Genomic DNA, 72,089 nt, shown 5'->3' on the forward strand with positions numbered 1-72,089 from the left:
ATTTTGGATATTAATCTTTTGTCAGATGTATATTTTGCAAACATTTTCTCCCACTCTGTTGGTTGTCTTTTCACTCTGTTAATTGTTTCTTTGGCTGTGCAGAAGCTTTTTAGTTTGATATAATCCCATTTGTTTATTTTTCCTTTGGTTGCTTCTGCTTTTGGGGTACTATTCATGAAGTCTGTACCCAATCCTACTACCTGGAGTGTTTCCCCTATGTTTTCTGTAAGGAGTTTTATTGTTTCAGGTGCATATTTAATTCTTTAATCCATTTTGAGTTGATTTTGGTCCATGGTGAGAGGTACGGGTCCAGTTTCATTCTCCTGCATATAGATATGCAGTTTTCTCGGCACCATTTGCTGAAGAGGCAGTCTCTTCCCCACTGTGTAGACTTGATTGTTTGTAAAAGATCAGATGGCTGTAGGTGGCTGTAGGTGTATGGGTTACTAGAAAATTTTAAAGTACACATGTGATGTTGTGAAATATAGGTTTGGTCTTTGTTGCCTCCTGTCCCTTTCCTGGCATATAACTCATAAAATCCTTTGAATGCCCTAAGTGTTACTTTTGTGTATGCTAACGACTTGGCAGCCCCTAGATTGCTTCAGGATGGGGGCTGGTCACAGAAAAGACTGGGACAGGACTTTCAGCCCCACCCTCAAACCTCCAGGAGGGGAGAGGGGCTGAAGGTTAAGTTATTCTCCAATAGGGAGTGATTTAATCCATTATGCCTATGTAATGAAACTTGCATAAAACCCCAAGAGAACTGGGTTAGGAAAAGCTCTGAACAGCTAATATGTGGAGGGTTTTCACCTCTACTTGCAGGGAGGGTGTTGCACCCCACCCCCACAGGGACAGGAGCTCTTGCACTCCTTCCAAACCTCACAGGTATGTATCTTCATCTGGCTGTTTGTTTGTATCCTTTAAAACATATTTTCTAATAAACAGGCAAACATAAGTGTTTCCCTCAGTTCATGAGCCACTGAGCAAATTAATCAAACCCAAGGATAAAGTTTTGGAAAACCCAGTTTACAGCCAGTCTGTCAAAAGCACAGTTAAAACAACCTGTAACTTGAGACTGGTGTCAGAAGGAAGGTGGGTGGAGTCTCCGGGACTGAACCCTTAACCTGTGGGATCTGACACTATCTCCAGGTATATAGTATCGGAATTGAATTGGAGAGCACACAGCTGGTGTTGGCTACAGTATGGCTTGGGGTGTGTGGGGTAAATCCCACACATTTGGTCACAGGGTTCTGTTTTCTGTGTTGTTGCCTGTTGTGGTGTGAGAGGATAGAAAAAATGGTCTGTTTCCACTCCGCTCAGGTTCCCATTATATTTATATCAGATTGCTGTGGTTTAATCAATGCATGTTCACTGCCTTCTTTCTCTCCATAGCTCCGCTATGCCACAAGCGAGAATTATCTTTTTGTCCTTTTATTTTTTCTCGTTTATTAGTGACTTAGGTCTTCAGAAAATGCCACGTGTTGGTGCACACTTCCTCTCCTGCCAGGGCGTGACTGCACCTGTGTCTTCCTCCCTATGTGGCTGCTAACCTTCTCCAAAGCCGCCTCCCAGGAGCTGTGGTGCTGGGGCTTTGGGGGCCGCACAAGGATTCTCAGATAATGATTACAGAATCGGGAGCCTCAAGCAGCATCACGGCACACCCCTCTAACTCGATCTGAGAATAATTAATTAACATGGCGGAGCTATTGTCTTTTTTACTGGCTAAGATTTCCAGGGGAAGCCCAGCACTCAATGACAAATGCTTAAATTCATTTCTTCCATTCCAAGGCTATGGTGAAAGTGCCGTCTGGAAAGGATGTGGCAAAAGTGAGGAAGGTAGAGGAAAGCAGTTTCTAGTCTCATTCAGCCACTTTTCCCATCCTGTCATTTCCTCACCCCCAACACTAGGCTTCAGGCAGATGGAATCTGGGGCATCAGAAGTCTGGAGCTCTGAATTCTAGTCCTGCTTCTGCCACCCCCATTCTCTGTAATGAAACAACCCACTTCCTGACTCGAGACTCAAACTGTGAAACACCTGGGAGAGTGAGAATCCCTTTAAGAGCTGGCCTACTTTAGGGTCACAAAATCTTTATCAAGTCCAGAGCAGGAGGTAAAGTTGGATTTGGGCCAGTGCAACACAATTTGTAGGTAAACAACCCCTCAAACTACCTGGAAATTGGAGCCTTCCCTCAGCACTCACTGCTTCTCTTTTTGTCCAGGAAAGCTAATTTTCTGGACTTGAGGCTCCCTGTTTCTGTTCTAGTGCCTCACAAACTTACCTTTACAGGCTTTTCATCAAACTGTAATTCTGTATCTGGTAATCTGGTACCTAATTCCCTCCCTAGTCTAGCTTCTACTATGGTAATGAACCACATGATGACATTTTGGTCAATGACTGACCGCACGTGCAGTGGTGGTTCCATAAGATTTTAATGGATCTGAAAAATGTCTACTGCCTAGTGCCGTCATGGCCATTTTAATGTTGCAGTGCAATGCACACTCACGTGTGTGTGTGTGTGATGCTGGCTACGAGCAATAGGCTATACCATATGGCCTACATGTGTAGTAGGCTATGCCAGCTAGGTTTGTAAGTACACTCTGTGATGTGCACAGAACAACGAAATCGCCTAACAATGCATTACTCGGAACATATCGTCATTAGGAGATGCATGACAGCACTTGTAAATCCAGGCCCTTGTACAATGCTTAGTATTATAGGTGTTTGGGAAATGTTGGATTGAAAAATTGATAAAAGCTTAGAATTTCTGGTTTAGTGAACTGTCTCTGCTTCCTTGATATTTTCAGAAAAATGCTTTTCTTTCATTCCTGAAATATTGAAAATATACTATGGAAGAATAGTTCTATGATCAATACCATTTTAAAGCCAATACTTATCACTTCTTTGACATTGTAGTTGCCTACTTGTTTTATTTGCTCAAATAAAGAGACGACTTCAAAGTTTTTTTTCTGTGCTAGTAGAAATTCACTTATTTTATAATAAATTTTACTTTGCCTCTTGGACTTTAAATGTCTCATGTTATCTTTTCCTCTTTGAGTGCCATTCAATTTTCTTCTCTTCCATTTCACCTCTATTATTGTCTACTTTTCTATAAACCCTGGCCGGTTTCTTCTCAAACCCCTTTCAATAGGATATTTTTGTGATGTAGAGGTGGCTTTGGGAAAGGAAGAGAAAAATGAAAGATGGTGACTACGGTGTGCTGGGCACTTGTTCTTCCATGCTGTATTGGATCACCCCAAAAGTCACTGAAGCTTGAATTGTGTCCCCCAAGTTTTATGTATTAGGAAGTTGGCTGCACTGTGACTGTTAAGAGGGTGGGAAACCCTATTATGGTAATTGAAATGTGGAGCCTTGAAGAGGTGATTAGATTGTAGGACCATGCCATAGTAAATGGATTAATAATGGTGGTCAGGGTTGTGATTCTAGCGGCTTTAAAAGAAGAGCATGTGAGAGGTTAGTCTCTCTGATGATGCTTCCTCCATTTTGCAAAGTGATACCTGGCTGTCACTGAAGTCACCACCAAGAAGGCCTTCACCAGATATGTTTCGTAGACTTTGGACTTCCCAGCTTCTGAGACTGTGAGCAATAAATTTCATATTCTTTCTAAAGTATCCAGTGCCATATATTTTGTTTTAAGCAACAGAAATAGACTAATACAGAAAACCGGTATGAGAGAAGTGGAGTATTGCTTATAACAAATATTTGAAAATGTAGAAATGGCTTTGGAATTTGGTGTTGAGAAGAGGCTAAAGGAATCAGGAGGAACAGGCTTGAAAAAGCCTAGATGGTGGTGAAAATTTAGAAGACAAGAAAACCAGGGAAAGTTTGGAATGGTTTAGAGACTGGTTAAATGGTGGTGACCAGAATGCTTATGGAACTTTGGACTGTAAAGACCATTCTAAGGAGGTCTCAGATAGAAATAAGAAGGAATTTATTGGAAACTGGGGCAAAGATCAACTTTGCTATGAACTGGCAAGGAACTTGGCTGAATTGTGTTCATGTCCTAGGATTTTGTGGAAGTTGGAACTCAAGAATTATGAACCAGAGTATTGGTGAAAGCAATTTCTAAGGAGCAAAACATTCTGGAAACTGCATGGTTACTTTTTATAGCCTATTCTGAGTTATGGTGGCAAAGGCATAACATAAAGCCAGAACTTAGAAGGAAAAGAGAGTCTAAAGATTTGGAAAATCTGCAGCCTGGCCATGTGGTAGAGAAGCAGAGAGCATTTTCAGAAGAAAAATGCAATGGTGGCTAAGAAGATTAGTACAAAAGAAAGGGATTATCAAGAGAAGGAGAAAAAGACCCTGAAGGCATTTCAGAAGCCTCTGGGGCCAAACCTTCCATTTCCAGCCCAGAGACCTAGGGAGACAGAATGGTCTCAGGGAACAGGCCTGAGGCACCCTCCACAAGCTTGCTGCCCAGGGCCACCTCGGGATGCTGCTCACCACACAAATACCCCAGCTGCTTTGGCTGCTCCAACTATGGCTAAATTGGTCCCAGGTGTGGCTGGACCTGCAGCTTTGGAAAATACAAGCTGGAAGCCTTGGCAGTGTCCATGTGATGTTAGGTCTGTAGGCTCACATAATGCCTGAGCTCTAAAGGCTTGAGAACCTCCACCCCAATTTCAAAGCATGTATGGAAAACCCTGGGGACCCAAGAAGAGACCTGTTGCAGGGGGAGATTCATCACCTAGTGTCTTCACTAGAGCAATGCCTAGTGGAAATATGGGGTTGTCGTTGCAGCAATGAAAACCCATCAGCACCATGCTTCACCAAGCACGGGAGTGGGACAGCCATGGAGATCACAGACTTGTGGAGCCACCAGAATGGAACACCAACTTGGGAGAACTGAAGTGTGGCCTGAGAACAGGAAAGCCAGAGGAGTAGAGCTGCCTGAGGACTTGGGACCCAATCCCCCCACCAAGGTGTGGAGGATGCCAACTTGGAGTCAAGGTACATAATTTGCCAGCTTTGAGATTTAATGCTTGCCTTTCTGGGTTTTGGACTTGTTTGGGATCTATTACACCATTCTTTTGGACTATTTCTCCCTTATGAAATGGGAATATGTAGCCTATGTTTGTCCCACCATTGTATCTCGGAAGTAGATAACTTTTATTGATTTCACAGATGGGACTTAGAACTTTGGACTTTTGAGTTGAAACAAGACTTTGGGGATGAAATTACTGTATTTGGATGTGAAAAAGACATGAGTTTTGAGGGGCCAGGGGCAGAATGTAGTGGACAATTATATCCTCCCCAAACTCACTGAAGCTTGAATGGTGTCCCCCAAGTTTTGTGTATTTGAAACTTGGCCCCACTGTGACTGTTAAGAGGGTGGGGAATCCTATTATGGTAATTGAAAGATGGAGCCTTGAAGAGATGATTGGATTGTAGGACCATGCAGTAGTGAATGGATTAAAAATGGTGGTCAGTAGCGTGGTTCTGGGAAGGTGAACGAGGTGATTGGTCTCTCTGCTCTCTGCCATTTCGCAATGTGACACCCTGCTGTCACTGAAGTCATCACCAAAGAAAACCTTCATGAGATGCGTTCCCTGGACTTTGGACTTTCTAGCCTCTGAAACTGTAAGCAATGAATTTCATTTTCTTATGAATTACCCAGTTCCCTGTATTTTGTTGTAAGCAACAAAAACAGACTAATACACACACATTGCTCTTAATCCTCACAGAAAACCTACAAAGTACGACACTGTCTCAGCTTTATATATGAGCAACTTGAAGCTAATATGGGTTAAATAGTTCCTTTATTGTCTTATCCCAAATATAGATAAAAGCCTGGAATTGACCCCATGTTCTGGGTTTTTTAAATGCCCAATTATAAATGTTGATTTATATTTAATGGCTTACCTAGAACCAATGAAGCACATTTCCTTTCAGCTGATGTTCTGCCTATCTCCTACTATTGATTTCTCTCATTCATGAATTAAAACTGGATCTTAAACACATAGTATATGCCAGGCAGGCTGCAAAAAAAAAAAAAAAAAAAAAAAGAACCAGGTGGAACACTTTCCTCTACAGAAACAAACAAACAAGCAGTTACAAAACAGTAGCATAGGTGATAAGTTTCAAAGCATTATTTTAGCACAGAGATAATCTGTGAACAACCATGGATTTTTTTTTTCACTTCATTCTCTGAGTTCAGAAATCAAAAGCCCTCTCCTCACTTCTTCTCATACATTCAAGTCGGTGTCTTCTTCTCTATCAGTGGATTACCAAAGTTGGATTTTTAAAAAACACCTGAATGCCACCCCTCTACCTCATAACAGTGCAGTGAAACGAGGATGGTAGAGAGAATCTCTCATTTTCTTTCTTGACATCCACCAAGCTAACTGTGAGTGCTTTAAAGTTGCATGTCATTGCAGCCTCTTCTCACAACTGTAACCCATGTTCTGGACTAGGTGTAAGTGTTGTACACAGAAAATCCAAGGAGTAGTGCAGGAAGCAATGTCAGCACCTGTGTAGCTGTTATTTCCTCTAAGCACAAAAGGAAAAATGGATGGAGAGGTTTCTGAAACTTAGAAAGAGAGTCAAATAAATTAGTCCCCTTAATAGGAATTGTGACCTTCTATTAAGGGAAACTTACCTACCCAAGTTACTTTACAGAGAATAATCAAGGAAAATAGCCTGGCCTTTTACTCCTTTATCCCACCTGTCTCTCTCTCTGGGGTTCTCCAAACATCTATCACAATTATAAGCCAGAGATAAAAGGAAATCTAATGATATAATCATAATAGGTCAGCCTCCAGGGTTTAGAGACTATGGTTGAGAAGTGTAGTGAGTGAACTGAAGTGATCTATCTATAACTCTGGCAGGCTAAATTGTTATCGTGTAAGCAGAGTAAACTTTATAGCTTTCATTTGTTCCTGGCAATCTCATTTAAACCAGTGGTTGGGATAATTTAAAAAAAGAAAGAAAAGACTATTGTTTAAGAATATACACCAATTTTAGTTCACTTAATTTGATGGTAACATTAGTTAAAGCTGGTGTTTCAGATTTATTATCTTTAGTGCCATTAATTGACTGTAATACTAGTTTGAGCTCCTTTATTTTTTGCTCTCATAGTGTCTGGTACTGCTTCTTTTGCAACACTCCTCACAGTCAGAGACCTTGTTCAGCATCTGCTGTCCTCAGTAGATTGTAGACTTCACTTCATGGATGAGCTTTACCTGTCCACAATTGTATTCATATTGTTTAGCATTGTACAAAGCACATACTAGGAATTAAAACATTTTGGAAATGAATAAATAAAAGCACACAGGCTATTTCCATGGGCTGATATTTAGGTCCCTTCCCCCTGCCCCCAAATTTATATGTTGAAGGCTAATCCCTAAAGTGACTGTATTTGGAGATGGGGTATTTGGAAGTCTGGAGAGTGGAGCCCTCATGAATGGGATTAATGCCCTTAAGAGAAGATATGAGAGAGTTTGCTTTCTTTCTCTGCTCTCTACCATGTGAAGATACAAGAAGATGGCCATCTGCAAACCAGGAATACATCCCTCAGCAGACACTCGATCTGCTAGCACTTGTACCTTGGACTTTCCAGCCTCCAGAACTGTGAGAAATAAAAGTTTGTAGTTTAAGCCATCTAAACTTTGATATATTTGTTATAGCAGTCTGAACTGACTAAGACACAGATCAACAAGAAAGTTGATTGAGTTAATATGTTTAATTGAACACAGGTATTTACATCAGACCCTGATCTGTGTTACGTGCTATAACATTCAAGACACCACAAAAACATAGGAAAAGGGTAGCTTAATGCAGATGATCAAGATAAATTTTTCAGGAAGTGATTCCTGAAATAAGATTTAAATCAGAAATAAATGAGATTTAAATCAGATACAGCATAACAGGGGAGTCAGTAAGCAGCAAGCCACTAAAATGAGTGTTAAGGCCAGAGATAGCTCTCTTTTGCTCAAAAATAAATCAGAAAATAGGAAATGGTAACAGATGAGGACTAGAAAGTCACCAGAGACCCAGTCATGAAAATGGTCATATAATGAGCTACGGAACTGAGAATTTATGATATCAGATTTGGAAACCCTTTGAAGGATTTTTAGTATAAAAAATAATATGATTATTTTTAGATGAATTTCTCTTTTGGCCAACTTTTGAAAGATGGATCAGCTGATTACCGTAATAAAGGTATGACAAGTTTAGAGGCTCTTGTAATAACAGAGATGAGAATCAACAGAGTCTCAGCTAAGTCTCTAGCAGCAGGAAGGAAAATAAAAGCTTGAGGAGTATTAAGGCATAAAATTTCAAGGGTATTGTATCTTTCTTTCTTTCCCTGCCTTTTGCTTGAGAGCTTGCATCAAAAAAGTTGCCAGAGACACACTGCCTGATAAAACTTGCTGAGAGAGCAAACCCCCTTGGCTCCAACTAAGCTTCCCCTGTTACGTAATATAAAATTCTTGAGATTGATTGATTGATATTTACTGCATTGCAGCCAGTTGTATGCAAGTTCAGAAGTCTAGACTCTTTGTCTCTTATGCTTTTATGTTCATTTGTTGTTTTTTGTTGTAATGTGTGAGTGTTTTAACAGAAAGCTTTTGATTTTATTTTAGATAGCTGGCTATTTAGAATTTTCAAAGATAAATTGAGGGCCGACCCCATGGCTCACTCAGGAGAGTGCAGCGCTGGGAGCGCAGCGGCGCTCCGGCCGCGGGTTCGAATCCTATATAGGGATGGCCGGTGCGCTCCCTGGCTGAGCGCAGGAGGGTTGTGATCCCCTTACCGGTCACCAAAAAAAAAAAAAGATAAATTGATTTTCTTTTAAATTATATCTGTGCTGTTTTTGTAGGAGTTTCCCATATTAATATGTGTATCTACTAACCCAGCAGTCTATCATCAACCCAGTATCTGGAATCAATGGTTCAATGGAACCAGGAAGAGGGGAAATCCTTCCAAAGGTGATGCACTTTTTTCTGTAAAATCTAAGGAGTAGAATTACTATAGGAGAAATTTACTATCTGGAGTGGGATGAGGATGGCAGGAAGCACACTGCCCTTTCTTACAAAAGTCTTAGAAATTTTGAATAAAGGCAACTATTGGGATTGCAAGCCTACTCCAGAGGTCTGAGTGGGTTTGGATTCTCTTTTTGAGTTATGCCCAATCGGGTTTCCTCTCATGATCTCCTATGTATGGCTCCTTACTAAATTCACATCTTTTGATCCATCCCAGGCACATTTTGGGATTCCAAGTCAATCATCATCATCCTCATCATCTTCACCATACATATCATCATCATAGTCATCCAAGAAAGGCCCCTCCTCCAGTTGGGCAGGCTGGGGTGGGACCCACCTGTTACACTTCTCACTGTGTAATGGATAATCAAAAAAGGATTACTCAAAGCAATATGAATGCACTGAGAAGCCCGAAGGGACTGCACCTCAGCAACTCCTCTGTTAGAAGGAGAAACTGGGTACAGACATGATTCAAAGTTAGCTTCTGTTTTTTATTGTAAAGACAAGGAAGTTTCACAAGAAAACTCAGTTGATTCAATCATTTCAAAAGGACACAAATACATGGGCAATGTGACAAAAATTATCTATGGCTAAGTGTAGCTTAAGCAATAGAAACTAGTAATATCATTTAAATTTAAGTACAATTGTCTCTAAAGTTTACACCAACAAAAAACTTGCCTTTGGCAAACATTTTTTCACATTTTTCCCTACAGCAATTCTTTAAAAACTCCTAACAGAATCAGTATGTCAACCACCTATTAGCTGTAAAATCTTCATAGTATACAATCCCATATTTAAACAGTGATTAGAGTTGATTAGAAGGGCTGTTGCTCAGCTAGCTGGGGGCTTTTGCCCCATACATGCATTACCTAAAAAAACTGATTTTAAAAATCAAATGAGAATTAAAATTTCTAACCCTCTATACTGCCTCTGGCTGTGAAAGTTGCAGTGAACCAGTGCAGGTCTCCCCGAGGTGGGAAATGCTGGAGACCCCTCTTTATTCCCCAAATTCCTCCCACCCTCACTCTAGCTCATTTGCTCTAGGGCTCCTGTTTTTTTTTAATCCCTCATTTTCTCCCAAACTCCTGAGATGTGAGCCATGGTCCTCTCCCCTCTTGGCCACTACACAGGCCTTTGCTTTCCCCTTTTTCATTTTGTGCACCCCCAAGCAGCCTGATGTATACACCCCTTGTCCCCCACCCCCCAGTATCGCATCCCCATATCCCAGTCATTAGGGAGAATTAGCACCAGAGAGCCCTCAAGGACAACATTTGGTTCAGTCCCTGTGGACTCCTGGGCACTGCTGCCTTCTTGGGTGCCCTGGGACAGGAGGAGGTGGTGGTTCATGTTCCTTCCTGGCCCAAATCTACAGCCAAGTTCAAATCTTTGTGTATTAGGGGAAGGAGCACTGATTTAGGGACCATGACCCTGCAGGCTGTTTTCTCACCCAGGCAAGTTTCAGGGAGTCTGTGAGCTCCACTGCCGGCTTTGCACTTCCCTGATTAAATGGGAAGAACAGGCACTGGGGACAGTGAGACTCCTTGAGTATAGGGAGGAGTCCTGCAGCTTCTTGTGTAGGTCTCTGTGGTGGTTCAATTGACCTTTGGGAAAATTACACAGTCTTTTCAGATCACTAATTTTTAACCCACCCACCTCCTTTTCATAGATATATTGGAGGTGTGCAGAGTGAAGAAAGAGTTCTCTTTTTATCCTGGAGCTGTAGACAACACAGAAGGAGACTGTCTCATCCCTGAAGACATCACAGTCCCTCCTTGCAGTCCCTGCAGCTCCTCCCGCCTCATCCCCAAGACCTTTAGTGCTCATGATTTATCCACTTCATATAGAAACTGTTCCCAGTAGCCAAAATTCCCCACCATTATTAACATGACAGAAAAAGGGAAGGACTCCAACCAGAGAAAGACAACCACCTCAAATATCCCCTCACTTCGACTGCTCCACTGATAATAAGTAGTTAAGATCAATCCTCAACCCTTTTTGTGCATACTCCCAACCTCCATCTCCCAAGGATGGATGACTTATTTCCTAAAACCGAAGACTTCCACTTGAATTTACATATGAGATACTGAAGTCCCCTTGTAGTTTCCATATTGATATTGTGTCATGCAGAAAAGGAATCAGCCTGTGAGAGCTGGAGGTGGCAGCTGCCTATAATTAGGGAGGCTGTGCCCTCCAGATGTGCACATCTCTGTCTCTCTCATATGCATGTGTATATACACATAGATACATAGATACATATAAGTATAGGTATAGGTAGATACATACATATACACATATATGAATAAAATGAATTATTGGACAAGGTATTATTGAACAAGGACAGGCAAAAAACAAACAAACAAACAACAAAAAAAACCTCTTAGAATCTTGGAGAAACAAAGAGAGTGGAGGTTTGAGGCGAGGATCAGGAAACACTGCAGCAATTGACCGTCAGGAAGAGCTCGAGGTGACCAGGCTGTTGGAGCTGGAGCCAGTGAGGGGAATGCTATGAGACTGAGGAGCTGTGGATCTGCAGAACAGTTTGCTAGAGAGAACCCCTCAGAGGCACTTCTCTCAGGGTTGGGGATGCAGGCGGCAGGCTCACTGAAGCCCCAACACTAAAGTTCTAGGAATTCTAGAGGTCACTTTCTGAACAGTCACTAAGGTCTTTTGTTTTTGGAAAGGTAGTTTCTTCCCCCCAGACTCTCCTTAAATATGAAGCAAAAAGTATTTATTCTTCCTGTCTAAGCTAAGGATTGGCCGTGATAGCTTTTCCTGGCTCTAGAGATCGCCTGTTGATTTCATAAGGTGTACAATAATGCGTTCCCTTACTTTCTGTGTTCTGCTGGTTCTGCTTTTCTCACCACTTATGTTATGGGGATCTTCTCTTCCTTTGATCTTATTGTCCTGGCCTCGCTTAATACACATTTTAATTCAGTATATTCTCCTCAGTGTGGAGCTGAATCCTGGAAAGGCTTTTGGGCTAGTATTGCATGAGAATTGTAAAAACCATATGGTCCCAGTCCCTGCACACCTTGTGCAAACCCCCACCCTACCCAGTTTCTGCAGCTGTTTATAATTTGGCCTTCCACACTTTCCAATGAATCCTTGCTGCTAAATTTTGGGGTTCACAAATCCACTAAATATTCTGTTCTCTCCCTCTGCTTTATCCTGGATGGATTCTCACACCTCGTGGATCTTGTAGTTGTCCCCAGTTTGTCTATGCCTGCTTGTGTTTTGGGGTTTGGGGGTACTTTGTCACTCAGTTTTGTTGTAGATAGTGTTCATGGGTTTTGATTGTTATTCTAATTTATCTTTCTTTTTATTTATATATTTGGGAGTACTCTAAAACATACTGCACCTTTCTACTTTCCAGAATTCTCGAGTGTAACTTTTAGAAATATATAAACAAAAATTGCCTCCGACCCAGATCTCAATGTTTTTAATGCTTTTAGCAGTTTCTATGAGTTATGTGTAAGAGAGGACCAGGACAAATAAATAATAGAAGTATTTCTCCAAAGGCATCACATGCTTCTTTACTTTAATTTTGGGGTATTCTATTCCCTCTGTCTGGACATCACTTCTAAAACCTCTTCTACTGATCACTATTTTTATCAAAAAACAAATGCTGCTTTAGTGGCCTTTCAGAAAAGTTTTTACATTTTTAAAAATGTACTGCATTTCTATCAATTGACATTGTAGCTGAGGGTCTCCCACCATTAGCATGTACAAATATATACTACAACAGCACTATTGAAAAAAAAATATTTGAATTGATAGTTTAGGTCAAAATTGAGACCAAATTCTAGCAGATTGTAGTCTTTGTGGCATGTGGACTGCAAAAAAAAAAAAAAAAAAAAAAAATCATTAATTGTATTTTCATTTGTGTTAATGTAATTCAACTTGTTATATAATATATATCACCTAAAGGTTGCTTTTCTTGATATTAAGTAAAGGGGAAATATGGGTGATGGATGAAATTGAGAAAAAAAGGGAGATAGAAATCAACCTCACATTTTTTGTGAATCTGTTGTTAGACACTTATAACCATTAAGTCTAATCTTCATTTATATAAAATCTAGCTGTAATTTTATTCTAAATACATGAATATGTAGATAAGAAAACACATAAGAGATAATTATTTTAACTAATGCTATCTTTCCAATTTCAGTATTTGTGTTTTTTTGTTCAAGTTACACTGCCTTTTACTATGAGTGTCATCAAGTGAAGAATTGAGACTTTCATCTTTGTATCCCACCGAGTGAGGAGAAGACTTAGAAAACAGTAGGTAGATGCAAAGTTAACTTAAAAATGCATTATTTAAAATCATAAGCAGAGCCCCAATTGAATCTGTACATCTCACTACCTAGTCTGGGCCACAGGACTCACTACCTCCTAGTGGCAAATGTGACTATGATATCTTCAGATCTTGAGGTAAAAAGAATCAGGTCTTTAAAGCTAGTTTTGCAAATTTAATATAATGGAGGGAAACAAAGGACATAACCTGCAACAATGTTTTTCAAATAAATTCAACACATCAGCCAACTAGACTTCATATAAAAATAGCTAAATCCCCAGAAGCTATAAAAAAAGCATATATTTACACTTAACATACCACTGAAACTGCCTATAAAACTCTAAAGGTAATAAAAATGTTAGCCCTTTTTTGAGCCCAAACTGCCTTGTTCATTAGTTCCTTTTCTGTTTAATAGGTAAAAACTGAAAATAGGCTTTAATAAGAAATTGTTGTAACAAAATAAAACATGGAAACATATTTAAGAGTCTGCTCTATATATATTCATAAAATACATAATATGGATATAATTTTATATATATATATATATATATACACACATATACACAGAGCTAGGATAAAACTTTCAAAGACCTTTATATGTTAAATTAAATTTTTTTCTCTTAATTGTTAAATATTTCTAAACTGTCAATTGTTAAATTATATTTTCTCCTTCATTAATGTAACTTCTCTCCTTATTTTGTGTTTAGCCACCAGCAAAGCTAATAAAAACTTAATTATCAAGAAAATTTATTAAAATTTTACTAGAGCTTGGAAGGTCCCATATCATCCCTTTTGGGGCTCACATTTATGATCGTGTGTTGAGAGGGTCGATCACCTTCATCGGGATGGTGGGGAGGAAACAAGGGAACATCAATGAATGTAAAATAAAAAAGACAGGAGCAATTGGGTGATTGGCGGGATCAATGCCAAAGGAGAGCATGTTTAAGGAAGGAAGGAAGATGTTTGGAAGTAAGATGAATACTGAATTTCTGACATTTCTAGACTGTTGTTCCAGAGCAAAATTGTGATGAAAATGTCAATGAGATATCACTTTGCGACCCAAACTTTTGAGGATATATTTGGACTTTATATCAATTTGGGACTTATTATCTCTAATAAGATTGATAGATAAAAGCACAGAACATAATGAGTTCATGCTGGAAAGGAGCATAGACTAAGATGAGAATAAGCAGATCCTCATGAAAGAGAAAGCAGCAAAGGAAACTGAGAAGGCCATGTTGGAAAACCAGGAATTTATGATACAAGAAAAAAAGGGAAAGTCTGATGAGTGAGAGCTGGTTAATGAGTGTGAAAAATACGTAAAGTAATTAACCTGAAAATCTCATTTCTGCTCTTCGACATATTAGCTCCTCGAATATTCAGCTCAAGCATCAAGTTAAGAAGGAATACCCACCCTTGCTCTGGTCTTTCATGATACCATGCACATTACAGAATGTAGTTAACCCCTTCTATATTTACCATTCAATTTTTCTCCAATTTTCTGCAACGTTAAAGAGAGTAAATATTAACCCAATTTATTCTGTGTGTCTAGAACAGTAATGTGACTGATTTCCCCCTTTAGTTGCTTTCCCCCATCTACGTTTTCTTTCAATTTTCTAGGGAAGAAAGTGAGAGAATTCCTTGGACTTTAAATATATAGTGTTCTGTTTCCTGTACCTCTAAAGTCTTATTAGTCTGGAGGAAAATGAACAATGCAAACCTAGACTACGCAATGTGAAAACTTAGGGGTAACAAATTTTCTAAATATATTCAGAAGCGCTGCACAAGTATAACATATCTGACATAAGAATGGTTGAAGGAATTGCATAAACTTTAGTCATATTTTCAATACAGCATAGCCACGTACGTTTATTTCTGAAAAGTGACAAGGGCTCAGTATTAGGTAATTCTTTAGCTCAGTTATTCTTTCTATTAACATAACTAAGTGTGATGGTTAATTTCATGTGTCAGTTTGAATTGGTGGACTCAGTAGATTGTCCTCCCCAACAGAGTTGTAAATCATACAACCTTTTGAGGGCCTATACAGAACAAAATGCAGAGGATAAGAGTTTGCCTCTTTCTTTCCTGCCTCACTGCTTCAGCTGGAACATTTCATCTTATTTTCTCCTGCCCTTGGACTGAGATTTATACTATCAGTCCGCTAGTTCTCAGGCCTTCAGACTCATACCAAATTACACTAATAACCTTCTCAGGTATCCAGGTGGCAGACACCAGATTATGGAACTTCTCAATCCCATAACTTTGTGAGCCAATTGTTCATAATAAATCTCTCTCTCTCTTCCTCTGTGTTCTTTCTGTTTCTCTGGAGAACCCTAACTAACATACAAAGGAAAAATTACATTGATATATGTTAACAGGGATTTGATAAAAAATAATATACAAATATGACTCTTAAAGCCAATTAATAATATAAATAAATAGGCATCTTCTAAATATGCTGTAATTTTTTTCAAATGCATATGTCAGCCTCATTTCCATGGTTACAAATCCTAAAAGCATCAGCTTCAAAGTCAGAAGCAAGACACGAACATATCACTGTTATTAGCTAACATAGTTCTGGATATTCCATTTGACACATTTAGAAAGAGAAAGAAATAGAGGTATAAAAATTGTGAATATTGCTATTATTTTCCAAAACTTATTGTTTACCTAGGAAAACTCCTATAAATCATAGCTCAATAAAATATGTAGGAGCAAAATAAACACTCAATCCTTAATGGTGTTCATATCAAAAGGATACAACTACTCATGTAATGCTAATATTCTTGAGAAAAAAATATAACAATAGCTAGGCATTTTCAGACAGAAAAGTCTCATGAGAATGCAGTAGCCTTCAGTAGATTTTCAAACATACAGGAAAACCAAAATAACTAAATCAATGATACTGGTGCATGAATTCAGACAGACCAGATACTGTAACAGAATATTGTACTATCTATCTACATCTGTACATTTCTATGTATCTCTCTGTTTATCCTGAATGCTAAAGAGGACATTTATTTACATCTGTAGAAGCAGGAAGGATTTGGAGCTTCTGCCCAGAATAAATGCAAACTTCACTTAGAACCAGTGCCTAAAGCCATGATGCATTGCTCCTATGCAGAACCTCACTTAAACGTTATATGTAAGGTTTTTTTGGGTTTTTTACTTTACATTTTTTTGATTAGTAAGAACTGTCTCATTGAGCACTAAAACATACATATAAAAGTATTGCTGCTTCTATGACTCTGCCCACTTCCAGGTGTGGGAATGGCCGACTACTGACTTCAAGAAGTGGAGAGAGAGATATCAGGGGTATGACAATTTTCTTAAGGCACCTACCTTACCTCTAATCAAATACTTCCCACTCTGGATTTAGTGCAGAGCCCTGAGGGACAGTCCACAAAGAAGGGATGGGTCACAGACTCATGGGTGACCCCTACCACCTCTGGCAGGATAAAAATGAGCAAACTAAAATTTCTCACTTCAGGAATATTCAGTCTAATCCAGGGTGTCCCCCACAGCCCAAGCATCTCTTTGTTTATTCTGAGAGCCTTAACTGCATAAAGTTCCTCCAGGGGTGGTATTGGAGGGATGGGGCGGGGGGCAACTGACTCATAGTTGTATTCATTCTCCACGTAGGTTCTCACCTCCCAGGTTTATGGACCCAATATAGAGAGTATTGCTCCAAGTTGCCTTCTTCCCACCTTGTCCTATGTTATACTGAGGAAGAGAAGAGGGAAGGAATGAAGCAAGGAAGTAAAAAAGAGCAGAAGAGTTCTCTCCCCTTAACACGGATGCCCTGAACTTTTGCTGGAAAGTTCCCTGTTCAACCCTTAGTGTATGAACAAAGCTCAGGTGGAGTCTGAATCTGAGGAGTCCCCTGAGGAAGATGAGCTGGAGCCACTGCCCTCAGATTCATCCTCTTCATCTTCATCTCCACTGCCATCGTCCTCTTCCCCGTCTTCCTTCTTATTCTCTTCTGATCCCCATGAGGGATGATAATTGACTTGAAAATTCTCTGTTGATTCTGTCCCCAGAACCTCCAGTCCCTGCTCCTTTCCAAGTCCTTCCTGAAGACTCTTTGCTGGTAAGGACTGCAGATCTGCTCGTCTAAACTTGGGGTTTGGGCCTCCTGTCGTGGGCCTGTTCTTACACTTAGAATAGGTTGCCTCTTTGTACGCAGCATATTCCTGGGGAGACAGACTCTTGAGCCAGAGATCCAGGTCCACTTTGTACTGTTTCTGCAGCTCCTCAGCCTGGCTGCTGTAATGTTCCTTCAGGCCCCGTGGGATGTGCTGCCAGTGTCTGCCAATCTCCACCATCTGCTCTCTCAGGGTCAAATGTTGCAGCTCCCTACTCGACCATGAATCTTGGTGAAACTTGTGGTATCCATTCATAGGGGGCTTCCTGGGCTCTCCATGGAATTTCATCTTCTTGGAAAATTCATCAGTTTCTGGAGGAGACCTCACTTCTTTCACATTTCTCTGAAACTTCTGTTGGGTTTTGATATGGCTCCTCTTGGGGACACCGGATTTCTTGGAGTCCTCAACTAGATCAGGGTGGTCTTTTCCGAACTGAGCCAGTTTTTCCTCAAACTCTTGCTTCCCCTTTTGGAAATCCTCATATTTCTGCTTTATCTGCTTTGGGAGCTCCTTGTACTTCTCAGACAGCAACTTGTTCAGCTCCCGGTTGGTCAGCTCAGGGTTCCTTTGAGAGTACTGAGGCCAGTTCTCCTTGAGAAAGCGGTTATATGCAGTTAGGGGCTTCTTTGGGAAGTCTGGATGTTTCTTGCAGTTTTTGCTTTTGTAGGTATTTTTAATGTGTTCCTTAGCTTCCAGGACTAATTCTTTCAAAGCATGGAACTTCAAGTTAACAGAAATCTCTAACCACTTGAGCTTACACATTTCTCCAGAAAAATCTTTAAAAGCTACTTTTTCCCAGTCTTGATGTGATAGGGTTGTTTTAAACAAATGACTGTTATTGGACAGGAGATTATTCTCCATGGATTCCAGTAGCCTCAGGATGTCTTCATTGGACCAGCAGTCTTGTCCTCTGGGCAGTACCATTTCTCGGTCTTCGGGTTGCTTATTAAGTCCTAGTCCTTCTGATATCTCAGCAGGAGCTCAAACTTCACTCTCAAGATTCGGCAGATGATTTATTTCTGGAATTTCTGCAGTATGTGTGATTCTATGTTTCTGAGGAGAAAGAGAAAAAAAGTTATTCACTTTTTATGGTATGAATGAGAAAAATTACACCCCACTTGTAATATACTCATTCTGTCATTAATTTACCATTAACAATATACAGTAAATGAAGAATCGCCTACTTCTAAATAGAAATTTATATTTTCCTTTCATATGCTACATTTGAAATGTTGAAAATATGCACCAAAACCCCCTACTCCAGTCTGCCTTTTGCCAAATTTCACCAGAGCCTATCTTCAAGCGAACTGAAGAAGTCAAACACCAGGCCACTCACTCAAGAAACTTCAGATAACAGTAAAGCCCTGGAGACTGAGAGCAAAACATTAAAATGAAAACATAATGACTAAAAGGGAAAGAATATTCACTTCGTAGTGCCCTGATAATGGCCACTTGCTAATTGCAAACCAGATACCCACAACTAAAGTTGCAAATGAGGAGCTGGAACTAGAATGAGACAAGTTAATGATCTCCTCACCACATGCATCACCTGTGGTCTCTTTATGGGTGGCACATAAATCTGTAGTAAATGACTGATTGATAAAGTTTTTTGGAATGAATGCTTTCTGGTGAACCATACTGCTTCTCCTTTCTAGAAAAAAATTAATGAGTATTATAAAAGGTTTCCAATTCTACCTGGTTAATTCTTCCTCACATTTAAGTCTTAGGAGAAGTTTTACCTCCTCTAGAAAATCCCTCCCATATGCTTGGCACTTACAAGAACTTGAACACAGGACAGATCTGTTGGCTATTATTTTCTAATCAAATTTTTCTTCTAGTGTAACATCTCTGTGCATATTTCTCAGATCACTTCCCAAATTCTCATGACCCTTTTAATAGTCTTTTCAGAATATCCTATTCTAAGCTAAGGCTCACATATGCCAATTTGCATGCAAATACAGTGCATAAAACATTAGATAATACCATATATTTTGTGAATGACACAGGAGCAAGAGAAATATAACATGCACCTTCAGAAAAAGAATGCACGAGATGGCAAAGAAAACTTCAGACTTCAAAAGAAAGGGGAATTTCTGAGAATGAGCTTCTTAATATCAGAGAAGATGATTTGAGAACTATTTTTAATTCTCAGTGAGTCTAAAAGGTTTTGAACGCCGTCTAAAAATTTACTGGAAGATTGAAGATCCTAATTACAATAATATCACATAACTAATACATGTGTCTGAAAATAATAGATTAAAATATTCTAAAAGAGCTCCCGCGAGCACCACTGGGCGAACCCTCGTGTGAAATGTGAGATCCCTAACCTGGAGTGGTGCAGAGGCGGGCCGACACCCTGCTCCTGACCTCTGGCGCTGTGCGGCCGCCTCAGGATCAGACATGGCCCAGAACGTGAAGGACTTATAGGGACGGCTGCCCGCCGGGTCCCGGGGCATGGGCAGGCGCCGCGGTCTGTAGTGACCGCGGATCCGTGTTCACCACGAAAGGCGGGCACAGAGCCATCTTTAATCGGATTGGTGCTTGCAGCAGGACACCATCCTGGCCGAGGGCCTTCACTTTAGGATTTCCTGGTTCTAGTACCCCATTATCTAGGACATTCGGGCCAGACCCAGGAAAATCTCCTCCCCTACAGGCTCCAAAGACCTGCAGATGGTGAACATCTCTCTGCAAGTGCTGTCTGGGCTCAATGTCCAGGAGCTTCCCCGCATGTACCAGCGCTCAGGGCTAGACTACCAGGAGCGAGCGTTGCTGTCCATTGTCAATGAAATGCTCAAGAGTGTGGTGGCCAAGTTCAATGCCTCACAGCTGATCACCCAACGTGCCCAGGTATCCCTGTTGATCCTATGGGAGCTGACCGAGAGGGCCAAGGACTTCAGCCTTATCCTGGATGATGTAGCCATCACCGAGCTAGGCTTTAGCCGAGAGTACACAGCTGTTGTAGAAGCCAAACACGTGGCCCAGCAGGAGGCCCGGTGGGCCCAGTTCTTTGTAGAAAAAGCAAAGCAAGAACAGCAGCAGAAGATCGTGCAGGCCGAGGGAGAGGCTGAGGCCGCCAAAATGCTTGGAGAAGCACTGAGCAAGAACACTGGCTACATCGATCTTCTTAAGATCCAGACAGCCCAGAACATCTCCAAGACGATCGCCACATCACAGAATCACACCTATCTCACTGCTGACAAGGTCATGCTGAACTCACAAGATGAAAGTTTCACCTGGGGAGGTGACAGCCTCATCAAGGGTAAGAAATGAGCCTGGCAACCAGAACTCCACCCCCAGACAAGATGTGGATCTGTTTCTTCTCCACTGTTTGAAGAGCCAGCTAAGGGTCCAGCATACACCCACCATGGCCCCATTATCATGTGATGGTCCCCTGTGTACTCCTCCTCTCAACTCCTCTTGGATTAAGGAAGACTGGAGAGCAACTCTTTTTCAGGGGAATGACTTTCCTCCTTCTGTAGTGGCAGGGGATGTTGGGACAGTGTGTGATCTCTCAGTGATTTCCTTCAGTGTTGTTCTCTCCTGCAAGGTTGGGAAGCGATAACCACCATCCCAGGAATTAGTAATTTTTTATTACTTAAAAAAACATTCTAAAAGATTAAAAGAATAATTAAAGTTCGTATCTGAGATAGAATAGGGGATAAGTCATAGCCCATAATGTAAAAAATGTTTTTGGAAAATTCTTCTTAATGAATGAAGACATAAATAAAAATAATTAAGTCTTGCAAAAAAAATTGAAATAAATCAAGAGTGGAGGATCAAAATGAAAGTAAACTAAAAATTATTGACTTATTAATTTCAAATATCAGAAAAAGTCCTATTTCATCAATGTCAGAAAACAAAAAGTAAAAACAAACTAACAGAACAGAAAGACAGTAATAAGTAAAAGTAACATTCATATAAAAAAGTAGAAAAAGGAATGAATAAATAATTCCATACATTGTATTTATGGTCACAACTTACTTTCAAATAATTTAGATAAAAGAAATTGTCATAAACCTCCCACAGCAGTATTTTTAAGCGAGGATTACCAAAAATAATAAATAAATAAATATAAGATGTATTCTAACTCAAAAAAAAGGTAAATTATATAAATTGACTTTGGAAAACAGATGCATAATATTTGAAATATGAATCTAAAAAAGAAGAATTGCTATTTTTCCAATTCTAAAAGTTATGATGATGTGTATAGAGCAATGGAAATGAAAATAGAGTTATGTTGTTGTTATGTGGCTCTTTTACGAGCCAGGCATTTTTCCAAATTTTCCTCAGTTGACTAGTGTCTCCCTAAAGTGTATGTCTAAGTTCCAACCCTGATACCTGAGAATGTGACCTTTTAGAAATAGGGTTTTTGCAGATGTAATTAACTTGATGATTTCCAGATGAAATCATTCTTGATTTAATGGGACCTATATCCAATACCTAGTGTTCTTATAAGAGAAAGAAGAGGAAGGTTTGAGACAAAGGCACAGAGAAGACCATGTGGAAACAGAGGCACAGTGGAGTTATGCTGCCACAAGACAATGAAAGGCACAGGTTGGCAGCAGCCACCTGAAGCAGGAGAGAGGCACTGGCTGGAGTTTCCCTCAGAGCCTCCAGAGGGAACCAACCCTGCTAACCCTTGCTTTTCAACTTCCGGCCTTCAGAACTGTGAAAGAATAAATTACTCTTGTAGGCTCCTCAATTTGTGATAATTCATTATTGCAGCCCTATGTAAATGATACACAAGTGTTTTACAATTACTATCTCATTTTTCTCCTCACAATTCCATGAAGTGGGTTTACTACTATTATTCTATTACAGAGATGATGAAAATAGAAAATCTAAGAATTTATATAATTTTCCAAAGTAGTAGAATAGTTTAAAAATAATAATAATAATAACAGAAGACTGTTTAAAAGAACATTCAGAGAGCAAAATAGATTTTGTAAATTAAAAATACCATAACAAAAATAAAAACTTCAAAATAATATTAGAAATACAAAAGTGAGAAATTTGATTAACAACAGGAGATTGTAAAATTATGAGTTAGAAAAAATCAGAAAACAGACTCAGGTGGTTCAAGATAATGTAATGAAGGGACTACTAATAATGCTGTCACCAAGGTTAGAAGAACCATCAAGGTAAGGCTCTCAAGTCTAAAAATAGGGGGAAGCTGTTTCCACTCACAAACCTGAAAGGGAAAAAACAACCTCTAGATGAACAGGAGGGATCAGCTGGTGGGCATGTAAATCCTGAGAAGAGATTTTTAGTACAGAGAGTTTGAGGATGAGGTGGCAGGTTTAGCGAAAATTGGAAAAATTAATAAAAAAGAAATATAATAACAGTACATCTTATGGCTTAGCTGTGATTTCATTTTACAGAGAAACAATAATTGATAGAATAATTAAACCAAAACTCATGATGTAAGTGTTTTGGGAAAATAAGAGAAATGAAAACAGTGTGTGTGTGTCTGTGTGTGTGTGTGTGTCTGTGTGTGTGTGTGTGTGTGTGTGTGTGTGTGTGCGCGCGTGCGAGTTTAAGGAGTTAAATAACTAAATTCCTCACTCCTTTTAAAGTCAATAAACAGTTTTCTGTATTAAGAAATATCAGAACAAGTATATTATTTAGAATTATATACAGTATAATTGGGACTGTTTTGTCAGGCATGTGAAGATGAAGAAAATAATCTCTCTCTCATCAGAAGCTCACATACACCAACAAATAAAATATCAACCAAAAATCACCATTGTGGAGAAATATGCAGGTGCTGTGTGAGATGACAGGAGGAAGCAGTTCTCTGTGTTTCATGCATTTTGTCTTCTGCACTTATACATAGACATACTCTTCTTATTACCTGTGGGCAGAATGTGAGAAAAATGACTATACACAGACAGTCTAAAATTAGACACCCCCAAAATTTAAAAAAAAAACAAAAACCATTCACCAAAATTAGTGAGCAAAATGAGTTACTTTTTATTATTATTATTATTATTATTATTATTATTATTATTATTATTATTATTTTATTACGGTGACAGAGCAGTACAGGGATTGAAATCTGGGCCCTCGTGTTATCAACACCACTCTCTAATCAACTAAACTAACTGGTCAGCCCCAAACTAGTCACTTTCAATATTTTATTTTATTTTATTTAAAAACCTCACAACATCTACCCTGGTACAAAATAACTGATTAGTATTGCATCAATCTTGGTTAGAACACAACCTTTTTTCCAATACTCTTGCATTTAAATAACCTTAATGTAAAGGGTAACCATTGTTGAGAACAGATCAACATACTCCACAATCATGTCAGACGTACTTTTCAAAGGTCATCCACATTTGGAAGTCTAATATATTGTGTTTTTAAAATAAATGACAGTAGGTTATCAGGATTACTACTTCTAGACCAGTGTAGGAATCATTCAGCAGAAAATCCTTGCAATTCTGGTACATAAGTGTGGTCCGCAATGCCACCTTTCCACATCTATCAATAATTTCTGGATTGTTACTGGGCACTTTAAAGACCAAGAATGAAGCTTGAAGTTCTAAATGAGAGCACCTTTCACATTCTACAATATTTTACAATTAATTTTAGGCCCCATGCCAAAAATAAAACCACAGATAGCTAGGCCTTCCCCTCCAGAATTTCACAATTTGTATATACGAGGAACATAAAATAAAGGGGAAAAAAATCATTAATTTCAAAACAATGATAGAGACCAAAATTCTATAGCTCAAGAGTAAACTGAAAACAATTACATGATTTTTATTAACTAGGCTTCTGACAGTTTGGTTAAAAAAAATTAAGGGAAAGACACATGAATTCTTCTTCTCAGAACTCTGTACTCGCCTGAACGATGTATAATTGTTCTGATCAGTGCTTGCAAGAAAATCTACCCAATTGACAGGAGTTCTACGTACTCTGGGCTGTCTGGACGGCAGCTGTAACTTTCTCAGGTTTCCACAGTTCAACCAAATTCAAGGGCCTCTGAAGAGAACAAACCTTGCATTTAGAACTCTTTTATGTTAGGCTACCTAAAGGCTCACCCTGATTAGGTTTTTGGAGTATCCAGTCAATACCTGAAGAGCGGAAGGATATACCTTCACCATTGATTGGATTAACTCTCTTACTAATCTCCATGAATAACCCACTTCAAACGCCCATCCCTAGTGCTGGTTTTTCTGGGCACTGGTTTTTATACACCCACAGGACAAATTCATGTCTGAGTTTCTGGGATCCTTCCCCGTACTCTCATTCCAGCCTCAATATCTGACAATATTTTAATATGATATTTGAATACACATCCTTCCCTTCTTTCATAATTTCTGCTCTTTCTTCACTGTGATCTAGGATTTTATATCATCTGCATTTCATCATGGCAATTTAAATCCCTTCGTTCCTGATCAATGTCTACAGTCTTTAGAATCAAAGATTAACATGCCAGTGATTATTGTGGGTGGTTTGAGAAAAAGAGTGAAAGAGTAGGGCTCAAATATCTGGTACTCCTGGCTGATTTAATTTTAAATTTAGGGAGATGAAATAGGCAGTGAGTAGGAGAAAAAAAAAAAAAAAAAAGCACATAATTTTTTTTTTTAATTTTATTTTGTCGATATACATTTTGGCTGATTATTGCTCCCCATCACCAAAACCTCCCTCCCTTCTCCCTCCCCCCCCCAACAATGTCCTTTCTGTTTGCTTGTCGTATCAACTTCAAATAATTGTGGTTGTTTTATCTTCTCCCCCCCCCCCGGTTTTTGTGTGTGTGTGTGTGTGTGTGAATTTATATATTAATTTTTAGCTCCCACCAATAAGTGAGAACATGTGGTATTTCTCTTTCTGTGCCTGACTTGTTTCACTTAATATAATTCTCTCGAGGTCCATCCATGTGGTTGCAAATGGCAGTATTTCATTCGTTTTTATAGCTGAGTAGTATTCCATTGTGTAGATGTACCACATTTTCCGTATCCACTCATCTGATGATGGGCATTTGGGTTGGTTCCAACAAAAAGCACATAATTTTGTTGAAATCAATTTGATCAAATTCAAATTGGTCAAAAAGATACCTGGACTTAAATGATGACTTATTTGAATAAAGAATGTTTAGCAGTATCAGGCTTCATAAGTTATTTTAGAAATAGGCTTCCTTTGTTTAACATTTTTATATCTAGGGCCAGCCTGTGGCTCACTTGGGAGAGTGTGGTGCTGACAACACCAAGTCTAGGGTTAAGATCCTCTTACCAGTCATCTTTAAAAAAAAAAAAAAAAAAAGTTATGTCTAAATGAGTTACCAACAAGTAATTAACTGAATATATTGAACAATAGGATATTACTTTGAAAAGCCTAAATTAATGAAAATTTTAAATACATAGTTTTACAAAACTGTAAATATTAGTTAATTTTGGAAATATTTTAAAATTATAAATATGCATAGACACAGACAAAGACATGTACAGAAAAATATCACAATGGCTAAACTCCTTTTTGTTCATTTCAATGTAATAACTTCTTGACTCTCTTTTTAAAAAATTTATCATCTCTCTAATCTTACGATTTTTTGGTAGTAAGAATAAAACTCCTGGGGGGAAAAAAGCTATTTTTGTAAGAATATATTAACAGATACAGATACATATCTCTCATATAAGTCACATTAATAGCTATTTAGGTGTCATTAGTTACAATTTTATATGGCATTTAGTAATCAACAAAAATGATTTAAGAAAGTCAATAAATGTTGCATGTATGTGTTTATAATACAAAATTCTGATTATTTAAATTTTAACTTATTTACTATTACTGAAGATTATGAACATCCATGATATTAATGAAAAGCTATTTGTTTCCTCGAGAAAGCAATAAGTAAACTACAATTATAAAATTTTAAATTGGTCAATATTAAGAGATGATGATATAAAATATTGCTGATTATGAAATGTGTACTCTTCCATACTACTGATGTGTTTTATATGATGTTATTGGAGAATTTTTGCAAACATGCATTAAAATTCTTACTAATTTGCCTATGTAAAATTCTTACATATAATGGACCTGGTCATTCTAGATCTAGAAAAGAAACCTAAAGAAGTTTATGGGACAACCTGAAATTTGAAACTTTGCTTCAAAAATTTCTCTCCCTTGTATGTGTGATATACATACAGGGCAGAAGAAAAACTTTGTAAGCAAAGACTGAATTTTCTGGATTTTAGAAAAACTTTCTTTTATTTGTTAAATTATCTAGTAGCTTGAATTGTGTCCCCAATAAGGTATGTCCAAGTCCCAACGCCTGGTACCTCCCAATGTGACCTTATTTGAAAATTTGGTCTTTGCAAATGTAATAAATTGAGGCTCTAGAGATGAGATTATGTGAGTTAAGGGTAGGTCGTAAATCCAGTGACTGATGCCTTTGTAAAAAAAAGAAGAGGAATATTTGAGAGTGAGACACAGGAAAAAAAGTCATTTAAAGAAGGAGACAGATATTGGAGTTATGTTGCCACAAGTTAAGCAACACCAGGAGTCATCAGAAGTTGGAAGAGACTAGGAAAAAGTGTTTATCCCCCTGGAGACTTGTGAGAAAGTGTGACTTAGCTGACACTTTGATTTCAGACATCTATCCTCCGGTTCTGTCAAAGAATAACTTGGATTAAGCTACCAAGTTTGTGGTAATCTGTTACAGAAGCCCTAAAAAACTAATACAATGATAACCAATATCAAGAGTGGCCACCTCTTCCTTTCCTCCATATATTTTCTGTGCCTTTAATTATTACATGCAACACCTCAAACACAAGGGAGCGAGGCTATGAGAATTTTGCCTCTAACAGTAATAATAAAAAAGATAGCAACTGATATTTTAAATTATTTAAAGCGATGTGAACTCCTCTTATGCATTGCTACCTGCAGTGTAAGAGATTTATAGCCTAATAAACAAAAATACCAAAAAAAATTCAAAATAATAAGATTCTAAAAACATTTTATTGTAAATTGACAATTCATCATTATATATAATCATAGGGTACAAAATGATGTTATGAGTTATTAACACAATGAATAATAATTAAATCAAGGTAATTAACATATTTATCAATTCAAATACTTATTTTCTATAGTAAGAACATTTAAAGTGTGCTCTCTTAACAATTTGGAAGTACATTATTATTACAGTATATTATTAACTATTGTTAACTATGTTCGCCAGGCTATGCAATAGATCTCAAAACAAACCCCCAAAAACTTACTCTTTCTGTCTAACTGAGAATTACTATATGATCTGGCAATCTCACTTCTGTGTATTTACCAAAGGAATTTGAAATCAGTATTTTTAATGGATGCCTTCATTTTGTGGCTCTATTTGAAAGACCCAAGTTACGGAAGAGACCACAGTGTCCATCAATGGATAAATGGATAAAGAAAATGTGGTTTATACACACAAGGAATACAGTCCAGCCTTTAACATGGATAGAGCTGGAGAATATTTTTCTTTTTCTGAATAGTGCATATTTTCTTGCTATTGAAAAGAGTTCCAGAGTTACAATGAAATTTGAATAAGGATGTTTCTGAGTTTATATTTGATCTCTTTCTGGGTCTTTGATGTAAGAACACATTTTCTGAAGCTACATTCTGCTAAGGCAATCTGGTATTTGACAATTTTATGTACCAGAGCACACATTTCATGAGGATGACTTCATCCTTGATATATGCTACCCCCAAAATTTCAATCTCAAGCGCATGCACAAAAGAAGCACCAGTTTTCAGTGACCACCGTCACTGAACTGACTTTCCCATGCTTAACAGAGCCACTGTTAGTCACTTATTTATTTTCTTGTCAGCATGCTAGAGGAATGGAATCAGAACCTTAGCACACATTTTATGTAAGAACTCCATTTGGAATTTCTGAGTTTTTCATTTTTTTATTGAATCATACTTGATTGTACATATCTATGGGGTAAAGTATTGAAAATCCATACCTGTGTGCAATATGTGATGTGCAGATCAGGACACAATGTAGTAATCATTTTTTGTGACCCTTTACTAACTTCTCACTAACCCCTCTCCCAATTTCCCACCTCTGGTGGCCTTAGTTCAGTTATCTCCTTTTGAAAGTTCAGCAAATTATTATGGTAGTTGTATCTTTCTTCCTTTCTTTTTTTGTTTTTATTTTTATTTTTACTTTTAATTTCTCACTTATGAGTGAGGACATATGGTATTTCTCTTTATGTACCTAGCTTATTTGGCTCAACATAATTTTCTCTAAATTCAAACATTTTGCTGCGAATGGCAGAATTTCACTATTTTTTATGGCATAGTAGTATTCCATTGTGTGTATATATACTACGTTTTCCTCATCCAGTCATCTGTCAATGCACATTTAGACTGGTTCCAACTCTTGAATATTGTATAGAACTGCGATAAACATGGGGGTGCAGACATTCCATGGACATGATGATTTTCATTCCTTTGAGTATATACCCAGCAGTGGGGTTGCTGGATCATATGTCAGTTCTATCGGTAGTTGTTTGAGGAAACTCCATACTGTTTTCCATAATGGCTGTACTAATTTACAGTTGCATCAACAGTGCAGCAGTTTCACCTTTCTCTGCATCTTGGCCACCACTTGTTATTCTCTGTCTTTTTGATAATAACCACTCTAACTGGGTTGAGATGATATCTCAATGTGGTTTTGATTTGCATGTCCCTGATGCTTAATGATATTATTTTTTCATGTGTCTGTTGGTCATTTATGTATATTCCTTTGAGAAATACCTATTTAGCTCCTTTGCCCATTTTTAAATAGGGTTACTTGCTATTTTACTGTTAAGTTGTTTTAGTTGCTTATATACTCTGGATATTAATCCTTTGTCAGATCCATAGTTTGTAAATATTTTCTCCCATTCTGTACAATGTTTTCTCACTCTTTTGTTTCTTTTGCTGTGTAGAAGATTTTTAGTTTGATATAATCCCATTGGTTTATTTTGTTGTTGTTGCCTGTGCTTTCAGGGTTTTATTCATAAAACCTTAGCCCAGTCCTACTTCCTGAAGTGTTTCCACTATGTTTTCTTTTAGGAATTTTATAGTTTCAGATCTTATATTTAAGTCTTTAATTCATTTTGAGTTTATTTTGGTGTATGGCAAGAGGTATGTGTATTAGTCCATTTGTGTTGCTATAACAGAAATACCTGAGACTGAGTGACTTATAAGGAAAAGAGGTTTATTTAGCTTAGGATTCTGGGACAGCTGCATCTGACATGGGCCTCAGGCTGCTTCTGCTCACGGCAGAAAGCAGCAGTCAGCCAGCTGGTACAGGAAGATCACATGGCTAGAGGAAGTGAGAGAGAGAGAGGAGGTGCCAGGGTCTTTTTAAACAATCATCTCTCTTAGGAACTAATAGAGTGAGAAATCACTCAAGCCCACCACCACCAGGGAGAGCATTAATCCTTTCATGAGGGATTGGCCCCCATGACTCAATCAGTATCCAACACTGCCACATTGGGGATCAAATTTCCACATGAGTTTTGGAGGGGACAACACATCCCAACTCCATCAGTATGGGTCTAGTTTGATTCTCCACATATGGATGTCCAGTTTTCCCAACACCATTTATCAAAGAGGCAGTCTTCTCCCCAGTGTATGTTCTTGCCTTTGTCAAAGATTAGTTGGCTTTAAGTAGGTGGGTTGATTTCTGGGTTCTCTATTCTGTTCCACTGGTCTGAGTGTCTATTTTCATGCCAGTACCATATTTCTTTGGTTGCAGTAGCTCTGTAATATAATTTGAAGTCAAGTATTGTTATATCTCTGGTTTTATTTATTTATTGCTCAAGATTGCTTTGGCTATTTGGGTTTTTTTGCCATTCCATATAAATGTTAGGATTATTTTTTCCATTTCTGCGAAGAATGTCATTGGCATTTTGATGGGGATTGCACATGACTCTATAGATTGCTTTGGGTAGTAGGAACATTTTTACAATGCTAATTCTTCCAATCTAAGAGCATGGAATGTCTTCCCATCTTTTTGTGTCCTCTTTAATGTCTTTCAGCAGTGATTTGCAGTTCTTGTTCTACAGATCTTTTTCCTCCTTGGTTAAATTGATTCCTAGGTATTTCTTTTCTTTTTCTTTTTTTCTTTTTCTTTTTCTTTTTTTTTTTTTTTTTGGTGACCATTGTAAATGGGCTTGCTTTCTTCATTTCTTCTTATTGTAATTTGTTATTGGAGTATAAGAACGCTACTGATTATTGCAAGTTAATTTTGTTTCCTGCAACTTTACTAAAATTGCTTATGAGCTCTAAGAGTTGTTAGTTTGTTTGTTTATTTGTTTTTGTTTTGTTTTTTGTAGTGTCTTGAGGTGTTTTGTGTAGATAGGATCATGCCATCTGCAAATAGGGACAGTTTGACTTTGTCTTTTCCAGCCTGGATGCACTTTATTTTTCTTGACTTATTCCTCTGGCAATTACGTCCAATACTATAATAAATAGGAGTGGTGAGAGTAGACATCCTTGTCTTGCTCCTGTTTTTAAGGGAGAAGCTTTCAGCTTTTTCCCATTCAGAATGATATTGGTGGTGGGTTTTGTCGTAAATGCTTTTATTGTGCTGAGATACTTTCCTTCTATTCCTAATTTGCTGAGAGTCTTTATCATAAAGTGATGTTGAATTTTGTCAAATGCTTTTTCTGCATCTGTTTAGATGATTATATAGTTTTTGTTCTTCATTTTGTTGATGTAATGTATCACATTTATTGACATATATTTTGAACCATCCTTGCATCACTGGGATGTTTCATTATATGGTCCATCTTAATATTTCTCATTGAAAATTAACGCTTTGTAAAGCACCATGTTGAGCTTAAATTATATCAGTCTATTATTATATTTAACTTTGTATTCTTCTGTAGTTAAAGTTTTCTTATCATATGCATATACTACTTTAATTTGAAAATCTTTCTAAAAAATGCAAAGACATTATGAGCACCTTTCTGTGTCAATATATGTGGAACGTCTTCACTTTTATAAATGGCTAAATATTCTGTATCACATTTAATAAAACTATTACATTATCACTAAATATATTCTATTTTTTTTTCCTATTTGTAATTGAAAATAATGAAGTAATATTCATCTTTCTTCTTTGGTGTTTTAGTGAATGTTTATATAGGCAAAATCTCCCAAAGTTGAAATTGTAAAATTTAAAGTATATGTGTAAACAGAAAGGAGATTGTTGGGAGGGAGGGGGGAGAGGAAGGAGGGAGGGAGGTTTTGGTAATGGGCCACAATAATCAACCACATTGTATATTGACAAAATAAAGTAAAAATTTTTTTTAAAGTATATGTGTATTTAACATTGAGATGTACTTTCAAAGTGAAATAATTTTTTTATGAGAATAATATTCATTTATTGGTTCAGTTAAGTATGGCTTTCTGGCTTAGAGATAATGGATCTACATTAGGAAATAATTTGTTGAGGGATAGGTTAGGGATAACTGAAATAATTGGCTAGACATTTTCTTTACAGTGTTTTTACTTTAGTCTCCTGTTATTTATGCTCCACACCAACAATAAAGCCTCCTTTCTATGGAAATTGTTTTAATCTCTTAGTCACTGCCTCTTCCTGCCTGCAGACTGTCTGTAATACCACCAGCTGATCTGTTGTCATAACCGAGCATTCAAATGAAGCTCCTATTTATTTTAAACTCTTCATTATGGCGCACTTGCTTCTCAGTGCTACACTTGGGCAGTCCTGCTGCTTCTTTTACCCAGAAGATACAGTCCTGTCAATAAAGCTAATATCATGAAGCCAGCCATGCAAATATATTTCATGTACGAATCTTGGAAAATCTTTTCTTCTCAATAGATCTCCTTATTTCAAAATGGAATTTAAACACTTCATTATGGCATACTTATCATTCAAACTGAGGGCATAATTAATATTTTTCTCAAGTATACTAGGTTCAAAGGTTGCCACAAAATGACATATTTCAATAGCACTTATTGTGCTATTGAACAAATAAATTCAGAGGATGCAGAAAATATGGAAAGCAAGAATGATTGAATGCCTTGATAAAGCTTATTGCAGAGAAAAAAGATAATCAAAGATCAAAGCAAAAAATGAATGTGCATATATACATATGAATTAAAATTTATATTTTTGACAATAAGAGTATAATGGGTTTTGGTGAAAAGGGAATAGACATAAAATTGTGCTTATCTTGGTTGGGGGAATGATACAGTTATCTTTTAAAAAAAACCACAAATTATATAGAAGAAAGTAACCTTAAAAATTAAAGTGGCAAAATGATTCCAAATATGTCAATAACTAAAATGAATAAAATGGATTAAACTTACCAGTTAAAAATGTATTTTTTCATAGTGAACCTAAAAAGAAGAAATGACAATCTATTGTTTAGAAGACACACTAAATTATTATGATAAGGGAAGTTTGAAAATAAGAGAACAGAAAATTCTAAGTGAAACAAAATTAATATTTCTGGTTTTCTCCCAGGCAAACCATTAAATAAAAAAGTTTGGTTTGTTTTAGAGGGACATTACAGAATAAAAATGTTCAGTTCAATAAGGTATATCAATTCTAAGCATTCTAGCCTGACAAATATCCTCAAAATTAAAAGCAAAAAATTGAAACAAAAATGGAGATACATTGACAAATCTACCATTGTTTTAGATAATGAATATGTATCTCAATTATGGGTAATGCAAGAACATAAAAAATTCAGCAAGGACATCAGGTAATTGAACTACCTAGTTAACAAGATTAAGATGATAAGCAGACACAAAATTCAATGTTATGAAACACATTAATCTCAAATATATGTTGATCATTTTCTAGATTTTAAAGCCAGTCTAAAACAATGCAACATAATGTCACAATAAGAACATTTAGTAAACTATGAATAAAAGTTTTTTTTTAATCTGAGAAAGTATATGCTTAGAAGAAAAACATCCAATGCCATTGTACATGGGAAATTCTTAGATGTGTAGAAGCAGATATAAGAACAATGGCATTAACTATTACTGCTTTCACTGGGTACTGTACTGGAAGTCTTACCTTTTACAATTTATTGAAATGGTGGGGGAGGAAAGGTAGGAGAGGAAAGAAGAAAAGAAAATTATAGGATTGAAAAGTAGAAAATAAAACTGTTGATATATTTATATCTGTAAAGGATGATTATCTTGTAGAAATAAAAAATATATATACCAAAATAATTAGAAAAAAATAGTAAACAGTTAACAAACTGTACTTAAGATTAAAAGACTTTTTGAGGCCCATGAAACTCTGAATGCTCTGGCCCCTCTTACCTCACTCCACTTTTGTTTCTTGCTCCCTCCTAATTCAATGGCATTTCTCAGTTGCTTGAACTTCCTACCCACCACACCCTAGTTACCATTCAAGTGTCTTCAGATGCCACTTTCTTAGTCTACCCTAAGTTTATACTTCATTATATATTTCCTTAACTCCCTGGATTTTTTTTCTTCATAGCATTAACCCACATTGTAACTAAAATTACTGTAGTATGCATTCAATGCCTTGCTCCCTGAATATGTTAGCAAGACCAAGGCCAGCCACCTGGCCCAAATAAAAACCCTGGCTTGCTTTGCCAAAATCTGTTACCCCAGGTCATTTAGCTCCTGGCTTAGGCTCACCAAAATTTTGTTACTGAACCCAGGTCCAGCTTCCTGCCCCCGCAAAAAACCAAACACTCCCAAAGTCAAGTGTTGGTGAAAATGGAAGTCAGCATTTATGGAAGACCAGTGACCTGAGCAGAGATGTTAGGCTAACCCATTTCTCCAGTAAACCTGAAGGACCTTGGCCAGACTAAAACCATTTCAAAGACTCAAATTTACTGATGGGTTTTCAAAGATGAGATTGAAGGAATGGAATGTGGGAAATGAAAAACAGAAGGGAGATGGATATGAGCTGTGGGGGTTCCATACAAGGAGCCAAGTGCAGGTCTTGCCAAGCCTCCATCTGGTTTCTGTTCCCATCCTTGCTGTTATCTTGGGGTCCTGCAGGATTTTGATTTGCCTCGAGGTGGAGTCAGCATAGCTTTATTGATGTCTTCCTTGGTTTCTCAGGGTGTGGGTAATATGTGACTGGTGGCAAGTTTACAACCCCAGGCTGACTGGAAAGCAACTTTACATTCACATAAATAATGTCATGTTGTCCCCTAACCAAGGTTGAAAATAACAAATAACCTTGGGAAAAAAAGGAACTCAGAGAAATGCATGCTAATAAAAAACAAACAAACAAACAAACAAACAAACAGTGTCCTTTTAAAATCTTTTAGAGCCCATAGGGTTTGGGGTCCCAACATGACTTCAGTCCTGCTCATTCCAACATCTTCCACACTATCAATAGTTCCTTCCATTTCTGTGGAACAGAAACAACTCACCTTACTGCTTCTAGTTGAGTCAGGTTGAAGAAAGGGTTAATTTGGAATGGAACTATTTGACATGATGGAGGGCACAGTTCTTGGTACTGGACTGGAGTGGTGGAGGGATGAAGGACATTTGTTTATTGTCTTATTAATTGATTGGTAACAGGTACCTTACCCAGAATTACCAGGCTATACATTAATTGGTACATCAATGATTTTTAACAAGTTACATGAATCCTTTGTTTAGAAACAGGATGTCTCATCAAAATTATGCCCCCACCACCTTCAAGGCTATGAGTACTTTTAAAGAACTGCTTGTGTAGATAAAACATCATTTCCCTCTTTTTGATCAAAACATTTCTCATGAAACCATTGATGATCAATTGCATGACTGAAAAAGTCTTACTTTTCTTTGTGTTGATCCCTCAGTGCTGGGGAGGCTCATACCCAGGTAGACTGATCCCTTGGTCCTGGGAAAGCTTATTCCCAGGTAGTCATGTCCCACATTGGGGGGAAAGATGAAACAGCAGTTAGGCCAAATCAAGGCAACAGAAAGAGCAACAGAAAGTGGGGTCAGGAACTTAAAAGAGACATGCTATTCTACAACTGATGTTTTCCAATTGTATCCTATTACAAAGACAAAGCAAAATCTTATTGAACTTATGCAAATATTGCCATAAAAATCGCAAGGACACTCACAATCACTTTCCAAATTTTGGAGAAATTAAATAGTGAGAAAAGGCAAATGTTTCTATCTTTGTTCATAAAAGTATAATTTACCAAATTGCTGTAAGTTATACATAGATAGCTTAAGTGACAAAATTTCCTTAAATCTGGAAAACAAAACATTTAAGTAAAGAACCAACAATGAGAAATGCAAAACATTATGTTCATTAGTTATTTAACTGTATATAATTAATTTTTGCTTTGCTTGATCTTGATTAGCAGTTTTATATACTGATCACATTTCTTATTAGAGATCTGAAAAACTTTTCTTGTTCTTAAAGATATTTGAAAGCTGTGTTTAAGAGTACTTGTTACAGTTCTTTCCATGAATCTAATTGAAGATGCCTTTAGAGAAAAATCAAAATATCTTGCAATTTTACTAAGAACAGATCAATTCTTCAAGAAAACCTTGTTCAAAGATAGGGGAAATTTAGTTCTGTATTAGTGTCTTGTAATATCAAAATAATTCTCTTCTAATTATAGCCAACTTAATCACACAAAATTATTTCATAAATTTCCCCTTCACAAACCTTTACTAAGATGTACTCAGACATTTGCACCACATGCTTTTAGACTTTCAGTTCTGTCCTATAAGTCCTCTTTCCTAAATAACCCATCATTTTCCTTTAGGACAAAAGTTCACTACACAAGAAGCTTTCTTACACATAGCTTTCTTCACATCTCTCTTCTCCTACTTACTTGTTCCTTTCTAGCAACAATATTAAATTAGCCTCATTTATCTAAAAAGTGCATAATCAAAAATCATTCTGTTTTAGGCTGGGTTTATAACTTAAATTTTAAAAACCTCTAAAAGAGATGAATATAATCCTCTTTGACCAGTAAACCCAGGCAAAAATGTACGCTGATAATTCTGAAGACATTTGTCATAGCAGTCTGATTAAAAAAAAAAAAAGCTTTCTAATCTTATTTTTTTTCTTCAGTTTCTGTTTTTTTTACTCTTCTAATTTTTTTTCTTCAGTTTCAGTTTCAAATGACTTTAGGGTTAAATTCTCAAGTATTTACATATAGCTAGGAGTGGGTGAATTGTATAAGAAAAACAAAGTATCCAAGTGGCCTTGATTCTTTTAATAGGTTTCTCTTAAACAGTAAGTTTCTGTCTTAACTCTTGCAGAACTGTGTGCACAGATAGACAAATTTTGTCCAGAGACTTAGCCAATTATAGCTGTCAAGATCATAGTTTGTTTCTCAAACTTGCCAAGAGAAACTCACAAAAAAAAAAAATTCTTTTTAGTCATTGGATTTTTAATGATCAAAAGGTACAAACGTAGTTAGTTATTCAAAACCAAACAGACAGAGCTTTCCCAAATAAACAAACAAAATGCTGGCTTCGGTAACAAACAAAATGCTGGCTTCGGTATCCTCCAGTCATTTCTCACATCCAAAATGTTACCTTTAACAACAACAACAAAAATAGTGTAGAACTCCCAGTGAGACTTAGCAGCTCAGAGCCTGTCAATCCCTTACTAGAGCTGCCTTCCTTCACCAAACAAAAGGCAGGGAATTGGTGGTTAACACCACTGCTGCAAAATCAGAAGAAGTCTCAAAAAATCCCATCCATGGGGTTTCCCTACCACAGGCAGCTGGCACCCACGGGTGGACCCAGCCTCACTCCCACGGCATGAACAGGTAAGCCCTAGCTTGCTCCTGCTGCCAACTGCTCTGTTCATTGCGGGGCTAGGCCACCGGGAGCACTCAGCTCCTGGCTTGGCTCACCAAAATTTGTTACCAGGAACAAGTCTGGCTGCTTCCCCCAAACAAAAATCCTGGCTTGGCTTGCCAAAATCTGTTACTCCAGGACATTCAGCTCCTGGTTGAGGCTCGACAAAGTCCTGTTACCAAAACCAAGTCAGGTTGCCTGCACCCTGACAAAGCAAGCCACCCGAAAGTCAAATGTTGTGGAAAATGGTAGTCAGATTTTATTCAGGAATACCGGGGACCAGAGGAGAGATATTAGGCTAACCCGTCTCTCTGGTAAACCTGAAAAAGACCAGCCAGAGTAAAACAATCTGTTCTTAGTACCTAGCATGAATGATTAATAAATAAGCAATGAAATAATCCAAGAATGAATTCAGAATCATTATTCATAGTACTAAAAATATATTTGCAGACTGAAAGGCAGAACATCTCAAATCATGGTGGCAATCCTCACAAATTATCTTAAATATATATAAATTTAAATTGGTCATCTAGAGTTATTTTAGGGAGTCCCATATGAAGCTTAGACCAAAAGTATTTTTTTGTCATTCTCAGCCTGCAATTTAGATAGGATTGCTACTGATTGCCTGTTCTCTACAGTAACTGGCTTATTTAGGTGTTATTATTATCATTAATTTATGTTGAGATTCTCTGATTCATAGTTAAGGACTGTTTATATTTGGGACTCATAATTCTTTGTTGGGGGTTGTGGGGGGGTGATGCTGGCTATGCCGTGTAGGATTTGAGCCAAATCCCTGTCTCTACCCTTAGATATCAGTACTAACTATCATTTGTGACAACCAAAACTGTTTCCAAACATCAATAAATATTCCCTGGAGGGAAAAATTACCCCCAGTTGAAATCTTTTCCATAGAATTGGAAAAAAATACATGTGATATATTTATAAGATCCTTAAAGTAGTTTAGACATACTACCTGGTTCTTAAAATCTAAATGAACATAAAAGGCAGCAACATAAGATTCTCAGGAGAAGATTTGTGTGTAAAAACATAAGCATACTGGTGAATAAGTAATATTGAGAAAGAAAAATACAAATAAATTAGTTAGTCACAGTCTAGCCAACCAATTTGTAGAAATAGATATGCTTTTTTGATCTATGCAAAATTACAGAGAAGTGTTTAAGGATAGCATGTAAGGAGGAAATAACAGCCTCTACAATCTGTTCTTACCTGGTGCTTGAAGAAGGCTGTTACTACAGATTAAGTGAGGAATGATGTCTTTGTACTCTGAACATTTGCTGAGGCAGTGCCTCCTTCACTTGATATGAGAAGCTTCCATGACCCACTCTAGCTTTCTGGAAACTGTGTCAATCTTCCAAGCACAAAACTACAAAAGTCACAAGACTTTTTCTCGATCATCATTTTCTGAGCCTTGCATCACACTTCTTTTCCATTAGTGTGATTTGTTTTCTTAATAGAAATGGGGTAATGCAGTGTTAGTAGTGGGTGTTTCCCAAATAACTTTGGAAATGGACTGCAGGTGAGGGGAGGGATGAATTCCAAGTGGGTGGGAATAAACAAGCGCATGAATGAATAAATGATCTTTCTGCAAGATTGGAAGGAAGGAAGGAAGGAAGGAAGGAAGGAAGGAAGGAAGGAAGGAAGGAAGGAAGGAAGGAAGGAAGGAAACAATTCCCATTGATCCCATTTCCTCATCACAATCACATTTCCATCCTCATTCAGTTTTCTGTGGATTTTCTGCCCATCTTTCACAAAGTATCTTCTTTCTAATTTTCTCAAGCAAGAAAACAATGAACTTAAGCTCTGTCTTTAAACCAAAAACATGCTTGTAGATTTCTGATCCTCAAAAATTTGAAAGGTTTAGAGGTCTCAAAGACCAATTTGTATTAGGTGACTGGCCTGTTTCATTTTTAAGGAAACCTCAAATGAATACCAATAATGGGAAATCAAATCCTATAAAGTCACAGAAATTTGAGACATCAAATGATAAAAAAAAATCTATCTGTTGAATAAAATTTATAGGAGGCCATTAATGTGGACTGAGCTCCTGCATTAAGCCTCAATAGACCAAACTAAAATGGAGTTATTATTGTTAATGTTCCACATAACTAAACCGAATCTGAATTCCTTAACTGACCTTCTGAGAAATCAGGAGGGATAAGGTAATAGTCAAATGTACGAACAGGCCATTTTTAGCCAGCATGATAAGGAAGTTCTCTGTGCTTTAATTCTTACAAGAAGAATAACTGAATGAATCTGATGTTAATCAATCCACTTTTTATATTATGCTGTTTCCTTGTTCCTGGTCAAGCTACCTTATAAAAACAAACAGTTCTGCCATTTCTAGCACAGCACCTCTCTATTTCTCAATGATATGCTGATCAATTCATGAATCACAAATAAAAGCCAATTAATCACTTAACTAAATTTGTTGAAATTTGTCGTTCGGCATATCTGAGCATATAATGAAAAAACCCAAAGAGACATGAGGAAATTTGACCAAAATCACACACACATCAGGAGTTGAGCAGAGAACAGAAATAACACTTTCTGATTGAAAAACAGTATAGTTACCATGATCTCATAACAGTAACATTATTTCAAATAATCCCGAATCTTTGGTCACTAGCAATGAATAAAAGGAAAGCTGATAGGAAGACACCACATTCCTCTCTAAATCCAAAGGCTCCTCAGCTAGAGTTAGTTACAATGATAAATTAAGTAATGCTGATAAAATTGAGGGGACATGGGAAACACTGCATTTATGTTATTTTCATTTATTTGCTTTATTTCACCACAAAGAGGTTTTTTTTTTTTTTTTCCTACTACCTTTAATTAATCTTAGTTCCTTCGTGTTCTCATGTTCCTTAATGTGTCCTTTATGTTAGGGGGTTCTCAGGATTTCATCATTGACTACATTCTCTTCTCACATTGTGCATTATCTTATTTACAATTTCATCTCCTTGGTATTATCTCACATATGCTTCATTCTCCATATCAGCTTTTATTTTTATTTCTATAAGGAATTAAATTTCTGCCAAAAAGAGGGCAAACAAGTAAACGAATAAACCCTTTTGAGCATGGGAACAAGGGGAGTCCCCGATTTTTTATGTAACTTGCAAGGTTCCACGTAATCTCACCTTTTTTTTTTTTTACTTCTCCACCACAGGTATGTCCCATATGCTAATAATTCCAATGTAGGTCATCAAAACTAAAGATTTAGAAAGTAAAAAGAATAAATATCTCCAGAAGTATGATTAGAATAAGAAATTCTTGGTTTAATAGCAGAGAAAATTTGCCAAATAGATACACATTTTCCTCCTCTTTCAAAACCAAAGGTAAATCTTAAATACCCATAGAAGCAAATTCTGCCTGTACGTACAAGTAAATCCATGCTAAATAAGAATATTAGCTATAACATTTCTTTGCAAAAAAGAAAAATATCGGTAGCAAGGCGATATTTAGGCTGAAATGGCTGTTGCTTGTTGAAATTTTGGTGTCAATGGAGAGAGCTCAGACGCCTTAGGTGTAAATGAAGAAAGCATTGGGTTGAAGGCCCAGAAAGTGAAATTCTACAATCTGAGATCACTTGAAGTGCAGATAGTCAAAAAGAGCTTGTGATGAACTCTCTCCATTAGCTAATAAAGATTTGTATGAAATGCACTGGAGGAGGAGAGTAAAGGTTAACTATGGAATCTAGGTGGTAGGGATGGAAAGAATAAGGGAATATTTCTGATATGTATTTTCATAATTTGCATAATCATTACTGTTTAATCATCCATTTAACAGATTTTTAAAAGAGTAAGATGTCCCTTGCCACATGACCTTCAGTTAGCCAGACATGGATAGGTGAATACTCCTCAACTTAGTAATGGAGAAAAGCAGAGTTTACTCATCCTTGAATACCCATTCCTGGTTCTAACTCAAAGAAATATAAAGATCATCTTATCTTCACTGAACACAACCTCTTGGGGGTATTTCTCTGCTGTGCCTGTCGTTTGATTTTTTTTTTCCTACTAAAACAAAAAAAGAAAAAGAAAAAGAAAAATCTTTGTTTATCCAGCACTCCTAGCCATGCCCAGGCTTAAAACAATAGGTTTAGGGTTTACTCTGTGTTAGATACTAGGATAAGCTTTATACTTGCATTATGTAATCTGACTGTCACCAACAGTCATTGAAATGTTTGTTGATTACCTACATCATTTCATCTGAGAATCAACACACAGCAAAGTCAAGATCACAGATTTTGGAGACCAGTCACATAGTTCAAATTGTTTAAATTCTTCCTGGCTTAGTTTCTTTATTGTTATCATTCATTGGATTATAGGGTTTTTTATATTTAAAGCATATAGAACACATTTATATGTAAGACGCATGGCAAATGCTCGATAAACATAAGCTCTGTAAGCTCTTATTATTGCTAGGAATGACAGATGATGAAGCTGTGGCAAATATAATTAGGTGACGTGTTCAAGGCCACACAGCTAATACTCATTCCCGGGAATGGCAAACAGCAATGTCTACCAAACTTCAGATATTCTTTTTCAATTAACAAGCATTTGTTAATTTCGGCAATATTTTCAGGAAGTGTATTTGGTGGAGGAAATACACTGGTGAATATATAGTTAAGTGTGTCACAGAACAACTGAAACAAAAATCAACAAAATATTGTATCATGGTGAAATGGGAACAGAGAGTAAGGGCACATATTTGTATTTCATCCTTCCATCTCATCTTTCATAACCTGGGGGATGGTCTTAAATTAAGATAAATAAATTAAAATAAATAATGCATGGACACCACGACTGTAACACACACACACACACACACACACACACCCCGCATCTAGCCTTGATGCTGATAGTCTCTTTACTCCCAGTTTCTCAACACACTAACAGGTGTTTCTGAAAACAGTGGAAAATTGATTAGGTTTGAAATAGCCTTGTGTAATTTAATCGGTTTTTTACATCAACCTCAAATCCTGAAAATATATACTATTCAATTAATGCTCCTATCTTTAATAGCAAAACTACTCCTTTCAAATAGTTGTCTTATTTATTTATTAATTTAATCATTCAAGTAATTGTTAACTTTTCAATATGTAGCAGTCATTTTGTTACCTGCAGGGACTCTGGCAGTGAATATAATAGACTTGCTTCATATTTTGGCATTTATATTATTATAAAAGTTAAAGAAAAGAAAGGCTGTCCTGGGATCATAAAAACAAAAGTCAATCCTTGTCCTGAGGGTCAGAGGTAGTTTTCTATAATATGTATGGTTGCTTCTTTTTTTCCCTGAGGGTGATACAACTGTAGGATTTATTATATCAATAAGAGAGAGAAGAGGTCAAACTGACATGTGTTTTGTGGATAACCAGGTCTGTCTAAATGTGCAAACCCCATTAGATCGTTAAATTGGAATTGTACAACCATGCATGTGTGTAACCTCAGCAAGCTCACAAAACATGTAAGCAACCACAGCATATATTCTCGATAATGGGATGCAAAAGATGATTTTAATTAAAAGAAAATGAGCCAACACAATTTTTCACTTCATACATTCTATTTAATAACAATAAAATGAGGTTATATTAAAGGAGAGAAAACAATACAGTCAAACATTATTGATTTGCTTCAACTGAGAAGGGCTCTTTCAAATATGGAGCTCCCAAACAACATTTGGTTTCTGACTTATACCTGATCATGTGTGGCCAGTGCAAAAAAAAGGCCTGACAGGGAAATTGAGAGAGCCAGTGGGGTAATTCCATATGAGGGAACTCTTGGCAACATCCACAAAACTTACACTTCTACTCTCAAAATCAAGGAACACACCAACCCGGCCCAGAGGTTTCTTTATGTAATGATAAATCACTGGGGGTGTGGTCAAGACAGTGTAATGATTATCCTCCCTCACACATAGAAGAAGAAATGTGTCCCCAGATTCAAGCATTTTGCCAGTGTTTCTTATCCAGGAATCTTTACAGACTCCTAGAGCCCAGTCCCAAGAGTTGTCCACATCCAGCTCCCAGTAATGTTTTCCAGAGGTGAACCTCTGAGCTCCCCATGCAGCAAAATAGTTAGATCTGTCAGAATTCAAAGAGGCATCTTGATGGTCATGTCTAAACTTCAAATTTCTCACATCGTCAAAAAAACTGATATTGTGATTGGTTATTTCATTATCGAAGAAAATTTCCACTGTGGAAAAAGAATATTCTAGTCAAGATAAAAATAAAATCATGCATGAAATAAGAAAATCTACCTAGAGTGTCACTAAGAAAAACAGGTCAGGTCCACAAAAGCAGTTCTGGCTGAAAAAATATCAGATTCATGTGCTACCTGTTAACCTATAGAAGAAACCCATATCTAAACTCAATAGAAAAAAAAATCTAAAAAATTCAGAGATTATAAAGGGAAGGGAAGTCATGCCTACTTCTCCCTGGTTACTTTTTACAGAACATGAAAAACTGGAGACTTGTGTATTGCTGCAATTCCATGGCAACAAACCTTACCCTCCCTGCAGCTTTGGGGGATGTGGAGAGAGAATATCAATGTGAGACCTATAAAATGGTGATCGCCTTGCTGGTGTTATTATGTGCTAGTTAATTTACACTTAAGAACAAAACCTGAATATGGCTTTAAAAGCGGTTTCTTACTAGGAATTTTCTGCCTTTTCTCCTGGTTCCGTGATGCCTAATCTTCCTCTGCCTGCGGGGACCCTCCAGGTTTGGATGTACCATGGAGCTCTACTCCTGCCTCATCGACCACCAACTTTATTTTGGTTGTTCACAAAATATTACTTGTGCAGTAGGTTTATTCACCTATTTTTCTCATCATATACATTGTACTTCATGTTGTTTACAAATTCAATTACTAAGAAATTTTTTAGGAAAAATATTTGCATATAGAACACCCTATCATCAATATTGTGTTTAATTTGAAATTGGAAATTACTGAATAAATGTGCAGTTCTATACAGCTCATTGAACATCTGACATGTTATCAAAGAGTGATTCAAAGACTCAAAGGGCCATTTTTCTGTTTCTTCTTTCTCTATATATGTAATTCATTACAGGTCTGAATGACATTTATTTTTTCACCAGCTCTTTCAGTTTTGTCCATATTATCATAGTACAAATAGAACTATAAACACTCAGACTACTCACAGGCTTCTCTCTTCTCCTAAATGAAAGATCAATAGAGGGGGAAATACTGGCTAGAGACAACTGTTACTGAAGCACAATTTATGCAGTCACGTCACACCAGTGGCTGCCACTCACCTCGGAAGTGGTCAAACCTGTCTATCAGTCCGGTGATGGGTCTTAAACTGAGCTCTGGATTCACAGGCTGGGGCATGTGCTGCTGCACAGACTCACTCCTGGAAGAAGGAGAATTAAGTTAATCTTTTGGGTGCCAAATATTTTATCCTAGTGCTTAAGAAAAGACATAAACATTCAACTGAAAATACTATATCAAAACTCCTTCCTGATATTTCAGTCACCTCCACAAACATCTTATAGGACTGCACTATTCTTCGAGAATCTTTCTTACATTTCTCTATGCTTACCTGCTTTCATCCCCCTGATTCTCAGAAGTTCTTGCCTCTCTTGCCTACGAGCTGGGAAAAACTAGTCCATGCACTTCGAGATGTTGAATCCTAAAAACATAGGCAGCTATTTCCTAGCAACTTCTGCATTAAGCCTTTAATGCATAACTCTGAGCCACAGGGCAGGGAGTCAAGACTAACTTCTGATAAAGAGGCACAGGGAATTATACACTCAGTAAAACACACAAATACTTGGACACATGAACAAACAATATAATCTAATGTATAACGGCTTCAGTTGTTTAGAAAGAGCTTGATATCTTTCATAGCCCTCATATTACCCCTGTTTACATTGAAAGCCAATCTTACCTTGTTAGTAGGTCTCCTAAATCCTGTAAAAAGAAAAAAGAAAAGCTATGAGTTCTCTTCAGAAATTGGGCATTCTGACTGCTCAGTCTTTGGGTTTTGAAAAGCTAAGAAAAGTTTCAATCACAACCACTCCCCAAACCTTCTTCTAAATATTCTAAATTCACCCTTTCCCTTTCTAAATAATAAACCCAGTACAAACATACCGACAGAATCTAAATTCTTAATAAATTCAAAACCCTTAGGGTGAAAAAAAAGAGAAGGAGGTGGGTAGCAACCATAGTAACCGTGCGTAGCTGCAAAAATTACCTGTCTACCAAACGTTCTTTCTAGGGGTTATCTCTAAAGACTGATGTATTTCAAAATAAGAGCAATTCAGATATAGGGCATCCAAAGAGAATAAGAAAGTAAATGGGAACTTTTCCCAAATGTTCCCATATTATCTATTGGATATCCATGAATAAGTCGTTCTTTTCTCATTATTAGAAACAAGGTATATAAGAATTATAGAAGGGAATCTTCTCTGGGGAAAGTGTTCACAATTATATACAGCTTTATTGTTCATGGTTAAAAGTTACAGTATCTCTACTATGCCTAGTGAGAAAATGACCACCACAGATGCAGGAGATGAGAAAATATATTTTTGGTACCAAATAAACAATGGATGTTAAAGATATGACCCTCAGCTAAAAGAAATTCTTACCTGGAGCAGCTCCTTGTCTGGTTTATGGCACATTTTCATCAGTTCCTCATACATTTCTTTTAGGTGTCTCCACCTTTCAACCATTTGGGCTTCACTTTTCTTGAGCTGTTGTAAAATGTGCCAGCCTTCCTTTTTCAGGCTCTCTAAATATTCTTTTTCTTCCCCATAGAGAACCGGATGTAGCTTCCTATACTCAGCCCTGGTCATCTGTCTGCGCAGATACACGTAATCCTGTAAGGAAATGGATTTTGTTGATCACATATTCAGGCAACCTTTAACCTCCTCCACTTAAACTTAAACCATATCTGTTTTTCCTTGGCTAATGGTTTCTATTAATCAGCCACAGATACCATAAATTCACCTCCTCCCAATTTTTGGAATCCACAAAATTCATCTCTCTCTTTTCCTCCTTCATTTATGTTTCTCTCTTTATTAACAACACAAAGAAAGTAATCATTCTTTCCTCAAAACACTTTTATCCTCTTCATAAGTTTCTGAGACACCTGGAAAATTGCCTTCCAGGGTTAATATCTTTAATATGCATCTTCTCACATCTGAAAGACTATATTAAAACAGTTGAAATCTATGGTTTATTATTAAATTATTATATGCAATAGTCTAATCTGTTTAATACACTAGTCTCTAGTCACAAATCTCTCTACTCTGCAACCTGACCACTTAAAATTAGCAGATGGATTAGAAGCCATCAGACAAGGTCTTCCTAAAATACCTAAATCCTCAAAAGATTTCTATCATCCTGATGTCTATCTTCCTCCTATCTAATGTCACTGGCTCCATATTGACCTGCCACTTTAGGAACATTAATTCTCATTTCATTGCATGTCTACTTCCAATATTTATGTATTCATTTTCTCACTTCCTCCAATTTCTTTTTATTTTTTGCCATTTTTTCAGCTTTTCAACATATTCTATTTTCTCCTACTTGAATGATAATATTGTCTAGCCCCTGTGCTTTCAGTTTTTACCATCACAGCTACACTTCTTAAATTGCTTCTCAAATCGCACTTCCTTTTTAACCCCGAGAACTCATTGTGCTGATCAGTATGAAATACCTGCGATACCCAATCATACGTCCTTTAATTTCTGGAATTCATCTCATGCATAAACATCTGCCTGAAATACCCATGGCCCTTTAACACCTATTTGTCTCTCAGGACTCAGATTGACTTTAAATCCGAGATATTTTGCCTAAACTCTTTAAAGGTTACTGAATTTCCAAAAATCTCTGTATTTTGCTTCATCTAACCACTTGTTCAACTTTCTTTTGATGGATTTTTTTTGTAGTTGCTAATATATTAGTGTCAGGAAAAACTAAGAACATGACCCTACACTGAAAAGGTGAATTGTTTTTCTTATTGTTCTACCCATTCATAGAATCTCACTGCACATGATGATTTCAGCTCACGTTCTTAATGGATAATTCTCTATCATGTCTGCTTCAAGCCGGTTCTGAGGAAAGTAACAGTCTCATACTTACCATCCACAGGTTGGTTAGTCTCCTCTCCTTATTTAGATTTCTCTTATTGGCTTGGAATTTTTCCCATAAAGATCTCATTTGCTTTAATAGCTTCTCCTGTAAAAAACAAAAAACAAAAAAAAAACTATGCATGTGAGCACCAGAAAAGCAAATGCTATGGATTTCATACCCTAACTAATGGAGAAAGGCAAGGAATGTTGAATAAAAGTACTTTAGAGAAAGTACAAATATCACGTTTGCCTGTTTACCCTCCATAAACTTTCTGTTTTGGAAGATTCGAGACTGTAGACCACATTTAATGTAATCATTAGCCTAGAGAAACAGACAAGTAAAGATTGTATGTAGTCGGCTGACTTTCAGATAGGCATCTTGTCTCATAATCTTCATCTACTAATGCTTTTCTCCTGCTAATCTCAATGTACTTTATCCTACTTATCTGTCTCTTAATACTAAACATGTTTCCCATATAAAATCCTCTTTGCCCAAGTAGTTGTGGTAGCCAGTGGTTCGGTGAAAATGGGAGTTTTATGATGATGTTAACGTAATTTTCAATAACCAAAATAATAAACATTGACTTTATCACCCTCCCATTGGACTGTCGGCCTCATGAAGACATGTATGTATTTTATTCACAGCTCTATCTTCCGTGCCTGGAATAGTATCTGATGCACATTAGACACATCAGGAAAGAATGAATTGATCATCATCATGATCCTGTTTGTCCTCATAATCTCTTAGCTATACAAGCTCCCGGCTTCCATAGTACCCTCAGAGGCACCACTCACCCGGTGTTCCTCAGCAGCCCCTTCAATGGAACAGTGTCTGTGAGCCTCGTGCCCCTGAGAGTGAGAGCACAGCACACACAGCAGGTTCTTGTCCTCTTCACAGAAGATCTTCTTTGTCTCCTTGTGGATCCCACACGTGTGTTCCTCAGAGCTCAGAAACTGTCTGGCAAGGGAAGCCATCTTCTTCACACGAATATCGGTTCTGAAGTCTTTCTGCTGTGATGGTTCCCTGCACATTGGGCAACGAGCAGGAGTTTGGGCTTCTTCCCAGGAAAGAAAGAGACAAGGACTGCAAAAGCTGTGCCCACAGCCTATGGTGACTGGATCTATAAAGTAGTTCATGCAGACGAGGCAGGTGAGTTCTTTCTGGAAGGCTTCTGGGATGTCTGAGTCCATTTTTCTCAGGGAAGAAAATCAGAACAGTTTATGTTTCTGTCCTGAAAAGCAAAGACCAAAGCAAAAATTTACTCAAGTTGTGACTCGATAATAAACTTCTATCTAGAGTAGGATGGACTTTGGCTATGACACAGATGGAAAACTGGTCCTAAAGAAATCTCTTGAGCTTTGTAGAACACTTTTTTGGTTGCCTAACCAACATGCATCAACTTTGCCAAACCTTTCCAACTCCATAAATGTACTGCAGTTCTGCTGAGGTTTTAGGTTCCAATAAATTGCTTGAACCACACGAGTTTGACTCAATCTGTAGATCGACGGGGAGGTTTGAACTGATCTGAAAATCAATTATGTTGCTCATTTCAAGTAATTGGTTTAGCAAAGAGATTAGGACTCAGTTTTAACCTCATTATTTCACTTAATTACCATAACCATTATGTCTTGATGACTTCTCCTTCATCCCTCTACCAGTAACTGTTGTAGCCAGAATGTATACCTTTTTATGCAACATTAAAATCAGCTAACCAAGGAACCACTGTTTGCTAAGCCACTATGGTAATTCAAACAACCATTTTCTAGTATAGTTACAGTTCCAAGAAATGTCTATCAACTTAAAGACATGATGTTAATACGATATCCTTACAGATAATAAAACTTTCAAAAAGTAAATTAATAAAATGAAGTGATGTACAGAATGCCACTGATCTGTATATCTTCTTTCTCTCACTCATCATCCAGAGTGTGCTTTTCTTACAACCCATTGATAAAAATGTAGAAGAAACTTGTATATTCAAAACATATTGACAAAAGCAAGTTTTCTCATTTGATGTCCTTTGTGGTCTTAAACAGATCTTAATCCAAAATCAGCTTTTGAATACATGAGAATAAGGTTGCTCTCACTCAAACATGTTTCCCAAAGTTCATTTGTCACTTGATCTCCATTGTAACAGTGTTAAGAAGCTGGGGAATCCAATGCTGGTATTGGAAAGGTTAGGCCTTTGAGAGGTGATTGTATCTCAACTAGTGGGACTCCCAAATAGATTGATCCATTCAGGGAGTAAAAAGTTGATGGTTTAATGGGTTGTCATGCAAGTGGTTCTGATGAATTTATAAGGACAGCCAATGGGAAGGTTAGCTCTCTCCCGCTCAGGCCATTCTCCCCATTATGATATCCTGGTTGCCTCAGAACCCGGTAGAGAGTTCCCACCCAGAAGGTCCTCACCAGAGATTCACCCTGGACTGTGGACCTCCCAGTCTCCAGAACTGTAATAAATAAGCCTCTTTTTTATATGTTACCCAGTTTCACGTATTGTTATAAGCAACTGAAAACAGACTCATACAACGGATTAAACTAAACTTTGTAAAACTGTATCACATTTCAGCCAGCCTCTTTATATATTAACATACTAAGTTGTCCTCCTATCTTTATCTACATACCTATGCTCAAAGAAACCAATAATTAAAGAATTAAAATACCAATATTTTTCAAGTCCTTTAAACTATCAGGCACCCTTTCACATTGTGAAAAAAGTTTAATTATCATGTAATAAAAGTTTACTTTAAAAAATTAGTCCCTCATTTCTACACTAAATGAATAGAGATGGCACTCCCATTACTGAGGTTTCTTCATAAATACCAGTGCCACTTTCTGCAAGCCTAAACATTTTCTGGCTTCATTAGAGTTTAAGTCAAAAAAACAAAGCTTCTAAAGAGACAAAATTGCAATCAAAAGCGATACTTTTCTAATTATTTTATGCATTATTTACTTATATATTGACTATATTCTCTTTTGTATATGTACATGAATGTACCAATTTATAGGACCTACAACAGTTACAAAACTGTAAGATATCTGGCAACTACTTTTAAGTCTTTACCATATATATGAACAACCAAAAAAAACATAAAATAGACAAAAATCATTATATTAATTCAAAAATGTATAGAATGATGACATTTAAAAACAGTTTAATTTGTAAATAGGTTATAAATATAGAGTCATTTTTACTAACTAAGCAAACAACATCATTTCATGGAAAACATCTCAGTTTGCGGATTTATGAATTAAAATTATTTGTTTTCGTTACAAAAGATAGCAGGAACTTCACTTCAGTAAATTGTATACTCACCAAAGAATATATTTACGGTCTCACCAATACTTGCTGAGGAAGCAATAATATGAATTCAGCTCAGGGAGCAAGGCCTCACTGTGCAGTAGTGACAGCATTCAAAAGTCTCTGAAGGCAGGTGAGTTCGAAAGGCACTCAGTCTGTTCTGGAGAATAATGAGTTGGGCTCCTTGATTGTCCTTTTATTGAGCCTCTGAAGACCACACCCATTTTTCCAATTGATTGCATTTCAGGGGTTTTCAGATGGTGTTAACCTGGATGATTGGGTTTTTACAGAACAAAGAAAAAGATTGACTTAACACTTTGGCTGATCTCCATAAACAAACCTCTACAAACATGATTTCATCAAGAATTACAAATTTCTCTACAAATAAGCCCACAAATGGGGACTTTGTATATAATAAAGTTTATTTGGGGATTAATGATTTTTATTTTTAACTTATAAAAAGATAAAATAGGTTACTTCATTAGTTAATGATTTTTAACAAATGTCTGGGAAACTTGGGGAATATTTTGCCCGAGGTTGGATTTACGTATATTCTGTCACTGTAGGAAGTGTTTCATTTTTTGTATTGATTTATTTTGGGGGTTTAAAGTAACAATTTAATGTCAGAATAACTTCGGCCCACACTTTAGAGCGGTGATTTCTCCTGCCTTTCACACTCTACATAAAGCCACCTAAGGTTTCCTCTCAACAGCAGGATACAGGATTAGCTGCCTGGCACTCCACAACTCCACTCAAAGGGTATGAGAGAGAGGCTAGGAAGCTCCAGTCCAAGGAAACCCTATGTCAGATCAGAGGAAGAGGAGTTGTGTTCAGGTAAATCAGAATTTATTTCCATATGAGAAAATAATTATAATAGAGGATTTCCCCCCACAACAATTTTAGTTCACTACTTATAGGGTGGAAAGATATGCCACCATGGATCCTTAAGAAAACTCTCTTACCACTTACAATTGGCTCCAGATCTCTTTCATGCAGTCTGAAAGCCAAGCTATGGATTCTGGAGAAGCAGCTCAGATCTGTGCACTAAAGTTTTTAGGGAACAGCCTTGGCTGCACAGAGAACATTGGGGACAGTGGGGTGAGAAAGCAAGGTTCTAAGGAGCTGAAGGAACAAACCTCCAGCAGGAGAGACGGAAAGGAGAGAGTCCACCGTAAGATCTCTATTCCTTTGCTGGACTCCTCTGAGATCTGGGAGTTCCCCTGAATTGAGCCATTCAGAGACAGAGGTTTGATTCTGATAACAGAGGGCAGGGACTTAGGAGAGAGAATCTCTATGGAAACGGAAAGTGTCTGAGCAGACGCCTGGATGCATGGGGCAGAGTGGAGTTAGAGTGGAGAGTAACCTATAAGAATCTGAAACTCCCCCAAATTTCCTGACCCTCCAGCGCCAGTGGATGGAGCCAGTCAAATGCGGGAGGAAAAGCCGTTGGAGTTCTGGAAGTAGAAAAGTGAGAGTCAAGGGGGAGCTTTTGCTGTTTACTGCACAGACCATCCTCTTGTCTTAGCTTCATAAACAAGCAGAAGAGGGTAAAAGAGTAGTTCTTACTTTGGGGCCAGTACAGTAGAGTTCATCTCTATGGTCCCTCCAGACTTACCCAATCTAACCCAACTGGCAGAGATGTTTGTGAGGATTTCTGGCTCCTAGAGTCCTTCTGGTAGCCTCAGTCCCAAATTCCCTGTCTGAACTGTGAGCTGCTCAGCCTTTTCTTCCTGGTTTATTTTTCTCAGAGCAAAATAGCCAACACTGCTCCATGCCGAGATCTGATAATTTCAAACTCCAGCCCAACCTTCCATATCATTATGATGTTATATAATATTTTTCCAAGTAGGAGGATAAAAGATATTTTTTGAAAATTTGTTAGCTAAAGTAATACACTTTAAACATTCGGATGTTCAGGATGTGGCCTCAATTTGTTCTCTTGTCCTGATTTCACAAATATGAGAAGATGTGTGTGAAAAAGTAAGTCTTGCAGAAATGTTAACACTCAAAATGAGGAGAGGTGTGAAAGGAGTACTTGTCATTAAGTGCAACTGTTACCAAACCCAAGTCTGGAGTATTCCCTGGAGCAAATAGATTCCATCAGCTACTGGGAAAGTCCCCAAAATCCCAGCCTCTGGGCCGGCCGAGCACAGGCAGCTGGCACCCACAGGTGGACCCAGCCTCGCTCCTACAGCACGAATGAGTAAGCCCTGGCATGCTACCATGGCCAATCTCTTTGTCTGTTTGAAGTGGGAGGCTAGGCCACCCTGAGCACTCATCTCCTGGATGGCTCATAAAAACTATTGCTGAAACCAAGTCTGGCTGCCCAATGCCAAAACAGAAACAAATGACCCAATAGTCAAATTGTTGATGAAATAGGAGGTCAGCTTTATTTAGTTAGGAATACCACTAACCTGTGGGAGATGTTAGGCTGACCCATCTTTCTGGTAAACATGAAGGAGATGGCCAGACTAAAACCATCTCAATGACACAGATTCACTGAAGGATTTTTAAAGAGCTTGATGGATTGGAAAGCAAAAGGGAAGAGGACATGTAAGGAGCCAAATGCAAATTCTCACCAAAACTCCATCTGCCTTCTGTTGTCCTCCTTTATATTATCTTAGGGTCCTACAAGATTTAGATTTGCTTCAGGGTAGAATCAGCATAACTTTATTGATGTTTTCCTTGGTTTCTCAGGATCTGGATAGTGCATGTCTCATAACAAGTATGCAGCTCCAGGCTGACTGGAAAACTTCACATTTATGTAAATAATATCATCTTGCCCTACAACCAAGGTTCAAAATATCAAGAAAGCATGGGGAAAGAGGGAACTCAGAGAAATGCATGCTAGGAAAAAAACTGTTTTTTGTTTCTAAAGTCCATGTGGTTTTAGGTCCCAACATGGCTTCAGTCCTGCTCACTCCAATAAAACCATCTCTTGTCACCCACCTCTTCCCAGTCTTGTGCCTGTTCCTGAGCTAGCTACTTTGAGAACTGCTCATTTCTCCTTTTAGTGCTAAGTTTATGAAATGCATTGTAATAAGATAGAAACCACAATAGTGAACAAAAATGTATTTCTAAATAAATAACTCATATCCCAACTCTACCAAAAGTTGATAATTAAATCTGGATGTGAGACTTCCAGTCAAGATGGCAGAATAGATGGTTCCCAGTGTCACTCTCTCCCACAAATCAACCAATTTATAATTATAAAAATGTAACATCAGCCAAGCTGGGGCCACTGGAGTTCAGGGGAAGAGGAGGAGAGACCTACGGAGTTCATGAAGTTGGGAGAAACCACGATGAGAGAAAGAAAAAACTGCTCTGAGCGTTTTAGGCCGCGGCTGCTTTAAGGCTGGACCTGATCAGCGCATAGAGCAGGAGCCAGCAGAAGTCGCAGCTGTGCCCTTCAGATGGCGTTACTTGGAGGCGGCAGGGGAGAAGAGGGCCTTGGCGGTCCCCAGGACAGCAAGACCACTAATAGGGTTCCCGTGGACCCACACAGGAGTGAGGAGTCAGAACAGCTGAGAAAAGGGAGCCGTTCAGAGGCCAGTGAGTCATTGCAAGGGACCGGCACATGGGAAGTGTTTGAAGCAGGGCGGAGGGGAGACAAGCCTGACAGGAGAACACTGGGGCACAGCAAGGACAGCCAATCCCCCCCAATCAGCACAGGACCACTAAGAGGAGACTGGTTGGGAATGCAGAATTGCATGGGGTGCAGTTTGATTAAAAAACTCAGGCCCAGATCAGAGATTCTACACAACACAGATCCACCAGATCTCTGGACAGCCGGAAGCACCTATAGGATCAACCATTAAACCCTGAGCTGCACAAAAAGCCTTCCCTAGCGAAACAGTAGCAAAGCAGCAATTTAATTCAACCTCACAGCTCAAGTGCTGGTTCCCACAGGAAGTTCCCCTGTGTTAGAAGTAAGCAAAGGACAAAAATTCGTTCCAGCCCAGGCACAACACTAATGCCTTGGGGCCTACCTGGGAACCAGAGGCTTAGAGCCAGCACACCACGCCAGCACCTCAGGGCCAAGGAGCATGCCAAAAACATCACCTCCATGTGAGTGGCTCACCACAGCCACCTCAATAACCATAGCTGCCGCGAAAGCAGCTAAACACCACAATCACCACACAGATGGTCCGCCAGCCACTGGAGTGCATTCACACAAGGAGAGTCACCAGCAGAGATAAAGAAGAGGACGTCTCTCTCCACAAAGCCCATTTCAGAGTGACAGAAGAAGCATCTGCTCTACCATAATACTGGGGGCCCGGATCACACCTCTCACCATTGGACAGATCATCTAGGCAACAAATCAACAGAGTAGCCATTATTCTTTCAGACAGAGAGAAGAAATCTAGGGTAATCAGAGCGGGGAGGGGAGAGGGAGACAGGGAAGGGGAGAGCTTGGACAAGGGGCATAAGGAATAATTACAATTTGTAACAGTATATATGCTAGTAATATTGATTTGATCAACATATTTCAATGTTCAACCCCCAAAATATGTATAATCAATTTTGATTCAATAAATAAATTAAAATGAAAAAAAAAATCTGGATGCTTTTCTTTCCTGAAGTATTCTTCACCTAAAGACTCTATTCTGACCATGCAGAGGTTTTGAAAGAATGGAAATTATACATTTTTTTTTTTGACAAAAATATTTATTTTTCCATTTTTTCTACAGGGTAGTTTTCAGAATCAGGCTGTTTTCTGATCTACATTGAAAACTGAAAGGAGGACATCAGGTCCTAATTGCCATCGACAAATTCCTTCCAGCCAAGAACTCCCAGGTTCTACTTTGTTCATTTCTGTAGGAATTTGGGCAAGTTAAGTGAGTCACTTTCAACTCAGGATCTTCATCTGTCCAATTAGAATGAATGTTAGATTTTTAAAAGGGACGGGGGGATATTTCATTAAAGACATGTAATATAAAGGAGAGAACAGAGGACATTTCTATTCTGAACATCTCAGTGTGGAAGGAATGCTGGATATTGAAATGTGTGTTTCTTTTGTTTGTTTGTTTGATAAATTATCAAACTAAGTTTTATTTGTTACATTTACATTCTCTGTTTAGAAGACAAATTTTTTTTCTTAACAAAATTCAAGGTTAATAGGATAACAGGTAATTTTTATTTATACTTTAATATTGTCCAAAATTTGTTTTTGTTATTATACATACATGCGGGGCACATCATTGATTTTCAATAATTGTGTAGAATGTGTGGTGGTTAGATCAGTATAGTTACTTATTCATCGTTACCATACACCATCATTCCTTGTGTCCATTGACCGATTCCTCATCAGCCTCCTCCCTCGCCCCTCCCCCCTCCCTTTCCACCTCTAGTTTTCTATAAGTTCAATCTCTAAACTGTACAGAATATATGTATATATATTTCAGGTGGATCATGGTGTTAGGTTTGTACAACTGTGCCTTTTTAAGAACATCCCCAAAGTTTTTAGTTTTTTCTATGTCTTTTCCAATTTTCTAGCACCATTCTTTCCTCAGTGAAGTAGAGAAATAAGTATTATTTAAAAATATATATATTATTCAAAATTATTTATAACCGTTCTCTAAAACTATGGGCAGAGTACACAGAAACGACTTAACTTTGCAGTAGGGAATAATTATGTCTAGGTTGAATTTTGCTCTAGTTCAGGCTAACAAATCTCAAAAAAGAGATCTGAAAGGATCAAACTCTTTTCAAATAGCTTGATAGTGCTCCCAAATAGCACTCAAAAAGAGTAATGGAAAAGAAAATATATAGAACCCCTCAAAAGTATTTACCATGCCTGGAATGCAACTTAGAAAAAAAACTATTAATAATGCAAAGAAGAAGAAAAATAATGCACTTAAAGAGTAAAAAGAAACAATCAAAATTGAACCAGAATTGACACAGATGTTAGAATTAGCAGGCAAGAACATTAAGACATTTAAAAATAATCATATTTTATATCTTCAGATAAAGTAAGTAGAGATATAAAAGACATGAAAAGGCAGAAATTTAAAATATAGACATAAAATCTATAATCTTTAAAATGAAAAATATGTTGGCTGGTATTAAAGGCAGATTAAACATTGCAGAAGATTAGGTTAGTGAACTTGAATTCATAGCATCAAAAACAATAAAATGAAATGGAGAAAATAGAGAATTTTAAGATATGATCAGTGTCAGTGAGCCATAGGACAACTTCAAGTGATCTAAATGTGTGTAATTGAGGTCCCCAAAGGTAACCAACAAAGTAAAGACAGAAAAATGTTTGAAGACCATAATCTTTCCAGATTATTCACAAACCCAACAGTCCTAATGAGCCAATAAGCAGGGGGAAGAAAAAAGAGAAGAAAGGAAGAAAAGTACAGCAATATCTATTTTAATCTAATTGTTCACACTTAGTGACATTGAGAAAAGCAGTGGGGGAAGGGAGAAAGAACAGAAAATACATGTTATGGAAGAAAAAAGATTTTCCAACAGATTTCTTGTCAGAAACAATGCAATGAGGAGGAACTGAGCAAAAACTTTTATTTATTGATTTTGTAATGCACTTTTTAAATTTTATTTATTTTGTAATGTATTTAGTCAGGAGTAACACTTTTAAAGTAATAATATAGGAAAAGCAAAACAAAATAAACTTTCAACCTAGAATTCTACATCCAGGGTAAATCTTCCAAAAACAACAAAATTTTTTTCAAGTAAAAATAAACTTCTTTTTTAGACACACAAAAGCTGAAAAATTCATCTCCTGGAGACCCACACTATAACAGTTGTACACTCACACACAATGACACACACACACACACACACCCACACACACACACAGAATGAGGTGAACCAGAATTAGTAATTATGTAGGCAAATATGTAAGAAAACTTATTATCACATAAAAACTTCTATAAGTAATTGATGATGTGAACAAAAATCATAACAGTGTAATGAAGTTTCTGTAATATCTGTAAATACGAAATTTATGACAAGAAAAGCACAAATGTTGGGGGGGAGAAATGAAAGTATATTATTGTATGGATTTTATACTATGTGTGAAGTGGCATAATATCACTTATAGGTAGAATAAAAAAGTTATATGTATATACCATGACCATTCAAGGAACAAATTTTTTTTTTTCCTAAAGGGAGTTACAGCAAGCAAGCCAAGAAAGAAGACAAAATAAAATCTAAACCAACATTAAAATAATAGTTTTAAAGCATAAAAAAGGAAAATAAAGGACACATGGGGAAAGAGCAAAGAAACAGCAAGATAAGACTTAACTCTAACCATGTTAGTAATCACATTCAATGTAAATAGTGGAAACACTCCACTAAAAGCAAAATTTTTCAGATTGGATCAGAGAAAAAAAATGCAACTATATGCTGCCTACACTTTACTCCTTAAATGTAAATTCACAAATACACTCAAAGTAAAATGATGAAAAAAGATACATCATGCGTATATTTTCAAATGAAAGCAGAAAATATAGATATAGTAGATTCCAGAACAAAGATGATTATTACCAGGGATAAAAAGTTTGTTTCATAGTAATAAAAGAGGACATAATCTTAGACATTTAAGCACCTATTTAACAATTTCAAAATAGAGAAAGCAAAAACTGACAGAAATAAGAAATAGAAAAACCTTCCTGGACCAGCCAGCTGCCAAAAGAAAAAGAAAAAATAGAAAAACGCAGTACTGCAGTCAGAGATATTGTTGGAGTGAGAGAACTGAAGCCCTGTTGGGACCTAAAACGACCTGGGCTGAACAATGAAAATTTAGAAGGGACACAAGTATTTTTCTTCTCTGTTTCTTCGCATCCCCTGATGTTCTTATCTTGCTTGCTAAATAGAAAAACAAGGCTATTTTAGTGGATTGATTACATCCCCCCAAAACTCACTGAAGTTTGAGTTGTGTCCCCCAAGTTTTATGTATTAGAAACTTAGCCTCCACTGTGACTGTTAAGAGGGTGGGAGATCCTATTATGCTAATTGAAAGGTGGAGCCTAGAAGAGGTGATTGGATTGTAGGACCATGTAGTAGTGAATGGATTAAAAATGGTGATGAGAGGCATGGTTCTGAAGTCTTTAAAAGAAGAGGAGAGTCTGTCTCTTTCTTTTTCTGCTCTCTCTCTTTTCTCTCTGCTTCCACCATCTTGCCATGTGAGACCCCTGGGTCACTGTCGCCACCACCAGATGGACTTTGGACTTCCCAGTCAAAAACTGTAAGCAATAAATTTAATTTTCTTTATAAATTACCCAGTTTCAAGTATTTTGTTATAAGCAACAGAAATGGAGTAATACAGGAAATTGGTGCCAGAGAGTTGGGGTGTTGCTTATAAGAAATACTTGAAAATGTGGAAGCAGCTTTGGAACTGGGTGTTGGGCAGAGGTTGGAGTTTAGAGGGCTCAGAAGAAGACAAAAAGACAACGGAAAGTTTGGAATGTCTTAGAGACTGGTTAAATGGTGGGGAGCTGGATGCTGATAGAAATATGGATTGTAAAGACCATTCTAAGGAGGTCTCAGGTAGAAATAAGAAGGAATTTATTGGAAACTGGGGCCAAGATCACCCTTGGGCAAGGGATTTGGCTGAATTGTGTCCATGTCCTAGGACTTTGTGGAAGTTGGAACTTTAGGAGTTGTGAACCAAAGTATTTGGCAGAAGAAACTTCTAAGCAGCAAAGCATTAAGGAAGCAGCATGACTACTTGTAACAGCCTACACTGAGTTATGGCAGCAATGGCACGGCATAAAGCCAGAATTTGAAAGGGAAGCAGAGTGTAAAGATTTAGAAAATTTGCAGCCTGGCCATGTGGTAAAGAAGCAGAGAGCATGGAATGGTGCAACCCAGTGACCCTTAGCTGAGAAGATTAGTGCAGAAGAAAGAGAATGTCAAGAGAAGGGGGAAAAGGCCTTGAAGGCACCTCAAGAGCCTCGGGGGCCAACACTACCATTTCAGGCCCAAAGACCTAGGGAGACAAAATGGTCTTGGATAACATTGGCTTGAGGTGCCCTCCACAGGCTTGCTGCCCAGGGCCACCTCGGGATGCTGCTCCCCACACCAGCACCCCAGCTGCTTTGGCTGCACCAGTTGTGGCTAAATTGGTCCCAGGTGTGGCTGGACACGCAGCTTTGGAAAGTACAAGCCGGAAGACTTGGCAGCATCAATGCGATGTTAGGTCCACAGGCTCACAGAATACCAAAGCTGGGAAGGCTTGAGAGCCTCCACTGTGATTTCAAAGGATGTATGGAAAAGTCTGGGGGCCCAGGAAGAGATCTGTCACAGGGGTGGAGTCACCGCAGACAAACTCCACTAGACCAATGCTGAGCGGAAACATGGAGTCAGAGTTGCAGCAGAGAAACCCCAATGGCCCCATGCCTAGAGGAGCCATGAGAATGGGACTGCCCTGGAGACCACAGACTTGTGGAGTTACCAGAGTAGAATGCCAGTCTGAGACAGCTAAAGCATCAACTGAGACCAGGAAAGCTATAGATGCAGAGCTACCCGTGGACTTCGGTACCCAACCCACACACCAGCATGTAGAGGAGGTGGAACATGGAGTCAAGGTACCTGATTTTCCAGCTTTGAGATTTAATGCCTGCCCTGCTGGTCTTCAGAATTTTTTGGGACCTATTACACCTTTCTTTTGGCCTATTTCTCCCTTTTGGAATGGGAATATGAACACTATGTTTGTCCCACAAACATCTTGGAAGTAGATAACTTGTTTTTAATTCACAGACGGAATTTTGAACTTTGGACTATTGAGTTGAAACAAGTTAAGACTTTGGGGATGAAATGAATGTATTTGCATGTGAAAAGGAGATGAGTTTTGGGGGGCCAGTGGCAGAATGCAGTAGATTGAATTATGTTCCCCCCAAACTCACTGAAGCTTGAATTGTTTTCCTCAAATTTTATGTATTACAATCTTAGCCCCCACTGTGACTGGTAAGTGGGTGGGAAATCCTATTATGATTACTGAAAGGTAGAGCCTTGAAGAGGTGATTAGTAGTGAATGGATTAAAAATGGTGGTCAGGAGCATGATTCTGAGTGCTTTACAAAAAGAGAAGAGTCTGTCTTTCACTCTCTCTGCTCTCTCTGCTTCCACCATCTTACAATGTGAGACCACTGGTTCACTGTCACCACCACCAGATGGACTTTGGACTTCCCAGCCTCAGAAACTATAAGCAATAAATTGTTTTCTTTATAAATTACCCAGTTTCAAGTATTTTTTATAAGCAATAGAAATGGACTAATACAACCATTGAAAAGTTAATCAGTATCTTGCAAAACTAAGTCCTTCATTGAGGCTTGCAGAGTTCTGAGAAGTGATCAAGGCCAAATGCCTGGAAGCTGACTCTGGGAACCAACAAAGTCAGCCAGAGCCCTGCACAGAGATGTTGCAAAAAAGGTGACTTCACTCCAAAGCAAATCAAAATCCTATAGGATCCTAAGATAATGTCAAGGATGAGAACAGAAACCAGACAGAGCCTTGGTGATATTTTGTACCTGTCTCCTTGCAAGGAGCCCACAGGTTCAAATCCTCTTCTCTCCTCCTTTTCACTTCTACATTCCTTTTCCTCAATCCCCTCTTTAAAAATCCCTAAGTAAAATCGAGCTTTGAGATGGGTTAGTCTACCATCTCCTGCAGTTTTCCTGTCCTAAATAAAGCTTACTTCCTTTATCACCAACATTTTGAATTTTGAGTCTTTTGTTTGTTGAAGTTGCAGATAGGTTAGGTAACAATTTCAATACCTATCTCAATAATAATAGATCAGTAGAGAGAAAAATCCATAAGAAAATAGATGACTGCATAAGACTATTAACAAAATTGAACTAATGGGCATTAATTGAATACTCCCAACAGATTTTTTTGGTGGGGAGAGGGGTGATATACAAGGCCTCTTGTTAAGTACATCACTGTAATATAAGTACTAGGAGAGCAGGATTTTTTGTTTTGTTCACTGTGAATTCCTAGTGCTTAGAACAATACCTGGTACATAGTAGGTACTCAATAAATACATGCTGAGTGAATGAAACTTTCTTCTGAGGAATATTTCTTCTAGAAAATTTGTTAAGACAACAGAGAGTAAGTTAAAATTTAAAAAGCAAATTTGAAAAGCTATAGTTCATAGAACCTGTTCCTCTCAAATTTAAGACGACTATATTGAATTTAAATACTTCAAATATAAAGTATTCAAACTGAACAGCAAAATATTGAAAAGATGATATAAAAGCCAAAGATATTCCTGAAAATTATTTTCTGTAAATCCTTATGCTAGTTAGGTTGATTAGAGATTCCTTAAAGCTGAGAACTTTATCCAGGGATATCAGGATTCAAATTTCTCAAGTTAGAAAGCAAATTATTTATTGAATTTTCTTCCCATTCACCCACTAACATGATACAGGGATGGCCTAAGGAAAACTGCCTTGTTTTGCTTTTCAAGCTGGTGGACTCCCAAAGAGAAGCCCTTAGTATTTCCTTTCACATTAGATTCCAGAAAGTTTTCACCAGGACGCTGATTGCTTTCATTAAATAAAAATGCATGTGTCTTTGGATCAGTGATCTGCTGTTCCATTTAATGGATCTAAAGTGGATCTGCAGCCCAGTTTAACTTGACGGTGAATTTACTGTCTGATTCATAGGGTAATGAACCCACAGAATTGCTCATTCATTTGCTTCCTCACTGTGCCTTTGCCTAGCATTTACTGTGCACCTACTATATATAAACTGTGCAAAGACACTAATGGAGGAAAAAGACTAGGTTAAATAATTACATGATCTCAGAGGTAAAACAGCCAGGCCCCATCGGGGCACCCAAGAAGATAACCAACTGAGAAACCCTGTACATTTGTGTTAAGATTTATAAACTTTGCTCAGCATCTGGTGAGCACTCTCTCTTGTTAGAGCACGGGGATCTGAGTCCAGGTGGCAGCCTTATGGAACCCCCCTACTTTGCTTTAGGCTGAAACTCAGTGCTGGTTGGGGCCACCCAACGTGCATGTTGAAGCAGAGGGTACAACACCAGATTGTGTCCCACGTGGTGGCAGTACAGCCATCTGTCTCAACACTTCAATAAAATCCTAGTGCCACAGATCAGGTCTTTGAAGACTGTACTGGCTTTCCAGCCCCCAGCCCCACAGGTTCAAAATTCCTCCAAATTAATATTTTTAAGCTTCTCCAGAGGCCAAACACCAATCTGGAAGTCTCTTGCATTCCCAGCCTGCTTTCTTGGCCCTGAATGCTACTGATGATTTCTGCTGGGCTGAAGAGCCTGGGGCTTTATGGTCTGGGGTCTTCTGGACCTTCTCTCCTACTCTCCCTCCCCTGTCTTCACTCCCATCTGCTGGCCCAGAGCCTTATAGATAGTGGTGCTTCCTGGACCTGCTGGGCTACCAGGTCTGCTAGACCCGAGAGAAGGTGGCAGTATTTGGGGAAGAGGAGTGTGAAGGGCAGAGGCCTCTTCCAGGTAGTGCCTCCCAACTTTGCTTTTCCACTCCGCAGCCCCTCTTCCTGGCGGGAACTAGGAAGAAGTCTTCCCTAGTTTTCGCATGGCATTGGGGAGAAGGCTCCTGAGTAAAGATTGCCTTGACGTTCCTTGTTACATCCAAAACTGAGCCCTACAATATCTGGGCACAGAGACATATTCCTATTATATACAAGAATCCCTCAGAGAGCAGAAGTTCTTGGTGTAGGATTACAAAGGTTCTGGGAGTTCTGCCCTGCTTCCCATCCACCACAGTGCTGCCTGCCAGAGTCGCAGACCAGGCGGGAGTATTGAGAGCTGGAGGTCTGGATGCTCGGGGTGGGGGACCTGGAGCTTCAATTTCTCAGGTGGTGGAGGTCAACTTACCTTCCCACCACCATCTGGGTTCTGCCACAGAAAAATGACCTACAGGGCCTAGACAGACATTTCCTGAGCTCCTTCATTCCAGATAATTTCATTTTTATTTATTTACTTATTTATTTTTTAATTTGCCAGGGGCAGCTGTGGGGGGTGCAGGGGGTAGGTTGGGGGTAGGGAGCTGGGGGAGCGCTGAGGGACCCACATGTGCTCAGCACTCAGAAGCTTCAGCGAGGTGGGGTGGAGGTGTGGAGCCAGAGAGATAGAGATCCAGGTAAAGGCCGTCAGCTTGGCAAACAGAGGACAGAGGCACAGGGATCTGGCTGAACCAACTTGATGGAGGCAGTGGGTTAGAGTGGAGGAAATGAAATTCATAGTCGAGGATTTATGGGTACTGGGCAGTGAGAAGGGGAAGGAGGTGCCGAGCCTTCTGTGCAGTCAGTGCCTGTTTAGTCCCGTCCCCAGTCCTCTCTTCTGTTCCTACCACTTCCAGAGGAATGAGGTGGAGGAAACTTGGCTGCCAGACTGGAAGCAAAACAACTTTTGGGGGGTGTGGTACGGGTGATGGATATTCCAGGAGCACTCCAGTTTGTTCAAAGAGATTAATCTTTCAAGGCCCTTCTCCCTCCCCCACTATTCCCTCTCTCAAGCCTTAGGGCTATATTAGCTGAAGTCCCTTTAGAACCCAGGACTACCGTTCAACCTCCCTGGAGGTCCAGGTGACCAGGCTCTGGTCTCCCACTGGCTGGCAGGAGGGTTGCAAGGCAGGATTGCAGTTGCCAAGGAGGTGAGACAAGCTCTAGGTTCTTACCTACTTGCCCTCACTTCCTGGATGCCCAAGGCTCTCTGCAGTCTCTCAGGCTCTCTAGCTCCCCAAGCAAAGACCTCAATGCAAATGACCTCCAGTCAACAGATTATTGCAAAAAATGGTCAGAGTTGTAGGACTAACACTAGTAATTTCAAGACATGTTATAAAGCTACAACACTCACAACAGCATGGTATTAAGTTAAATATAGATAATAAAGATAAAATAAAAATTGGTTTAAAGATAAACAGATAAATGGTACAGAACTGAGTCCAGAAATTGACCCATATTTATGGACAACTGATTTTTGACAAGAGTGCAAGGCAATTCAGTAAAGAAAGGGTTAATTTTCAACAAATGCTGCTGGAACACCTGGATATCCATATGCAAAAAAATAGAAAAAAAGTATTAAATATGTATCATTGTATCATACACAAAATTAACTCAAAATGGATTATAGACCTAAATGTAAGTCCTAAAACCATAAAACTTCTAGAAAAATAAATTGAAATATTGAATTAAGTAAAATCTTTTCTTTTTGATATGAGACAAAAAACATGATGAATAAAATAGAAAACTGATAAAATTAGCTTTATCGCAATTAAAAACATGTCCCCATCATGGACACATAAATATAAGAAAGAAAAATGAAAGAAAACAAACATCTTTCAATCCAAAGACACTGTTAGGAGAATGAAAAGATAGAAGAAAGTATTTGAAATCATCTATCAGATAGAAGACTTGGCAAGAAAGTATGCTCAAAACTCAATAAGAAAATGAACAGTCCAATAAAATACTGTTAAGAGAATTGAACAGACATGTCACCAGAAATGATATATGGTTGGTGAATAAGTACTGAATAGATACTAAAAATGACTAATTTTTAATCACTAGGGAAATATAAACTGAAACAAGAATAAAATGTCACTTCAGACCTATTAGAATAGCTTAAATTAAAACATGCTGCCTTATAAGTAGTGGTGACTAGGTGAAAGTACCGGAACATTCATATACTGCTGGTGAAAGTATTAAAAAGTATAGCCACTTTGTCAGTTTTTTTAAAGTAAGCATGTATCTACTGTATGACCTAGTCATTCAACTCCAAAGTGTTAAGAGAAATGAAAGCATATGTTTCTATAAATATTTGAACAGAAATATTCATAGTTTTATAAGAAAAAACCCAAGTTGATTTATGGACCCAAAGCCAGGAATTTAAGAAAACAATTTTAGCTTCTATTGTCCAAGAAAATGTTATTAGATACTAACCACTGAGCTGCTGTCACTCTCTCTGTAGTGTGACATATAGGAGTGAAGAGGTGACTGATTGAATACCACAACATCCACTTCAGTGGATAATCATTAGAGGGATTCTTTCTTACCTATAGAAAATTAATCTTTCCTACTGAGAAAAGAAGTAGAAATTAGGATGGGGGTCACACAGTCACTTTTCTATGGGAGGAAAAAGGATTGTAAAAAATTCTTTTATGGGGTTGGTTTTTGGTGCTCAAAGACATTGAGCCATCCTATCGCTACCCACAATATCTGAGCAGGACTGTTTAGAAATTCCTTGTTGACCTAAATTATGCCAGGGTGAAAGGGGTCACACTGGGACATTTTGGTTCATATTTTGATACTCGGAATGGGGGAAATTGTTTGTCCAAGTCACACAGGCAGGAGTGGCAGAAGTTGAACTAGTACTCAGTGTTCCTGACTATGGTGACAGTGAGGGGTGGTCAGAACACAAAGGAAAAGTCACCACCCCCTTCATCTACCATCCCCAGGACTCTACTGCGGACACATTCAAAACATAATAAAATCAAATTAACTTTTATGCCTGGGTTCTTCCCTGTTCTCTGGGAATTCTTTTGTTGCCATGCAGAAGGGAACCAGTGCTCTGTAAAACTTATCTGGGCCCAGCTCTGATAAGTCACCAGCTCTGCTCTAGGCTCTCCTACTCAGGGATTTCACAGGGTTATCTGTAGGATCATGAAAGAGCCCCAGTGCCATGAAGTGACTGTACATTCATGCTGGGCAGCCCACACTGGCAGTATGTGCAAACATTTTATTTTTACATCACGTAAACTATTCTTAAATGTTCACAAACTAAAAAAGTGAGAACAAGAAATTAACTGACAAAGAAATTTGGGGAGATATGAAATTCACCAAGAAAAAGACAAGAGCATGTATTAAAAAATTATTAATTTGCTAATATTTTTTATTTTTAAGAATCAAAAAACCCATGAGGAAAAGCAGGGGACGCAAAAAAAGAAAGGAGGGTTGGTAAGGAAACAAAGAATAAGGTTGGCAGGATCGGAAGAGATGGTTGAGTCTCTAGTAATCCGTGGGCCACAGAGCCTGGTACCACCTGTGGTTGAGGCAGGAACAGCTGCCCAATGCCCTTGATCAGGGTTGTTGGAATCAGCCCAGGCCCTGCTCTATTGACATATTTTCAGATTTCCCTCCTCCCTAGATAAAATTACTAGTATGCAGATGTCTCAGGAAGAGAGGTGCAGGGAGAATCTATTAGAATCCCATGGACTCCTCAGAACCTGACACAGTTGCCTTCCCCCCAAATCCTTTGTACAGTGGAGAAAATGCTGCCAACTTCTAGAAAAGCATGCAGAAACTGTACAAGCAAAACAAATAAACAAACAAACAAACAAACGAAAAAACAAGAAGAGGACGGTATGAGCATCTGGGCCATCTGATTCAGTTTGGTTTCCTTCATCCGAGGTATGGCTTATTGACTAGCAGATCCTGTTACAAGTCCCAGAGCCACCTAACAAAGAAGGTCCCAATTAGAAGATGACCAGACACCTTGCTCCCCAGTGTGCAGTTGCAAGAGGATGAAGCCAAGAGAATTAGATTCCAGTCTCTGCCATCTTCTTAGCAGGCTTGTCTTTCTTAAAATATCCCCTTTTCAGAGATGATAATAGACTATAAATTTTTTCAGTGTTTTCTAAATATGATTTGTTACAGAGAAGGACTATTTTGTTGTTGTTGTAGTTGTGGTGGTTTTGTGTGTTTGCGGATGTGTTATTTGTGTTGATTTATAGAAAATTGAAGTTTGCAAGAGTGAAAGCTAATTCCTTCCAACTCCTGACTTCAGAAGTCTCACATTTTTGGTGGAGGAGAGAGGAAATTTGGGAAGCACAGCGGCCCCTTGTTCTCCAAGACAGAAATGGCCTTGGGGAATTGCATTGGTTTATATTTACCAGGAAACCTAGACCTAGGAGCAGTAATATGCAGATATTGACCAGGAAAACACTTTGCTCCCATAAATTGTTAACTTTTAGTTTTAGCCAGGAACAATTTGTTTTCACCAGGCAGTGAAAGCAGTATGCCTTCACTTTCTAATCTAAAGGCTATCAATTCTCCTGCTCATTTTTATTTTTATTTATTTATTTTTAGTGGCTGGACAGTATGGATCCAACCCCTTGACCTTGGTGGTACCCCAAACACACTCTAACTAACTGAGCTAATCCAGGTAGCCTCCTTGTTTTTAAAATACATTTGTTATTGACCTTGATCATCTTGATATCACACTATTATTTTGTTCCATTATATTGACTACTTTGCAATAAATTAAATAAAGAATCAAAGCAAAAAAAATTCTAGACACTTAAAAATTATTAATTTGTTTTAATTGACAGATTATAACTGTACATACTTATGGAGTACAGTCTGATGTTTTGATACATATATTTGTTGTATAATGGTATGGTCAGGGTAGTTAGTGTAAACATCATCTCATGCATTTATCATTTCTTTGTGGTGAAAACTTTCAAAAGCCTTTCATCTACCTACTGTGTAATGATACACAAAACTTAACTGTTCACCACAGGCACCCTACTATGCAATAGTACACCAAAACTTATTCCTCCTATCTAATTGTAATTTTGTACCTGTCTAGACACTTTAATAAGATAAATGAGTGCTAGAGTATGAGCAGTAAACCTCAGGAAAATTAGGGAGCTTGGCACTTCAGGAAAGTATGCAGGTGTCAAGTGTGTAGAGCTCGTGTGGATGTTCTAACCAAAAGAAAAAAATTGTTTTATTTTATTCTGTCCATCACTTCTTGGTCCTCTTCAGGTTTTGGGAGGGTAACAAGCAGCATATATCACATTTCTCATCCATGTACTGAGTAACATATAAGACTACTATTTCTAATTACAATCAGATAAAGAACACGCCCTGTGCCATGGCCAGAGTGTTGAACATGCTGCCGTGACATTATTACTCAGCTGATTAAATGGCATTTAGTGTTTCTGAGGCAGATAGAAATGGGGTATTTATACTGTACGAAGCCATACCAAGAAAGTCACATCCCAAATCTTAAAGGTTTGATCACAGCTTTGCTTATTTCTACAAATAATTGCTTTCCCTTTTAGAAGCAGCTCATTTCTTGTTACTGGACCCCAGATAAAAAAAATCAAATACTTACCTATAGATATCAAAGTTATATGCAAATTAGGCTTTTCATCATTTTATAAGATTCACCAACTCCAAAATTAGGATGGGGTGGCAGCATTCCATGACTAAAAGACAACCATTTATACAACACTGGCTTGAAAAAGTGGGCAATCACATTGAAATCTTAAAGCACAAGTAAACTACCCACTATAAACTAGCTTATACTCCCATGGCAATTCCTCTTCCTTTGTATTACAACCATTGGCCTTTACAGAATTTATAGAAGTTTCTCTCTTTCAAAAAAAAAAAAAAGCAAACCTTGGGTCTGATTCACTGTTGGATCTCTTGTATGCTGGCACTTGCTGGAAGTGGCTGTATGTTGCATGAAATCATATTTAATACTAGCCCTAAAGGACAATAATGAAGTGAAATCTTCCCTTTGGACCCAAATATAAGTAGTACGTATGCTAATCACTTGTGTATGAAAAAAAGGTGGGAAGTATTTAGTTACATTGATTTATAGCAGCACCTAACAAGTTGATTGGTTTTTTGAGGGGTTAATATAGAACAAAATTGTAAATTTGAGGCTAAGGCATTGTGCAGAAGAAGGATGTGGGTAGACATTTCTGAATGGGTACAACATATATTTGAGTACTATGAATATGGCAACAGAAATGAAAATGAATATATGGAAGAGTAGGATCTCAATATTCAGGAAGACAAGATGACTTATGTTATGGACGTCTATCAGAATCTTCCTCCTCCTCCCCACCTTCATACTTGATCAAGTGGCACATCCCATGGTAATAGAGATGGAGGCTATGAAGCTCAAAAACTTGAATTTTCCCTAATTAAGACTGATCATGCTCCTGTAGATTTTACATAATCAGCTTAAACAGCAGAACAGGAAATTGAGTGTGCCAGATAATTATCTCGAAACCTACCATCATGGAGGAGTCAACAATATGTTCACAGGAATAAGTTTGCATACCAGGTATATGGTTGACTTCCCTGTCAGAATTTCTTCTTCCAGAACCACTATCCATGGATACAGAAATCATTTCCTATTTCTAAACTTTATTAGTGCATGTGAGCTGCGATGACATAATACCATAAATCAGGTGGCTTTTAATCAGCAGAAATTTACTTCTCAAAGTTCTGGAGTCCAAAATCAAGGTGCCAGCAAATTTGGTGTCTGGTGAGGGCCCACTTTCAGGTTTATAGAAAACTGACTTTTTGCTGTGTCCTCACACAGTGGAAGGGACGAACTCTGGTCCCTTCCTCCCCTTGTAAAGGCACCATTCCCATTCATGAGGGCTTTTCCCTCATGACCTAACAACCTCCTAAAGTGCTTTCCTCCTAATATCATCCCTCTGGGGATTAGGTTTCAACATATAAATTTTGGGGGACACAAACATAGAGACAATAGTATTTTATTGATTGCAACAATAACCAATACAACATTGTTTCTAAATAAAGAAATTATTTATGGTGATAGAATGTAGAAATATGTTTGCATTTATACAGGTTTTGTAAAATATAATCTTGCTTCCCTGGTAAAATGAAAGTGAACAACTTGGTAAAGCTTGACAATCTGCCTTAATAACCTCTGTATATATGCCATATAATTTGTGTACCAGTATAGCAAAAGACCTTACTGTTCCCTAGTTTTTCTGTAATAACTAAAGCATTAATTGCTTAAGAGGTTGCAATTTAGTTCTGATGGCTTGTGTCTTAATGAAATTAAACTGGCCTTAAATTTACTATCAGTTTTAGTTCCTACGTCTATGATGATTAACACTCATAGCATCCAAAATCCAGTAAATAAAGCTCTTTGAACTTTTTTTTTTTCCTGCTGCTGGTTAGTAAGGGGATCCAAAATTCTTGACCTTGGCGTTATCAGCACCAGTCACTACACAAGTGAGCTAACTGGCCAGTCCTTTTTGAGCATTTATCACAATTCCTACATATAAGTATAATGGACAAATTTTATTTTTACTTTTGTTGGTACTATGTGCAACACTGATTTCTTGCATAATCTAAAGATGGATAACTTTAAATTCCTATGGCCTGAAATTACTACGTAGTAAAATCCAGAAGTATATAAAGAAGGAAATATAAAAATATAAGGGATATATTTTAATATAGAGATACACAGAATACTTCCAGAGTAGGTTATCTGGAGCATGTCTCTGAAACCCAGATCCTTTTCATGTTCAAAGTTTCATTAAAAAATGACATCTGAGAAACCATTGGTTAGTGTGAGATGCACTATAAATAACTATTTTTTGGGGGGGAAGTAAAATAAAAGATTTTATTTTTCTCATTCTTTTTTTTTTTTTAATTTTTATTTTGTCGATATAAAATGTGGTTGATTATTGTGGCCCATCCCCAAAACCTCCCTCCCTCCACCCTCTCCTCCCTCCCACCCAACAATGTCCTTTCTGTTTGCTTGTCGTATCAGCTTCAAGGAATTGTAGTTGTTATATCTTCTCCCCGCCCCCCCCGTTTTGTTTTTATTTGTGTGTGTGTGTGTGTGTGTGTGTGTGTGTGTGTGAATTTATTTATTTATTTTTAGCTCCCACCAATATGTGAGAACATGTGGTATTTCTCTTTCTGTGCCTGACTTGTTTCACTTAATATAATTCTCTCAAGGTCCATCCATGTTGCTGCAAATGGCAGTATTTCATTCGTTTTTATAGCTGAGTAGTATTCCATTGTGCAGATGTACCACATTTTCCGTATCCACTCATCTGATGATGGACATTTGGGCTGGTTCCAACTCTTGGCTATTGTAAAGAGTGCTGCGATGAACATTGGGGAACAGGTATACCTTCGACTTGATGATTTCCATTCCTCTGGGTATATTCCCAGCAGTGGGATAGCTGGGTCATATGGTAGATCTATCTACAATTGTTTGAGGAACCTCCATACCATTTTCCATAGAGGCTGCACCATTTTGCAGTCCCACCAACAGTGTATGAGAGTTCCTTTTTCTCCGCAACCTCGCCAGCATTTATCATTCACAGTCTTTTGGATTTTAGCCATCCTAACTGGGGTTAGATGGTATCTCAGTGTAGTTTTGATTTGCATTTCCCAGATGCTGAGTGATGTTGAGCATGTTTTCATATGTCTGTTGGCCATTTGTATATCTTCCTTAGAGAAATGCCTACTTAGCTCTTTTGCCCATTTTTTAATTGGGTTGCTTGTTTTTTTCTTGTAAAGTTGTTTGAGTTCCTTGTATATTCTGGATATTAATCCTTTGTCAGATGTATATTTTGCAAATAATTTCTCCCACTCTGTTGGTTGTCTTTTAACTCTGTTAATTGTTTCTTTTGCTGTGCAGAAGCTTTTTAGTTTGATATAGTCGCATTTGTTTATTTTTCCTTTGGTTGGCCG

At 37.9% G+C, this 72,089-nt stretch overlaps 2 protein-coding genes and 1 pseudogene across 2 annotated transcripts; 1 reads left to right on the top strand and 2 right to left on the bottom strand.

Annotated features, from left to right (window-relative positions):
* Positions 1 to 17,151: 17,151 nt before the first annotated feature.
* On the bottom strand, positions 17,152 to 18,372 carry LOC134375057 (upstream-binding factor 1-like protein 1). The gene has a single exon (XM_063093195.1). The coding sequence runs from the start codon at positions 18,364 to 18,366 to the stop codon at positions 17,152 to 17,154; it is 1,215 nt and encodes a 404-aa protein (XP_062949265.1). The 5' UTR covers positions 18,367 to 18,372.
* Positions 18,373 to 19,842: 1,470 nt separating this feature from the next.
* On the top strand, positions 19,843 to 20,729 carry LOC134377010 (prohibitin-2-like; annotated as a pseudogene).
* A 22,210-nt stretch (positions 20,730 to 42,939) lies between these two features.
* Positions 42,940 to 48,529, bottom strand: LOC134375058 (tripartite motif-containing protein 43-like). The gene is made up of 6 exons (XM_063093196.1): positions 48,134 to 48,529; positions 47,349 to 47,444; positions 45,851 to 46,081; positions 45,151 to 45,173; positions 44,516 to 44,613; positions 42,940 to 43,433 (listed from the first exon to the last, which is right to left on the bottom strand). The coding sequence occupies exons 1-6, from the start codon at positions 48,527 to 48,529 to the stop codon at positions 42,940 to 42,942; spliced, it is 1,338 nt and encodes a 445-aa protein (XP_062949266.1).
* Positions 48,530 to 72,089: the final 23,560 nt, after the last annotated feature.

The sequence above is a fragment of the Cynocephalus volans genome, chromosome 4, assembly GCF_027409185.1.
Source record: "Cynocephalus volans isolate mCynVol1 chromosome 4, mCynVol1.pri, whole genome shotgun sequence".
Classification (NCBI taxonomy): domain Eukaryota; kingdom Metazoa; phylum Chordata; class Mammalia; order Dermoptera; family Cynocephalidae; genus Cynocephalus; species Cynocephalus volans.

Coding starts and splice junctions, on each gene's coding strand:
- LOC134375057 (XM_063093195.1), bottom strand. CDS start 18,366: ATGGTACTGCCCAGAGGACAAGACTGCTGGTCCAATGAAGACATCCTG.
- LOC134375058 (XM_063093196.1), bottom strand. CDS start 48,529: ATGGACTCAGACATCCCAGAAGCCTTCCAGAAAGAACTCACCTGCCTC. Junction 47,445..48,133: donor GGGCTGCTGAGGAACACCGG/GTGAGTGGTGCC, acceptor TGTTTTTTACAG/GAGAAGCTATTAAAGCAAAT. Junction 44,614..45,150: donor TTAGGAGACCTACTAACAAG/GTAAGATTGGCT, acceptor TCCTTCTTCCAG/GAGTGAGTCTGTGCAGCAGC.